This window comes from Macrobrachium rosenbergii, chromosome 21, assembly GCF_040412425.1.
Source record: "Macrobrachium rosenbergii isolate ZJJX-2024 chromosome 21, ASM4041242v1, whole genome shotgun sequence".
Lineage (NCBI taxonomy): Eukaryota > Metazoa > Arthropoda > Malacostraca > Decapoda > Palaemonidae > Macrobrachium > Macrobrachium rosenbergii.
The window spans coordinates 53,780,967-53,853,055 of NC_089761.1; the positions used below are offsets into that span (position 1 = coordinate 53,780,967).

General features: G+C 39.8%; 1 protein-coding gene across 2 annotated transcripts; it reads left to right on the top strand.

Annotated features, from left to right (window-relative positions):
* Positions 1 to 4,410: 4,410 nt before the first annotated feature.
* Positions 4,411 to 48,084, top strand: LOC136850192 (zinc finger protein-like 1). Of its 2 annotated transcripts, none has more exons than XM_067123832.1 (6): positions 4,411 to 4,780; positions 11,019 to 11,130; positions 22,274 to 22,467; positions 36,165 to 36,339; positions 38,677 to 38,977; positions 43,401 to 48,084. In XM_067123832.1, the coding sequence occupies exons 1-6, from the start codon at positions 4,676 to 4,678 to the stop codon at positions 43,591 to 43,593; spliced, it is 1,080 nt and encodes a 359-aa protein (XP_066979933.1). In that variant the 5' UTR covers positions 4,411 to 4,675; the 3' UTR covers positions 43,594 to 48,084. The 2 variants fall into 2 exon arrangements, 1 of the variants encoding a protein (XP_066979933.1); XR_010856578.1 differs by lacking the exon at positions 43,401 to 48,084 and adding an exon at positions 39,824 to 42,114 and having other exon boundaries at positions 4,581 to 4,780; positions 38,677 to 39,723.
* Positions 48,085 to 72,089: the final 24,005 nt, after the last annotated feature.

Here is a 72,089-nt window from a genome sequence, read left to right on the forward strand (position 1 = left end):
GTCCTGGTGGGCCAAGGCGGTTGCCTCGGCAAGGGCAGCCTTCATCAGGGAGAAGGCCTGTTGCTGGCTGGGTCCCCACACTAAGGATTTTGGTTGGCCTTTCAGGATCTCCGTCAGGGGGGCCATGGTGTGTGCGATCCCGGGGATGAACCTCCTGTAGTAATTTACCATCCCGAGGAACTCCTGGACGGCCTTGACGGAGGTGGGGACGGGGAACCTGGTGACGGCTGCGACCTTTGATGTGAGCGGGCGGATGCCATCCAGGGATATCTCGTGGCCCAGGAAGTCAGCTTTCTCGACGCCAAAGGTGCACTTGTCAAATCTGACGACGAGGCCGTTCTCCTGCAGGCGCTGCAGGACCGCCTGGATGTGCCTCTGGTGCTCTTTGTGGGACCTGGAAAATATAAAGATATCATCCACATCGCAGACGCAGGACTTCAGGTCCCCCAGGACGCTGTCCATCAGCCGCTGGAAGGTCACCCCTGCGTTCCTCTGGCCGAAAGTGGAGAAGGCGAAGACATAGGACCCGAAGGGTGTGATGATGGCAGTTTTCGGGACATCTTCTGGAGCAACGGGTACCTGAAAGTAAGATTTTAAAAGATCCAACATAGGAAATATTTTGGCCCTGTGGAAGGAGGCTGTGAGGTCCTGCATGTTCGGCAGGGGGTAATGGTCAGGTTCAGTTGCGAGGTTGAGCCGCCTGTAGTCGCCGCAGGGTCTCTAGAAGCCATCTGGTTTCTGCACCATGTGGAGGGGAGAGGCCCACGGGCTGGAGGCCTTCTTGCATATGCCCATGAGCTCCATCTCGGTGAAGGCGTCCTTGGCCTCCTGAAAGCGGAGTGGGGGAAGCCTCCAGAACTTTGCGTGTGCAGGGGGCCCTTCGTCTTTATGTGATGGTAGATGCCATGTTTTGCTGGGGCCCCGGGTACCTGACAGAGCTCGGGCTTGAATACGTCGGGGAATTCCTTCAGCAGCTGGGCGTACTGGTGGGGGGCGACGGAGCAGATGGTAGGCACGCCAGGTCCCATTGCCAATGCAGGAGGGACTGTCGAGGAGACGCTTGCAACCGACATCGACTGCCAGCCCAAAGTGGGCAAGGAAATCCACACTGCCAGCGGGTCCAAAGTGGGCAAGAAATACCTCCAGCCAAGGATGGAGATCGCAGGAGCCCGGTGCCGTAGGGAGAGGATGGGGACCGGCGAAGTTCCACGTATACCTCCAGCCAAGGATGGAGATCGACAGGAGCCCGGTGCCGTAGGAGAGGATGGGGGACCTGTTGGCAGCCGTCAGGAAGGCAGCCGGGACCGGTGGTCGCTTGCGGTCCTCCCTGGAAGGTGGAAATATTGATCTAGTGGCCCCGGTGTCGGCCAACATCATCCTGCCGGAGATGGTGTCACAGACGTAGAAGCCTACTGGTTTTGGGCTCCTGGGTTCCTCTGCCGCCATGGCGGCCTGTTCTGTTGGCCGCCGCTTCCCCCGTTTTTTGGATGGGCGAATGAGCACGGGGATTGGCAGTTCTGGGCGTCCTTGCTGTACCGCTGGTGGTAGTAGCAAGGGCCCGGTGGGTTCCTCTTGTGATGATATGGTGGCCACCTTCTGGTGACGGCGCTTATCTCCTCCTCTGCACCCTCCTCCTGCTGAATGGAACTGATGGGGTGTGCAGGCGCTGATGCCCGCTGCGCTGCCCTTGCGGAGTCAGTCAGCTGCTGCGCCGTTCTAATCAAGTCCTCGAGCGGCGTGGTGTAGGGCTCGAGGATCTGAGTCTGGACCTCTGGGAGGAGCTGGTGGAGGAGGATCTCCCTCGACAGGCTGATCTCGGACTGCCTGCCGTTCCTGTGGATGCTGGGTAGGGTGAGGAGGCCCTGGATCGTGCCCCACAACTCCATGACGCTCTGGTCCTGCTGCGGGTTGATGACGAGGTTGAGAGCGCAGGTGGCCCTCACGGCGACCGGCAGGGAGCAAGTCTCGATGAGGGATGTTTTCAGGTGGCGGTAGGTGAGGGGGTGTGTGGCAGACACCCACGGGACGAGTCTCCTGTAAACCTCCTCCGGCAGGGCGTTAATTACTGCGTCAGCTTGCAGTACCTCATCCGTGAGTTCCGCTAGCCTGAACTGACCCTCGACCCTGAACAGCCATGATGATGGGTTTCCCTGTGTGAAAGGCGGCAGCTTTATGGCGAGGGCAGTCCAGCTTTTGTTTGACCTGCCGGACAGGGTGCCGGGCAGGGCAGGGAAGCATGCGGGGCGCGGGCAGCGGTGTGGAGGAATGCAAGAGCCTCGGCACAGGGAGGGACGCGGGTGATATGGGCGGGAGGTATACATCTGAATCCGTGAGGTTTGCGGTTAGCTGAACGAGGGAGGGGATGTCCGCATCCATGCTCGCTCTTGCCCTCTTAATTGGAGTGGAATACTCGCGTCAATATGCACTTGGGAGCGCGCCGTGTGAGTCCGTTAATGACGCTGGTGATTTGCCGACGAGAGTCAGCACGCCCGAACGCTGGTTACAGTAAGTCGCCGTGTGAGTCCGCTAATGGCTCCGGGAACCACTCCAGGGTCACCACTTTATGAGGTGCAAAAGAAACGAGCAGGATATGAGTCAGTTTGAAGTTGAAAGTAACAGTTACTTTCAACTCCAAACTGGCTCATAGCAACATTTCTTTACATGCTATGAGTCAGTTTGGAGTTGAAAGTAACAGTTACTTTCAACTCCAAACTGGCTCATAGCATGTAAAGAAATGTTGCTGTCGGAGAGGTTGTTTGCAAGGCCACTGCGGTCATCAGAGGTGATGGCATTGATACTAGATGATTCTGATCTTTTAGGTCAATACTGATTTAATATTGTTCGCTTTTTAGATGTTAGTAGCCTCCCTTGATGATATTCATCTCTAGACATAGTTGCACTAAGTGGTGGTGTCCATCTCTTGTTTCAGTGGAAGTTGTTTACACATTGTTGATGACATCACCTTAGACCTTTTATTAATTAGCGCGTTTCAACAAAGACTTTCGCTATTATATACGTGTGAAACTAGCACAAATGGGCCGTGACTGAAGTGCAGATTGGCTGATGTTTGCAGACGATACATTACTAATAGGAGGGAGTGAAGAGAAACTTCAGAGGCTATTGAATGGGTTTGAAAGTGTTTGCAAGAGGAGAAAATTGAGAATAAATGTGATCGCACTTTGTGATGTGCATCATTGTTGACGCTGTTCGCATGCTCTGCATTAGGTGTAATGTTAATTTACTGTGCATTTTAGCCTTACTTTTTCCGACCTAATTTTCGTTCATATGTGCTGTTCTTGTGCGCAGTTCGTCCTTTGTAGGTTTTTTCACGAATAGATATTCTACTCTTGTTGACACTTGTTTTATAAGTTGATGGCACTTGATTTAGACTTAGTCTTTGCAAATCCTTGCATATTGTTAATAATAATGATTATTACAATTATAATCTTCCGTGTGAAGAAGATTTTTTAAAATTTTTATAAGTATCTTTTATTTCAGATCATAATCCATTGAGTGCTGGTTAACTTTATCACATGTCTTCAGTATGAACGTCATTCGCTTATTTTACAGGATCCCAGACAAGTTTTACATTAGAAGTTTTACATGAAGTAACTTGCTATATGACTCGTGTGCGAATATTTTAGCAATTGAAATTTAAACTACTGAGGCCCAAATACGAGCCGAGAATTTTGGCTTTTAGAACATGATAGAGAGTTTTCTGCGGTGCACAGTTAACAGTTATTATTATTATTATTATTATTATTATTATTATTATTATTATTATTATTATTATTATTATTATTATACAGACTTGGTCGTTGTCGGTTCTGGCCAGTCTCATATCAGTTGGATAGTAAATCAGTTTATTTGCTTGGTGTTAGGCACCATTCAGGAATTTTATATAGGATAAATACCTACATATTGCGTATGGGGAGCCCAGTGGTTTTAGGTAAAGGATGATTGCCTTTTACTTCATTATTCTTCCTCCAGTCTTGGTTATATTTACTTTTATTTACTCTGGAGGAAGGTACGAGTGCGGAATAGTGCTTATATATAATGTTTTATTCGATGTAATATTCATGTCACTCCTGCAAGCTTATTTGTTCGTAATTTATGTTGTTCCTCTATATAATTTTGGAGAGAGAGAGAGAGAGAGAGAGAGAGAGAGAGAGAGTATGCGGAAGTTTTAATTGAATTGCTGCAGAGATGTTATGTGCTCAACTTGATTGTACATCAATATAACACGATACACATTTAACAAGATAAATTGGTCTTTTATATGGCACCAAATGCAGTCTGTGTCTGCTGCACGATGTTTTTCTGCTGGCACTTCATATTTGTGTTCAGTAAAAGCGATAAAATGTCATAACTGTTCGGCTTTGGGGATTATCATTTATGCTCACTCGCCCCAGTGACAACTCAGCAATCGCAATCATAACAGACACGTGTGAATAATAATCGCTAAACTTGAATTTACTCCTGCGTGAGAGCACTAGATGATTAAAACAAATCTTTGTAAGTTTTATAAGGAAATAAAAGAGTGAAATGATGACGTGTAGCAGAGAGCATCTCCATTTGCGAACGCAACAAAAACAAACTCCGGTCGGTGGATGTACTTTGTAAGTTAAGCGACCCCCAGACGTGGCAGCAGTCATAACAAAGCTGTCACATCAATATGGGCCTGTGTAATAATTGCCCGAAGAAGAAACTCACTAACCAGTTTTGTTTCGAGCATCGCGTCAATGTCTGTGAACACTGCATGGTCAAAGACCATCCAGCAGTAAGTTTTTATAAGTAATTATTATGATTATATTCCCCTTCGCTCAGGCTCTTAGATTATGCTGGGTTAGCTTAGGCTATGTGACATTTTCACCACAGCCTGAGCCAATTTATAGTTGTCCGTAAGGTATTGTAAGCTAGTCGGCAACTTTAAGACTGAGGTTAGGATGAGATTTGCGCATTTTTGTAAAGTATGCAGAATCACACATAATCTAGCTAGCCTAAACATTTTTAGCCTGTGGCCATTGCTGCTAGGTAGGGGTAAGGACACACCTATTTTCATTGTCTAGGCAACTGCAGTAACGCTGTCGACTGCAGAAAACCTGCAGTCCACCACTAACTGCCTCAATTTGGACAAAAATTTTGGTAAACAATCTAGCCTATGACAGGCTAAAAAAATAAATTCATCAATCCAGTTTCCAAGATTGAGGTTTTCTATTTATGATCATTAAGCTTAAAGTTTACAGGAATTTTCATAGCCAGACTGTCTTAACCATCTTCTCATTTTTTATGCATTTCTGACCTTTATTGCAAATAACCCACTGATGTTACCCTTGCCCCTTGTATATGGGTGACCCCAGTGGTAAACTGAGGTCTTCTGGGGTAGCTAAAATTAGGTGAATTTTACTAATTTACACATGGCGGTAAATCTTTATCTTGGCTTGGGCCACGTCCCTCCCTCTTAACCAGACCTAGAGAGCTTTAAGTTACAGAGTAAAATACAAGAATGCATCCTAACCTTACATTCCCCAAACATTGCCTAATCTTAGGTGCTAGGCCCTTACCTGGCTGGGGTTTAATCACCCAGTCCTAACCTGACATAGAAGCCTTAAATCCTCAAAGTGAAATAAATGGTTCTTAACTTAACTGGCAAAGGACCTCTCCTTGTCTCCAATTTAGTCTTGCATGCAGTGTGTTTCTTAAAGTTTAGAGGACCCTGTTGCCTCAGTCCTGGTCATTCAATTCAGTAAGGAAAGTATTTATAAGTGGAAGTGTTTGCAGCACTTCATCATCATCTTTGAGATGAAGAATTGTTTTAATCCTGATTTTGCATATAATCTGATAAAGTAAATAATCTAACCTTCATCAGTTCTGACACACGTGGTAGCCATTGTTAAACTGAATATATTAGACAGTGAGAAGAAAATCGCGTAGAAAAATCGAAAATCGTCTAAAAAACATTACTTTTGTATTGAAAACTACTGCATCAAAAAGCTATACACAATAATTGCTGTTTTGTTTGAAAACCAGGTGGATGATTTTTTACAACAAAAAACAAATCGGTATATTAGACAGTGAGAATCGGGCAGAAGTAGAAAACATTAAGTGCCTGTTTTGTTTGAAAATATTTTTTTTATAACAAAAAACTGCATGCATGTGAATAACACTTCCTAATATGCAAGAACTTAGAACAGAACACCTTCAAACCAGTAACAGTGTCCTTAGAAAATTGTGGAACCCTCCATATTTTTGTTGGTAAGTACTCACCTTATCAGGCTATTCACTTTCCCCGTATTCTTGAAGGAATAAATGCCAATATAAATATTATTTGATCATTTCTGATTACTAAAATATCTTTCAAAATCATAGAAGTTCTCACAAGAAAAAACTTTGGAAAAAGCAAGTTGCTATTCTTATGCCAGCCATAACAATAAGCCTATGCTGTTTAGGCTAGGGTAGGTTAACTAGTAAATTGGTGTAGTTTTTGGCAGTATAGTATTGCCACAACTGATTAAAGTAGCTCAGTTTTTATGCTAGGACTACCATAAAAGTAACCAGCTCCCCAAAAAATAGCTCTGCAATTAACAAAGAGAACTTGGAAATCAAAGAACCCCTTCCCCCATTATTCCAAAATATAAACTCTCCTCTGAAGGAATGTCCATTTTTTAATTGGGTAAAAGAATGATGAAACCATGATGCAGCGCATTGCTGTGTACATTACATTATTATGCAAGAGACTCAATAGCCTTCAAGTTTTAGCCTATCTCTTCCTCCATTACTCAGAAGGCCTCCCTTCTTCCCTTAGTAGTAGGAGCAGGAAGACTCTACCGGACAAGTTTATCTTCCCCATCTCTCCTGAAATAAAAGTAGATCTTCAGTGGTGGCTCGAAGAAGGGAGATTCACTGTAGGAAAGTCACTACATCAGTTGAACCCGAACCTAACATTGTTCTCCGATGCATCAGATCTGGGTTGGGGAGCAATCTTAGGAGACTTGGAAGCTGCAGGGACATGGTCTCTAGAGGAGAGGAAACTCCATATACTGTAAATCTAAAGGAACTGAAGGCAATTCACCTGGCTCTTCAGCATTTTGCTTCAGTGACACACAACTCAGTGGTAGCAGTTCATTTGGACAACACGACCGCACTGGCGTACACACAGAATCAGGGAGGAACAAACTCTTTTTCTCTGTGTAAAGTAGCCAGAGATCTCCTTCTCTGGGCCCAAAGCAACAACACCCAGAGTCTCACCCGCTTTGTTGAGGGCAAGTTGAACATTTTAGTGGACTATCTGAGCTGTTGCAAACAGATTCTACCCAGGGAATGGTTGCTGAATCGACAGGTGTGCACCAACCTGTGGAAATGGTGGGGAAAGCTAATGGTAGACCTGTTTGCAACGTTGAGGAATCATCGCCTCCCACTGTATTGCTCTCCAGCCCCGAACCCTCAAGCATGGGCAACGAATGCGATGCTCCAGAGTTGGTTGGACCTGGAGGTTTATGCTTTTCCACCATTCAGTCTAGTGAGGGAAGTAATAAACAAATTCCAATCACACCACAACACGTCAGTGATCCTGATTGCTCCGTTTTGGCCAGAAAAGGAATGGTTTCTGGATCTCATAGAACTTCTGACAGACTTCCCAAGGCTCCTTCCACAGAAACAAAATCTGTTCATACAACCTCATTTCAACAGATTCCATCAAGGATTGTCCACTCGCTCTGACGGCCTTCAAACTGTCAGGAAGCTTGTCAGAGCAAAAGGTTTTTCAAGTGAGGTTGCAAACGCTATTGCTAAGTGTAGACGCGACTCTTCTACCAAACTCTTCCAGGCTGAGTGGGTGGTATTTTGCAGATGGTGCAAGAGACGTGGCATCACTTCTTCTGAAACATCTATAGCCCAATTAGCAGGATTTTTTCTTTATCTGAGGACTTCTCAAGGTTTAACAATGTCCACAATCAAAGGCTACAGATATAGGCTGAAAATGGTATTCAGACATAGAAGTTTAGATCTATCCTCCAATCAGGATAAATCCAATTTGAATAAGTCTTTCAGTACTTCAAAACAGAATATGCAAACCCCCGTTTCTTGGAACTCGGACGTCGTGTTACGTTAGCTTTCAGGTCCCCCTTTTGGGCCACTTCACACTTCATCATTCAGGGACTTATCTAGGAAGACTTTTTCTGGTCGCTTTGGCCACAGCGAAAAGGATCAGTGAGTTACAAGCTCTGGATAAGCAAGTTGGCTTCTCTCAGGAAGATGCAGTATGCACATTCATCCAAGGGTTCTTAGCAAAGAACAAAAGCCCTTCCAGCTCATGGCCTCGATCCTTCACTATCAAGAGCCTTACAGGGATATTTGAACCTTCGGACCAAGAGAGAGTGTTATGCCCAACGTGAGCATTAAAACACTGCCTTGAAAGAACCAAGAAAAAAAGAGGGGATTCTCATAAACTCTGGTGTTCAGTCAAAAACCCAACACATCATCTCTCCAAGAAGGCTCTCTCCTTCTTCCTGAGAGATGTAATTATTGAGTCTCGCTTGGGTATTCAGGAGATGCCTTACCCTTGTTTAAAGTAAAAGCCCATGACATTCAAGCTGTAGCCACATCTTTGGCTTTTAAGCGCAATCTTTCCATATCTGCAATCATACAATCGACTTATTGAAAGTGTCGATCAGTTTTCGCCAAACACTTCTTACACAATGTGGAAACAGTATTCGAAGACTACAGTACTTTAGGTCCTTTTTCCGTGGCTGCCAAGGCACTAGGAAATGAGGGGTAGAAGTACCACTTGTATTTCCTCTATCTCATCGCCTTGTTTAAGTCTGGGAAGTCTGGGGTTACTTGGTACCTGGAGTACCCACCAATTGTTTCTTTTAGTGGATGGGTATTGTTTTTAATTTGGTGTACAGGTAACAGTTGCAGAGCTCACACTAAAGTAGGGACAACTCCTGACATTGCTGGTCATGTCCCTGTGGGTTGAGATAAGCAATGACCAAGAGGCAGTATCTTCCTGCTCAAGCTCCCTCACCAGATAAGGTTACAACAAGAATTTTCACAATGCTAGCTTTTTATCTATTTCAAATGCATTTTCATTTATAAATGTTTTTTAAGTAGTACATGTCCATGATTCCCACCTCCTGTCAATGTGGGAATCAGCAATGTAATTACTTGGCAAGGTACTTATATAAAAATGACATTTTTATAATAAGATAAGGTTTCATGTATATTTACCAAGTAATTACATGATTGGAGCCCTCCCTCCTCCCTGCACATGGACATAGAATATAAACGAACTGAGCTCTTTAGCTATGTTGTACCTATACTTCCCCCGGAAGTGGGCGGGGCACTTACCTGCCCCAAAACAGTAGATCACTGGCGCAAATTTCAAATCTTGAGCTGCCGTTAAAGTAGAAACTAATAGCTATGTAATTACTTGGCAAGTTTATATAAAACCCTATTTTATTATAAAAATGTCATTTTTCTTTAGAAACCCCTCCTTCACAAACGGATAAATATGCCTAGCCCTTAAAGGATGCTCTGTTTCATTGGCAAACAAATGTATTGCTTCCTTCACAAGCTAATAACTGTTAATGCCTTTAGAATGTGCAGTTTCTGAGGCAGACAAATGTAATGTTTCCTGTAGAGCTTCTTGTTTCACAGGCTTACAAGCCTTGCTTCCTTTAGAACTCCCAGCCTCTCAGGCAGACAAATTTGTTTTATTAGAATCCCCATATTCACAAGCCAACAAATGTTGTATTTCCTTCAGCATCCCCTGCTTCAAAAGCTGACAGATTTGTCTCTTGAATTCCCAGTGTTTCCCTTGCAGACAAATGACTTGTTTCCTTTAAACCTTCTGCTTCACAGGCAAACAAAGATGCTGTTTCCTTGAGAAGTCACTGTTTCATAGTTAGACAAATTGTTGTTCCCTTTAGAACCTCCCTGCTTCATAGGATAATAGATTTGTTTTTCTGTTCTTTTAGAACTCCTTGCTCCATAGGCAGACAAATGTGTGGTTTCCTTTAGTACCACATGCTTCACAAGCAGACAAATTTATTGCTTCCTTCAGAACCCAGTGTTTTGCTGGCTGACAAATGTGTGGTTTCCTTACCTTCATACAGACAAATGTGTTGTCTACTTTAGGACCCCCACTACATGGCTAGAGAAATGAGTCGTTTTATTTAGAACCCCTTGCTTCATTTGCAGACAAATCTGTGACATCCTTTAGAGCCACCTGCTTCACAGGCATATAAATGTGTTGCTTCCTTAAGAATCCAATGCTTTACAGGTAGATGAATTTGTTGCTAACTTTAGTACCCTTTGTTTCACATACAGGCAAATGTGCTGTGTTTTTTTAGAACCTCCTACTTCATAGACAGACAAATGTAATGTTTCCTATAGAACCCCTTGCTACACAGAAAGGTGAACGTGTTCAGCCTTGGGTTTGGCCTAACTTAATTTAACCTTGAGAGTTAAGTAAAATGCCAAAGGGGGACACTGAATCCTAAAAGATATTATCATGAGATAAGTGTTTTCCTCGTTTAGGCTGCACCACTAGTCATACACAAGATGTAACTTGATTCATTGTTTATGTGATCTCCAATAGTAATTTATGTCATAGGACTAAATACAGTTTTTGATTTTCGTTCCATTGAATGTGAGGGTATAGCCTAAGGAATATACTGCACAGTATTGCAGCTTATATATCCCACAGCTCTATCAAGTTAAGAATTACCATATTAGCTCCTTCATTATGTATAATTAAGGAGCTAGTATGGCAATTTTATTTTCTTTATTATCCACACTAGATCATAGTGGTCATCATTAACATAAATTTTATATCTTGGACTTCAGTAAATTCCAGGTCATTTCTTCATTGGAAAGATCTTGTAGGACAGCTTATTGTGGTTCAGTGGCAACACTTAATTTCTCACTGATACTGCTTTGCAATAGCTGTGTAACTAGATACATATTACATATCATTACAGTACTTTGATATTCTATTTTTACTTTTTAACTTTCAGTGTGTTGTCCAATCATACCTCCAGTGGTTAAGTTCCAGTGACTACAATCCTGTGTGCCGAATATGTGACGACCACCTGGGCACTAAAGAATGCATTCGTCTTGTTTGTTATGGTAAGGCAAAGTGTTTGATGATAGAAATATTTCAGCAAGGTAAACAAGATCTGTTCATCTTTTTCTGCCAGTTATCAAGTTACAGTTACACAGTAAAGTTAATTGATTACGGTGGAAGTTTTAGTCATACATTGTATACTTACAATTACTGCCTATATTTTTACTATTTTAAATCCTACTTTTTTATTTTTAAGGCATACCATCAAGAATTTGTAGCTGTATAGCCCAAGTACAATTATGTCTATAACTATTCCTTGACTCGAGTTAGTTCATTGATTGTGATAATGCAGTCTGTGAAATTTATAGATAAAGCGGTAAAGTAAGTAAATTACAATACACCCCTTGAACACCTGAATTAGCCCAGGTCACTGACCAGCCCAAACTATATCCCCATAAAATTTACCCACAAAGTGGGTAATTAACTGTCAGTGTTACCAACGCTACAGGTAAAATCTTTTCAAATGAGTTACCTGAGGTACCGTTGACAACGCTGCTGCAAATACCAGCCAACATCCCCAATTGTTATTAGTACGCTGTGCTTTGTGGACGTGTCCCGCATCAGGCAAACTTTTGGTCATTTAGCCCGACCCCCATTTAAAGAATTTGGATATCAGATCACGACTTTGGACTGTTTTCAACTCCTTTTCTTCTGGCTTTACGCTTTTTGACTGGACTTGGAGCTTCTCTCCTGGTTTTGGCTTTGGATTGGTACTTTGGACTTGTTATGGATAAGTCAGACAGGAAGACGTTGCCGTCTGCTAGCGCTGCTGCTTCTACTTCGTCTACAGCTTCGATGACCAAGCCTTCTACTGCTGGAGATGCTGCCGCTCATCGGTCCTGCACGTCCTGCAAGCGTAGGATGATTACCCTCAAAAACAATCAACACTTTGTTTGTATTTTATGCAGGAAGGTTGAGAGTAGTATCAGTCAGAGATGTGACGAGTGTAGGTCTTGGTCAATAGATCAAATGGAGGATTATATGAAACACAGAAAATCCTTAGCCTCGAAGAGTAAGCGCAGGTCAGGACCAACTGTAGGGTTACAGTCAGTAGAGAAGGAAGCGTTAAATTCAGAGTTATTCAAGAAATTAGTGGACAGGTTATCATCCAGTATGTCTAGCCTCTTTTCTAGCCTGAGTAAGTAAGTTAACTGAGAATAGAGATGGTGGTAGTAGTAGCATAGTTGATTCTAATAATTCTTTTTCAGCCCTCCTGCCTGTTCCAGAACCAGCCCTAACGGGTGCCAGGGGTCATGGAAAACCGCAAGCCTCGAAGGTAGGCACGGAGCAGGCAGCGTTGGCGGCAGATTACCCCTTTCCCACTCAAGGTGTAAGTTCTGAGGTTGATGTAGAGTTAGGTAAGACACAGACGAGTAGGGATAATGGGTTAGGAAGTGTTCAAGAAGAGAAGTGGAAGGTGCAGGCTTTTTCGGGTTCGGGTTCATTTGGGGTTTCAAGTGTGATGGCTTCGTCTTTGGATCCATCTTTGGTTTTATTTCCTGCTTCAAGTTCTTTACAACAGAAGGTTTTTAAGTCCGTGGTTGATTGTTCAGATTTGGTCTGGGGTTTATCGGGTTCTGAAGTGTTGGATAGTGCTCCTTCGTCTTCAAAGGTTCCTTTTCCTTCGGTGGATAAGTTTGGTTCATCTTGTGGTAGTGGTAATTCTGGTGATCAGGTTGTCAATTTGGCTCAGTATAATGCAGATTTGTTTGGTTTGTCACAGGGTTATAGATTACTGGTTAGGCAATGTTTCAATTTTGAGTTTTCCAATATTCACGTTCATGTCTTGAAGAATTGTCCTGAGTTTGCTAATGATGTCTGCCAAGATTATCAAGGGGAACAGAGTTGGTGTATTTCTTTCTCTAAAAACTATGGCCTCTTTTGTTGCTTCTGAATTTTCCTTTTCCCCAATTTCTTTTAAGTCTTTTTCCAATGTCTTTACACACTCTTCTTTATCGGGTCACTCTTCGGTGGGCTCTTCGGAGTCTTCTCCCATTCATCCTGTTTCTTTGCCATTAACTCAGCAGAGCAAAGAATTTTTATTGGTTCAATCCTGTAACATTGGAGTTTCAGCGGCTCCCTCTCTCTCTTCAGGGGTTGAGAGAAGGTGTACCTTTGGCGGGGCTGTCTTTTTTAGCACCGTACACGGGTCCTGTAGTTTCTCAGGCTTCTGGTCTAGGTGCTTCACAGGCGGTTGCGGAGTCTTCCACAACTCCGTATATTCATCCTTTACTGGGTTTAAGAAGTAATGTGTCCACTGCGGTTCTTGCAGATGCTATGGCAGTTGACGTTTCGTCTGCGCCATTGTTGAGTGTATCAGTACCGATGGTGTTGTCAGCCTCTCCTTTCACTAGGGTAGCTGGTAATTTTCCTTCTTCGGTCCCCATAGGTTCCACAGCTCGTAGCTTGTCCTTAGAAACACCTTTGAGTACTGGACCAGTGGGTATGTTCTCCACCTGTCCAATGTTGGCAGTAGGTGCTCCGGTGGTTACTCCGAGTGTGGCTTCTTCCTTTTCCTCTCTCTCTTCTACTTTTTTCTCAACTTTTCCTGCGGCTTTTTCTGTTCCTCCTTCTAAGGTGTTCAAGGTGGGTTCGGCTTTGGTTCTGGGTCATCAGGGAGTTCTTCCTCCCTCTCCCTTAATCAGTGTGACTTCAGCTCCGGATACCCTTCATGGTGCGGTGTTGGTTCATCTGAGGTTGGGTGGATCGGGTGTTGTGACCTCTCCACTCTCAGGGGTGGGCGTTTGTCACCCAGGTGTGGTCAACCCAGGTGTTACGTCATCGTCACTGGGCAGTGTGGTGTTTGCGCCATCAATTGTGACTGGCTCAAGAGTTTTGTCATCGGCTTTAGTTGGTGCAGGGTTTGCGCAACAGGGTTCGGTTGGCTCAGGTATGATGGGGTCAGGTATGTCAGGTGTTGGTCTTGCCCATCCAGGTGTAGCTAGTTCCGGGTTATCGGGTGTAGCTCTTGCAGGTGGTCAGCCCGTCTTTTCCTGTTCCAGTTCAGTCGGACCAATCAGACAGAGAATGCTCTTTTGAAGAAGAGGAGCCGGTACCAGATATAAGTTTGTCTCCAGCGAATGAAAGCAAATATAAGCGGATGGTGGACTTTACCCATTCTCTCTATCCGCAGTCCAAGGCTCCTGAGGAACCTACACAACCAAATGAAGCAATTTTTGAATCGATGTATGCAACTAAACCAGTAGTCTCCCAAACATCCAGTAAACTGGTCTGGACGAGTCGAACAGGCTTTGAGGGAGGCGGACTCAAGGTAAGGTTAGCTTCTCTTATTGGGTTGGGTAGACAGGATTCAACCTTGCTTCCTAATCAGAAGGGGTTCTGTAGGGTAGTGGGTAACCCTGCTGCCGGTGTCAGAGTTCCACTCAACGAATTTGTTGAGGCCCTTCTCTCTCGGGTTCCTTAGTCGAATCGTTTGGTAGCGGTTACATCGCGTGAGGCTTGTATTTTGGAGGACACCTTTTGCAGCCAGTCTGAGGCCTTGTCCCACACTATGCGGATGTTGTCTGGGCTGATGGGTTTCTCAAACAAGATGGATATATTCCCTCCGATCGTGTACTGTTTGACAACCTCATCACTTCGATTTCGATGGGGTTGGCATACCAGGCTAACATTTCATCTGGCTGTAAAACGTTCTTTGGCAAGAAGAGGAGGGACTTTTTTTTAAATCATCTTCTGCCTCACTATCCGGACATAAACAAGAGGGTTCTGTTGAGGGTGCCTCTTGCACTCTGCAACAGTCTTTATAGAGAGGAGGATTTCTCTTCCTTGGTCAATTTCGTGTCGTCATCATCAGCACTAGAGTCACAACAGGCTGTGATTCGTGTGACAGCTCAGGGTTCAAGATCACCTAAAGGATCCAGGATGCCATCTCCAGCTAAGCGATCAGGTTCTAAGTCCCCTGTAAGATTGCCAAAGAAGGTCCATTTTGCTTCTGAGGGTTCGGCTTCTGCCTCAGTTTTGAAACATTCTTCTTTCAAGAGGGGTTTTCGGAAATACGAGATAGTCCCTTTGCCTGTACCTGTGGGAGGTTGACTTGCTCATTTTTGGAACATCTGGAAAGATTGGGGCGCAGAGAGTTGAGTAGTGGAGGTGTTAAGGGAGGGGTACAGAGTCCCTTTTCATTCTTGTCCTCCTCTGTCCAGCCCCCCAGTTTGCCTTCCCAGTTATTCCCCATCCTCTTTCAAAGGGATAGCTTTAGCGGCAGAGATCCAAACCCTTTTGGAGAAGTGGGCAATGGAACCTACTCCTCCTCTTCTGGGGTTTTTCAGCCGGATCTTCGTGGCTCCAAAAGCGGGAGGGTCTTGGAGACCCATTATAGATCTTTCGGGTCTCAACCGGCTGGTAGTTTGAACGAAGTTTCACATGGAAACTTCGCAGTTGGTGCTGCGGTCAGTTTGGAGAGATGATTGGATGGTTTCAGTGGACCTCAAAGATACGTATCTCCAGGTTCCGATTCATCAGGAATCTCGGAAGTTCCTTCATTTCTCGGGTCCAACTGGAACATTCCAGTTCAAGGTCCTCTGTTTGGTCTAACCACAGCACCTCGAGTTTTCACAAGGATAATGTTTCCTAGTTCGGATGTAATGCATCGTCGGGGTTTTCGAATGAGGAGATACCTCGACGATTGGTTGGTTCAGGCTTCATCTGTGGACGGGGTGTTGCAGGCAAGGGATTTCTTACTGAACCTATGCCAGACCTTAGGAATTCGGATCAGTTTGGACAAAAGCTCTCTAATTCCAGCTCAAGTAAAGATCTATTTGGGGATGGAGATTCAGACGCATCTTTTGAGGGCTTTCCTGACAGAGGAACGGATTCTTGCGGTTCTAGGTCAACTAGAGGTATTCTTGTCGGACAGGGCTCAACAAGTGAGCTTGTGGAAGAGCTAGTTGGGCCGAATGTCCTCCCTCTCACTACTATTTCCAGGGTCTCGTCTCTAGATGCGTTCTCTGCAGGTGTGTCTCAGGAATTGCTGGGACTTTTGGGAAGAGAGCACAGTTGTGGTCTGGGACGATTCTTGCCTGAAGGATCTTCAGTGGTGGTCAGAACATCATCATCTGACTGTCGGAGTAAGATTGGTCTTCCCTCTTCCACATGTTCATCTATACACAGATGCCTCAGATCGGGGTTGGGGTGCGACCCCAGAGGAATCTTAGGCCAGAGGCCTTTGGAGGGATCTGGGTCGAGAGGAGTCCATAAATTTCCAAGAGTTGAGAGCAGTAGAAGAGGCTCTAAGTTGCTTTTTTAAGCAACAAGGTAGTAGCTCTCTTTTGCGACAGTGTTACGCCTGTGACGTTTCTAAAGAAAGTGGGAGGAACAAGATCGCAAGTCTTTAACAATATAGCATAGAGAGTTCTTCATTGGTGCGAGGACCGCAGTGTTTCTCTTATCCCTCATTTTGTGTCGGGGAAGCTCAATGTTGTAGCAGACACTTTGAATGGTTCTCAGGAAGTTCTCGAGGGTGAATGGACTCTGGTTCGGAAAGAAGTACATCATCTGTTGAGGAGGTGGCTAGTGACAGTGGATCTCTTTGCCACAAGAATGAATTTCCATCTTCCGGTCTACTTCTCCCCAGTAGCAGACCCCATGTCGTGCGGGACAGATGCAATGCTGCACTCCTGGGACAACCTTCAAGTGTATGCATTCCCTTCTTTCAGGTTGATTCAACAGGTACTGATCAAACTCAGGAATAGTATCAACACTCAAATGACTTTGATAAGCCCCTTCTAGCCCCAAAGACCTTGGTTTCCAGACCTTCTGGACATGTTGATGGAAGTTCCAGTATTCCTTCCAGAGAGGAAAGATCTTCTCAGACAGCCTCATTTCCCTTACTTCCATCGGAACCTCCGCGTGCTGAAGCTAGCTGCCTGGAGACTGTCCAGCGAGCAGCCCGTCATTCAGGACTCTCTAAGTCAGTGGCTCGCCAACTGTCTTTCTGTCTGAGGAGATCATCTAGTAAACTATACTAGACTAGGTGGGCTATGTACCGTAGTTGGTGCGGGAAAGAGGGGCATAGCATTTCACGTCCATCAGTTGCAAAAGTAGCAGATTTCCTCTTGTTTTTAAGGAAGGAAAAGAACTTTTCATATTCTACGATTGCTGGATATAAGTTGATGCTCAGTAGTACATTCAGGTTTCACCTGCCTGAGCTTTCGACCAGTAGAATTTTGCACAATCTATTAAGATCTTTTAGAGTAGAACGTCCAGTTTTTCCGCTTCGGGCCCCCTCGTGGGATCTAGCGGCTGTTTTGAGACTGTTGAGCTCTTCATCTTTTGAACCCTTGGAGTCCTTATCCTTAAGAGAGTTAACCAAGAAGGTGTTATTTTTAGTTGCTCTGGCCACAGCAAGAAGAATTGGTGAGACTCAGGCAGTGGGTAGGACGGTATCCTTTTCGGGGCAGGATATCTTTCTTTCTTACTTGCCAGAATTTGTTGCGCAGTCTGAATCTGAAATGAATCCTCTTCCTAGATAGTTTAAAGTTTCATCATTGGATGATTTTGTAGGAGGTGACACATCCGAAATGCTGCTGTGTCTGGTTAGAGCTCTCTAAGTTTATTTGTCATGTACTGAGAAACTTTTGCCTTGTCCGAGAACCTTATTTGCTTTGCCTAGGTATCCATCTCGTCCCATTTCCAAAAATGCAGTTAGTTTCTTCTTGTGAGAGGTTATTAGTCAAGCGTCGGAGGGTTCTTCATCGCTTTTGGAGCCTTCGAGTTGTTCTTCACGTCCAAGGGCGCATAGTATCAGGGGAATGGCTACTTCTTCGGCTTTCTTGAGGAATTTTCCAGTGTCAGCAATTTTGGAGGCGGCTACTTGGAAGTCTGTGTCAGTTTTCACGACGTTCTACCTTAGGGATATTCAGTTTTCTTCAGAGAAGGGTTACTCGCTGGGTCCTTTTGTTGCAGCCAACTCAATTTTATAGTTAGATTGTATTGTTAGGGTGCTAGGAGTTTAGGTAGTCAGTGGTAGCCTAAATGAACTTAAGAGTCTCTGTTAGTCAGGGTTCATATTGAGTGTATTGTTTTGTTTTTAGGCCTTTGAGGTTAGGCAGATCCCGATGGTCATGTTAGAATATCTTCAACTTCTGCACAGTCATCTGCATCATTGAGCAGTGGAGAACTCAAAGGTCCTGCACACTCAACTTCTCCTCCAGACATGAGAGGCTGAGTAGCCACATGAGAGGTTTGACTTTTCCCCTCCACACATGAGAGGTATAGAATACCACTTGGGAGGCACTTCTGACTCAGACGGTACCTTAGACACGAGGCTGACATCGGGGTACTCTCTCTACAAGCATCCTCACCTACCAAGTTGGACAACTAGGTGAGGATACATACATTTACACATAGTAGGTTGATAATGAGTTACCTACTTATTCTCCATTGACAGGTCAGGCTGAATTAGATTGATCCCACCTCCATTAAAATTTTGTTAATCAGGCTAATTCAGGTGTTCAGGGAGTGTATTGCAATATGAAGTTTTCATAATAAAACTAATATTGTAATACCTACCTGAACACCTGAATGATTCCCACCCTCCTCCCCACTTCAATTTTTGATAGTGAGTAACTCAATTAGGCCTGTCGGCCTCTGTCGGCTGGTATTTGCAGCAGCGTTGTCAACGGTACCTCAGGCAACTCATTGGACAAGATTTTACCTGTAACATTGGTAACGCAGAGAGTTAACTCATTTGACAAGATTTTACTTGTAACGTTGGTAACACTGACAGTTAATTACTCACTTTGTGGGTAAATTTTCTGGGGATATAGTTCGGGCTGGTCAGTGACCAGGGCTCATTCAGGTGTTCAGGTAAGTACTACAATATTAGTTTTATTATGAAAACTTCATTTTGGCATGAATTTTCTAAAATACTTAACATACTCTTATAGATTAGTACAGTACCGTAATTATGTATCCTCATATGGTTAATACCTTTTGTATGTAATGTGTAAGTTGAATTATTTTGGATAAATCTTACTTACTGTTAAAGATAGCATATACAGTACCTCCATGCGAAAAGGCGAGTCGGCATTCGTGCAGAAGAGGAAAAAGATCACTTGGCTGACCCAGATGACTGTCTAGTTCACCTATTCTCCACCAGGTGTGTTAAAAATGCTTAAATTCTTCTGAGAATTCTCCTTGCTGCCGTTGTGTATTAGGTGCATGTGTCTTGGTTTTGGCTATTTTTAGCTTTCACAGTACTGTACATTCATTTTTCCTTGGATGGCTTCCAGTGGAAGCAAGGCTAAGAATGTCAGGTTCTGTAAGAATGATTACTGTGTTAGAAGGAGGTTGAATTTTTAGTTACAGGCGATCTCTGGTTTACGACGGGGGTTCCGTTCTTACGCGCGTCGTAAACTGAAAATCGTCGTAAGTTGGAAAATCGTCGAAAATCGTCAAAAATCATAAGAAAACCTTACTTTTAATGCTCTGGGTGCATTGAAAACGATGTAAACTGCATTATTATTGAGTTTTACATCAAAAAAACCTTCAAATTATGATTATTCTGCCATTTTGGGGCCATATTTCTTCTGTCGGATCGGCGTACGATGCGTTGTAACCCCAGAACATGCGTCGTAAGCCGGGAAATAATTTCTGATGAATATATTTGAAAAGCGTTGTAACCTCGGAACGTCGTAAGCCGGAACCGTCGTAAACTGGGGACTGACTGTATAGACACAACTGTTTGTGCTGGCTTTATGGTATAGTGTGTGATCATGAGAATAGATGTGAAGAATGTAGGGATTGGTGTAAGGACTTTATGCTGAAGTTCATTAGTGATAGGAAGAGTAGGGAAGCAGATAGATTGCAGAAGCAAATGATTAGGTCAGGTCAATTATCCCTACTCAGTCTATAGCTTTTCCCTCTGTTAATGCTTTAGTTAGCAGTGAGACTTCCTCTTTAGCTCCTCTTCCTGCTCCCCTCGTGGTTCAGGAAAAGTGTATTAAAAAGTTAGAACAGGATATAGGCCTTATTTCAGAATAGGTAAAAATTTCGACTGAATTCGTTAGGGAACTGTTCCAGGTCCCCCCATAGTGTGCGAATATTTTGGTGTTCCCCTGTAAAAGGTAAGGTGTCAGTGCCTTCGCCCTTGTGTAGCCCAAGCTCAGGACTGCCCTTTGACAGTTGGAAGAATCCACTGCCAGGGAACGGGGATGGTTCTTGTGGTGATGTGGTTCCATGCCCCCCAGTCACCTGCCTCTCAGTTTTCACACTCTGAGTCTTTTTTAATGCATTTGCTTAAAGATTATTTTGCTAAACATAAATCTTTGCACTGTATGTTGGCTTCATCATTGGCATCTAGTAATGAGGTTGTTAGCACCGACAGGACTAGTGATAAAGGTATAGTTGGTGTTATTAACCCTTTCTTAGCAGTATGCATTCTTTGATGCACAATAATGGTATAAGAGTACTATGGTAATCCTTATTTCACACCATGATATTTGAAAAAGTATTGCAGAAAAAACATTCAGGTCACTTGAATGGACCATATTTGATTTTATGGCAACTCTTATGGTAACACATGGAGAATAGTCTCCTATGAAATTTCATTGGGAAGGTACTAATCTCCCTGTCCCAGACATCTTGTATATATTTATCCATAAATATACTCGTGGATTGTTGCAGGTTTTAGTTCTTATCTCTCACAATAGTTTTTGAACTGTAATTGTGATTTTTCAAAATAAAGTACAAATAGAACATTAGAAAGAACATGGATAACTTGCTCAAATTAGCTAATTTTTACGAATGTCTGTAAAAAAGGCCCCCATCACAGGGTTGGAAATATTCACTTTCAAGTTCCTTTGGCAGGTACAGAAAATTTTTGAGAATTTTCTGTAAGCCCTGAGCATTTTCATATCTTCCTCTTTACATTGATGTCCTTTATTTTAAAATTGCCAGACCTTAAAGATTGCCCGATTCTGGGCTTTTGTTAATATATATATATAGGCCAACCTGAAAGGGTTAATGATAATGTGTCTGTAGCGAGTTATTCTAATTCTGATGTTATCTTTACTCAATCGATTGTTAAACCAATCTCTTCCACATCTTCTTGTTCTAAATCCTTGTGTGCTGTTCCTCTTTCTCCTTGAAATTCACCTGTTCATTCATTACATACTGTTTCTTCGACTATTGACTAGTCTGTTCCTTCTGCTTCTGTTAATGTTTCTCTTTCCAATCCTACTATGTTACAGAATCTTGGCTAGATGCTATTCTAGATGCTTTGCCTTCTGGGGATGTGTTGCTGGGAATGCTCTCGAGTCTGTTCCATCACTTTCATACAAGGTGGGGATGCCACTGTCTCCTCCCAACGTTTCCCATTTTCTGTGACAATTGGTGGAGCTTCATCTTCTCTTGCTCAGCTGACTTGTGTCAACTCAGGTGAGCCACTTCTGACTGTGTTTCCCTCAGTCTCCCCTTCATTTGATCCAGAGATTCATTGTGAGAGATTGGCTTCTGTTGCCCTGACTCCTCCTCAGACAGAAGAGTTTGAATCAAAGTCTCCTTCAGTATTTCAGTGTTTGCTGGAGCATTGCACTTCACCTTAATCTTATTTAGTGGCAGAAAGAGGTCCTGTACAGACTAGGTTTATATTATCAAGTATTTTAGCTCCTGTTAAGTCTTTGAAGTAACCCAAGAATACTCCTTCAATCAGAGAGCCTCCTTTTATGATACAGGCACTTTACTCGTGTAGTATTCTCTTGGGAACAAACAGGAAATTGAAGATATGTTTTTTTATATTCAAAGGTGAAATTTTTATTATAATCCTATCTTTAATGAACCCTTCATTTGTCCTTATAGCTGAAGGAAGAGGTTGTGGTGTTGGTCAAGTAAGTAGTGGGTGGTTCCCCTACCCATCATTCCTCTGCCACAGGTTAACTATTCTGTTACAAACTCCAACAAACAAACAATTAGTCACTGAAGTTAATCCATATAAAACACTAAAGGTTTGTATATCTATGAAAAATATAATTTGATTTGCATAAATAAGGTGAATACTTATAAATATTTTTTTTTGAGGTTTCTTTTCTCATGACATGAGAATTATATTTGTTAAATCTAGTGTTGGTACTGCACAATAGCTGTCAATTTTGTTATAATTACTATTGTTTTTTATATAACTTTCAGATGTGTTTCACATAGATTGCCTAAATGACTGGGCTACACGTCTACCTCCAAACACAGCACCAGCTGGCTACAGGTGTCCAGCTTGTTCTTCACCTGTGTTTCCTGCATCAAATTTAGTGTCTCCTGTTGCTGACCATTTAAGAGAAGTTCTTTCTGTCTTCCCATGGGCAAGGGCAGGCTTGTGGCTTCCACTGGTAACAATGCTGATTATTTCTTATGGAGATACACCATACAAAAAGTCTAAACTAAAAGATATCCAGATCAAGTAATTACACAAAATAGTAATCTTTTGGCCAGTTTGGGAATGTGTGAGAAGTTTAAAAAAGAATACATACAACCTAATAAGCAATTTGAAATAAAAACTAAAGTATAGAAGAAAAGTAGCAATTACAGTAATTTAGTCCAGTGCTCTCTTGTGATCTGGTAAACTGAACTATCTGTATTGCTTGTGTAGATACTACACAAATTGCAGTAACATAAGTGAGAACTATGTTTTAAGATATGCTCAAAAATGAATTCTCTTTTTTTTCATATAAGCAACTTACCAAGTAATTATAGAGCTATAGTTCTAACTTGCACATCAGCCTTTATTTAAAAAATCGCGGTAATGCTTCGATAGTTTAGTGAAAGTGACAAGCCCTGCCCTCCAACGGGAGTACTGGAAACGACTTAGCAGAAAACCTCGTTCTGTTCCTGCCGGCTCTGGAGTAACAATGGGGGTTTGCTGAAGCTTTTATTTACTGATTTTTGTTGTATACCTGGATTTGAGTGAAGTATTATCGCTTGTTTGAGTAGCCTTCAAGCATTAGTAGCTTTCAGGATAATTTTTTCTAGTTGTTTGGTTATTATTAGGTCTGATTCAAGTTCATCTTTTTTCGCTATTGTAGCGAAAGTTGCAAACCAGATTAGTCGATCTTCATATGATTCTCATACAATTTGCAGTAAATCTTGGGGTCAGAAATATAGTAGGGAGAAAACTTGTGCTAAATGTTATGGTTAGCAAAAGTAGAAGGTACTTGATCTCAACTAGACAAGTTAGAGAGGCATAAAAAGGAAAGCAGCCTCTAGAGCTGAGAAACGAGTTTCCCTTAGCCTAGAATTCTACCCTAACCTAGGTAGAAGACAGGTCTGCTATTCCTTCTTCACCCTTCCCGTCCTTTTTTCTCCTGCTTCTAGCCCTCCTATTTTTAATCCATCTACTGTACTCCTGCAGCTGGCTCCCTTGCTTCCGACCCTTGCCATTGCCAGTCTTGAGTGTAGGTTCAACAAGAAATTAATCTAGTAGTGATACATTGACGTAGAGGAGGTGGCTACCCGTCCCGCCAATTCTCCTAGACAAAGGTCCCTTCCATACTCCCCTAAACCTGGGCGGAGTCATACCAGAGGTCCAAGGGAGGTCGGTGGGGTTTGCCCACAGGTAGTTGCCCCCCACCTCAGTCGAACCAGTTGTGCGTTCCCAGGTATCAGCAGACAGCCACTGGAAAGGTGTCTTGACAGGAGAAAGTGTTGTGCAAGTGGAGGAGGTGGCTGCTCATCCCGCCAATTCTCCTAGATGAAGGTCCCTGTCATACTCCCCTAAACCTGGGAGGAGTCATACTGGAGGTCCAAGGGAGGTCGGTGTGGTTTGCCCGTGGCCCACGGGTAGCCTTTCAGTCGAGCCTGCTGATCTATCTCAGACTTCGACAGACAGCAGTTGGAAAGGCGTCTCTGTGGATGTGTGTCGGTTGTCGTCCGACTTGACTCCAGCCCAGACTTGAAACACCACAAGCACTTTCTAGATTCGTCTCGTCCATTGAAGAGGCAAGCAGGCAATGCTGGTTGCTCTTCATTGCTGCCCTGTTAGTAATTTAAGGAGCTGGGTGCAGTCCTCAACCCTCCTGCAGTGCATGGGACAGTCTAAATTATTTCTCTCCTGAGCGTACTTCTTTTGGGAGTCAGTATTTGGCTCCAAGCACCCAGCGATCCCTCGCAGACGCCCGCGGTCTCTGTTCAAGTGCCCATCTCTTTACTCGTGCCTGACACCAGCTCCTGAACGTCTGCCTCCAGTTTTCGGGTGCCTGGCGCCAGCTCCTGAGCGCTCAGCGCCAGTTGCCAAGTGCTTGGCGCCCGCTTCCAAGCGCCCAGCTCCAGCTCCCAAGCGCCCAACAATAGCTCCTGAGCACACTGCACCAAATCTTCAGTGTCAATATCCTGCTCGGAGCGCCAAGCACCTGTTTCTGACCGCTGGTCTCTTAGTCTATGTAGCTCTCCTTCAGTATTTGTGGGCAAGCTTTCTTACCCTTTTTTGACTCCTGCTAGCCCCAATCTCGCCTACCTCAACCTTCCTGATGAGGAGCCATACAGATGGCCATCCAGACCTAGGCTCCCCACATGGTGCTTTCCTTGTCTTCTAGGAAGGCACTCGAGGAGATTGAAATTTGGTTTACTGCTAAGAGGGAGTTAGGCAAGGTCTCCTCCCTCATGCTCACTTTCCTACGCCACCGGGGAAGCTCCTTCCCGATGCTTGGCGTTTTCGTCAACGAGAATTATGTTTTTTGTCGGCAGAACTTAACTTCCTTGTCAAGACCTCTTTGAGGAGTTTGAAGCTTGCAGATTCTTGGACTGGATGGTGAGAGCGCTAGCCAAGTAGATTAAAGATTGCAATAATTTGACGAGACTTCGTCTTGGACTGGGTATGAGTCCTTTCTCATGCAGACAAGCCAGGGATGGCTCTCTTGAACTTGTGGCTCTTTTCTCTTTGGGGGTTCTAAAGGAAAGAGATTTTTGTTGCTTCTGTTCCACTAAAGGAGTCACTCAGACGCAGAAGTCGGTCCTTCAGTAGAATTCAACTTAGGATTTTCTGGCACATTCTTCCAAATGCCCCGAGGATTTGCCCACATTTATTTCTAAGATGGCCCCTCCTCTCCAGCAACATCCCTGTCATGGGAGTAAGCCCACGTCCAGTCTACGACCCGCTCCAGTGTCCGCTTTTTAACCAGAAAGTTTCCGGGACGTGGTCTCTGGAAGAACACAACCTTCACATCAACGTCAGAGAGCTGAAAGCTATTCACTTAGGGCTTCAGTGCTTCTCGACCCTGGTTCACAACAAGACTGGCAGTCCATTCAGACATAAGACAACCATAATGTGCGTACAAAGTGAGGCGTCTCTCACTCTTTTTCTCTCTGCCAGACAGCAAGAGACCTTCTACTGTGGACAGATCAAATCGAGTGAGTCTAGTCACTCAATTTTTTCAGGGCAAACTAAATTAAAATGGACAAGCTGAGCTGTTGAGTAGTAGGTCCTTCCCACTGAGTGGACCTTGGATCCCCTGGTCTGCGGAATCTTTGATACTATGGGGGAGGCTGACATTGGACCTGTTTGCCACCTCAAGGAACCAGCACCTTCCTTTTTTTTGTTTTCAGGCCCCGGACCCACTAGCATGGACAACAGACTCCATGCAGGGAGATTGGTCCCACTTGGAACATGAACTATCAAGAGGAGCTCAAGTCCTTGTTCAAGAAATGAGGGAGAAGTCTTCCTTGCACAAGTGGGGGCCAGTCTTCTCGGGTTTTGGGAGAAGTGGAGTATCAGAGGACAGAACAGTGGATTGTCAAGGTTCCGAGGGAGGGCTTCTCCATTACATTCATGGAGAGCCCTCCTTTGATCCCTTCTCCCTTCGTTTTGATGGCCTACTCAAGGCACAGGAAAACATTCGGCCCTTTTGGAGGAGGTCTCCACTCTCCTTCGAAAGGGAGTCATAGAAGAAGTCAAGGACATCAACTCAGAGGTCTTCTACTACCGTCTGTTTCTGGTCCCCAGTCATCAGAGTTGGGAGACCAGTCCTGAACGTAAGTGCCCTCAATCTCTTTGTCCAGCATCAAGACATTTGTTAAGTTACAATGTTCAGATGGAGAGAAACCAGTCAGTCCTTTCATCCATTCACCAGGGCGATTGGATGGTAACCTTGGATATGCAGGACATGTGCTTTCACCTTCCATTCCATACGGACTCCAGGAAATATCTAAGGTTTGTCTTCAAGATGCTCTCTCAGGCGCCCCATGTCAGTGAGTAAACGCCTTTCTCTCGGAGTGCCCAAGCCCTCAGCGCCGTCCGAGCCCCCTTTGGCACCCAGCACCAGCTCCCAAGGGCCCGGCGCCAGCTAAATTTCCAGTTTCGGGTTCTGTGCTCCAGCCTCTCGACAGCACCTCAAGTTTTCACTCGAGTTCTTGCTCCTCTAGTAAGTGACTTCATTTAATAGGCAATAACGTCAGTCTATATCTGGACAACTTGCCTCTTTGATCCCCTTCGAAGGAAAAGTGCACGAAGGACTTGTACATCTCCTCTCTCTCAGGAATTCGGAATTGTCATCTACCTTCAGAAATCCCAACTGGCCCCATCGCAAGAGTTCCTCTATTTGGGAATGAGCCTTAACTCATGGACTTTTCGGGTTTTTCCGTTTGCCAAGAAAATCACCAGCTGCCTTCAGATGGTCCACAAGTTTTTAGCTCCTTCGTCTTGCTCGGCCCATCAGTGGATGAGCCTACTGGAGACACTGTCGTCCATCAAGATGTTCGTCAAGTTAGGCAACTTCCCATGAGAAGTTTTGCAATTCTTCCTCTAGGCCAACTGGGACAAGGAAACACAGCCAGACACCTACACATTTCCTACAAACCCAGTAATCAAGTCATACCAGCATGGTGGCAGTCCGAACGTAGACTTTCGGAAGGAAAGCCTTTCCTCCTCGGAGCCCAGACTTAGACTTCTGTTCAGACTCCTCGGTTCTAGGTTGGGAAGTCCTCTTGGGCTACCCTTTCCTCCCTTCAGCATGGTCAGGGAAGTGCTGAACAAGTCTTGGGCTCATTGCAATGTTACGATGATTCTCATAGCCCTGTTCTGGCCCATGAAAGAATGGTTCCAGAATCTGCTATAGTTGTGGGTGGACTTTCCGAGACTTCTTCCCCTTAAAATCGTGTCTACTCAGACAACCTCACATTTAGAGATACCAAAGGGTTGTCCATTCTTGCCCTGACAGGCTTCAGACTTTCCAGAAGCTTGTCAGAGCATAAGAGTTTTCAAGACATGCTGCAGAGGCTATTGCAAGATGCAGGCGTCGACTTACTAGTCACATCTTCCAGGCTAAATGGGAGATTTTCCGAAGTTGATGTCTCAGACTCAACAGCTCTTCTTCTGAGACATCTGTGACCCAATTGTGGATTTCCTTCTTTATCCGAGATCTAGGAATCTTGCGTCCTCCAACATTAAAGGGTGTCGAGTTGTGTTTAGCTCAGTGTTGAAACACAGGGGTCCTGAATCTTGCGTCAAGCCCGAGTCTAAGCAGGAAAGGAAGATCTGGTCTCCTGGAACCTGGACATAGTGTTGGAGTGGCTGACAGGTCCTGCTATTCAATCCGATTGCTCCTCTTCTCGGAGAAATCTTACTCAAAAGACCCTCTTCCTAGTGGCCGTAGCTACTGCTAACATGTCAGCGAGTTCCAAGACATCGATAAAGGTAAATTTTGTCACGAGACGCAGTTTGCTTTTTTACCCTTGGATTTTTAGCCAAGAACGAGGACCCTTCCAAGCCCTGGCTCCGTCCTTTCTCCATTAAGACCTTAACGGATACCTTGGCTCTGAGGAAGAAGAAAGAGTTCTTTGTACTGCTAGGGCTTTAAGGTATTACCTGAGCAGGACTGAGATCAGAGGACCATCCAGTAACCTCTGGTGCTCTGTCAAGAACCCATCTCGCCCTCTGACTAAGAATGCATTGTCCTTCTTCATCAGAGACTTGATTTCTAAGGCACAATCTCAGATTCAGGAGGGCATTTTGCCTACTTTTACAGTGAAAGCTCATGACGTCAGGATAGTCTCTACCTTATTAGCTTTCAGGCACATAATGCCACTCACTTCCATTCTGCAGTTGACCTAGTGGAAGTGTGAACCGATCTGTGCGTCTCACTATTTGAAAGAAGTTAAAATGCTGTTTGAAAATTGCAGTACCTTGGGGCCATTATCAGTGGCTGGCATGGTATTGGGTGAGGAAGCATAGGACTCTCTCTTTTCTCCTACTAACTCTTCGCCTTAAAGTAGGGTGTCGAATTTTCGGGAGCCAGGGGTTACAGTGTACCTAGAGTACCCACCAGTCTCAGTGGGTAGGTTATGGTGTTCTCAGTGTAAGTGAAAGCGTTGTCTGGTTGTTTTTATTGTGGTACTCTACCCAGGGCAAGGGCACTGATTGATGCTTTGTTAGTCATCGGACATATCCTTCACTGCATAGCTCCCACCTAAGTAGAGGCGCTCCACAGCTGTACCACCACGCCGATACAGGTTAAGATGAGCACCAACCAGAGGTATTAATTACCTGCAGTAGCTCTCTTACCAAATAAGGAAATGACAAGCATTGTCTTTGATACTAGCAACTTATCTATTTCAAAGTCATAATCATAACTTAATGTTTTGGAGTAGATTATGTCAATGCATCCTACCTTCCGTCAGTGTACGATTCAGCTGTGTGATTACTTGGTAAGTTACTTATATGAAAATTTTATTTTCATAAAATAAAGTTTCAAACAGTATATACTTACCTAGTAATTACAGATTGGAGCCCTCCCTCCTCCCCTCTCATGGACATAAGGGCGCAAACAGAATGAGGTTTTCTGCTAAGTTGTTTCCAGTACTCCCGTTGGTGGGCGGGGCTTGTCACCTACACTAAACTGTCAAAGCATTACCACGATTTTTTAAATAAAGGCTGCCGCTCGAGTTAGAACTATAGCTATGTAATTACTTGGTAAGTATATATGAAACTTAATTTTATCATGAAAGTAACATGTTTTAACTTTTATGATGTATTTTCATAAATATTACAAGTCAAGTGAATCTTCCTAAACCACATGTCCATACTGGATATAATACATTTTTGTTCCTACAAGAAAACAAACCATCATCTTTTCAGTAAAATTAATTCTGACACAGGCTGGAAATGGTCATTGGAGCCTAATAACAAGGTTGTTAATTGATTTATTTTTTCTTGCACTGCCATGCATTGGTTCAGAAAGTGTGTGTGTCACTTGTCTTTATATGCAGTACTATGTGATCATGCAGTCCATGATGGAAGAGCTTACCACATGCTTCCTTAGCCCCTTTCATCTCATCCTTTTTCTTCTGTGGTCTATGACTGACACTTACCATTAACTCTCCTCTTCCCTCCAGTCTCTGCATTGCCCAAGACTCTTTGGTTGTTGTCCTGTGGGTCTTGATTGTCAGAGCAGGGATTTGAATGATAGAGAGCCAAATGGGATTAGGAAACATGATTTCCACCTACGTACTCCCTTCTGTCTCTGAGTTCTTCCTCATGGGACCTTCTGTCATCATCTGTCCTGGCCAGTGGATTGATGTGTAAAGGGTTTGGTTGGAATCTGTTTGGGTGATCCTCCTGTATTTCTCACAGGCATTCCTTCATATTTTGGAGGAATACTGGTCTTGCTCCTATCAGGGACTGAGCTCTTGGAGAAGTGGTTGGTCTAAAATCATGATTCCTTGTGTATGTCCCTGTGTAAGACCTTTGGGAAGGCCATCCCAATGATAGATCCAGTCAATGAATTCCGGGTATGGTCCTGAGCTATTCACTGATTGGTTTCTGGCATACAGGCAGTCCCCAGTTATCGGTGGGGGTTCCTTTCCTGATGGTGTGACAATAACCGAAAATTGATGATAATAGCACTGAAATCCCCGCTTATTAGAGCCAATAACCGGGGACTGGCATCACTGTTAAGTGAGGATCAGTGCTGAAAATCCAGTTATCGTTGTTACTAGACAGGCGCCATAAAACCAGATCGGTGATAACCGAGGCCGCCAATCACTGGGGAATCTTCTTCAGGTTGGTTGCTGTTCTTAAAATAATTTCAGTTGGTTGCACATGTGTATGTGCTACTTTTGAACATAGTGTTCAGATGCTATGTACAGGTATATGATCATGGTTTGTGGTTCTGTGTACAGCATCATTAGATCCAAATGCTATGGACCATTATCCAGAGAGCAGTCCTGGGAGGCTGGTGTGTTGTCTTGCTCTCTTCTGATGGAGGATCCTTTCTAGTATGTAAGGGATTGGTTGGGATCTGAGGATTCTTTGACTTCATAACCCATGCTGGCAGAATTGGATTGCTGACCATTGGCTCTGATGACTTATAATTTTCAGGATGTTCCACCACAGAACCTATTTACATGCTCAATACCAATCATAGAGGGTCAGTGATATCTGGAGGTGGTGTTATCTCTATACTAGTACTACATAGTTTGGTGTTCTTGCACCAGGGCATTGCTGCAGAGCCTTGCAGCCATCTTGAAAAACCTGGGAGCCTCGCAAATTGAACAGGGGCTTAGTGCGATTACAATTTTTTTTTCCTTATCAAATTGCTAAAATTGGCACAGGAATTCTTCAAGAGAAATTGGAATACCACTTAACAGATAAAGCATAATAAAATTTATTTACGCATAATTTTGTTCTAGTCAGATATGCTTTGTTATCAATAGATACATATTCTGTGTTGACATGTCATTATTTTCAGCATATTATTGTGTCACATAAATGCATTGGCAATTTAAATTTTGATACCAGAACATTAATATTTTATATGCTACATAACAGAGTAAGGAAGATCTAGCTCATTATTAAAAATGCTTAGTTGTAATTAGGCCTATAGGTATCGCACTATACTCTTTTTCCATCTGTCCACCCGCCTGTGGTGCTCGCGCATGGTAACACTGCGTCCCGGGCTTTAAATAGTTACGCTATGTGTAAGTTTTAGGTAAATAAAAGGGTATCTGGGTGTACATTTGCAACTAAAAAGTGTTTTAATAACTTACTGTATGCGAATTACACCGTTAATATTCAAAAGTCTGAAAGGAGATGTGTTATCCTCGTTTTTTCCTTTGATTTTAGCCAAGAACAAGGATCCATCCAAGACCTGGATCCGTTCTTTCTCCTTCAGAGCTTAACGGACATCCTTGGCTTCCAGGAGCTCCACCCAGCTCCCAAATTCCTAACTCGCCTGGTGTCCAGCTCGCCTGACACCAGCTACAACCTGGCACCAGCGCATGCTCCAAGCACCCAGGAGCGCTCACCAACCCTGTGGGAAAATAGTGAACTTTCTGTCCAATTGAAGTTTTTAGGTATTTACCTGAACAGGACTTGATAATCTAGAGGGGTTTCTTGTCCTTTGATGTTTGGTCAAGAACTCCTCTCCCTTGGATTAAGTTCGCATTGTGCTTCATCCCTAAGAGAATTTCTGAAACACTCAGATTCAGAAGAACAACTTTGTCTTCTTTTAGTGAAAGCTAAGTTCATCTGAATAGCCTCTACTTCCATTTGGCATCAGCCTACTGGAAGTATGTCACCCTTTACGTCTCACAGGCACATAAGGCCATTACTTCCATTCTGCATCGACCTACTGGAAGTGTAATCGTCCTTCACATCTCATTATCTTAAGAAGTGAAACCTGAACTTCTAGCTCTTCGGGCACCAGCTACAGTCTGTCACCAGCTTTAAAGCTTCAAGAGCATTGAGCTGCTAGCTTGCTTGGCATCCAGCTCACCTGGCACAAGCTACAAGTCTGGCCCCAGCTATAGAACCCCCAGCGCCCAGAGCTTTGGTCTCCCCTGGTGCTCAGCTTGTCTGGTGCCGACTTTAGATGTTAAGGCTATCGTGATCTCCCAGCAGCTCGGCTGGCGCCCAGCTCGCTTTGTCCCAGCTACAGTCTGGCTCCAGCAATATTTATACCAATCTGCAAGCTTCCACAGCTTGCCTGGCACTAGCTAAGTAGTGTGTAAATTCTGCAGTACCACAGGATAGTGACTGGCATGGTATGGCAGGAGGAAGCATAAGATTTTCTCTTACTATCTCTTCACCTTTGGTGAGGTATAGAGTTTTTTAGGAGCCAGGAGGACAAAGTAGCTGGAGCACCCACCACTCTCAGTGGATGGGTTGTGTGGTGTTATTTCAATGTAGGTGACAGTGTATCTGTTTTTTTTTTTTTTTTTTACATTGGTACTGCACCCAGGGCAAGGGCACCTATTAAAGTTTTGCTAGCTATTGGATAACTCCTTAGCTGCATAACTTCCACTGATGCTTTGGTAGCCATCGGAATACTCCTTCGCTACAAAGCTCCCACTTAAGTAGAGGCAACCCTTGGCTCTACCGCCACACCACTACAGGTTAAGTTGAGCGTCAACCAGTTGCAGTTTTATACTGCAGGCTCTCTTAACTAATAAGGAACGATAAACTTCGTATTCAATGCTAGCAACTTTTCTATTTCAAATTCATTACATGACTTAATGTCAATGTGGGATTCAGCTATGTAATTACTTTGTAGGTTACTTATATAAAAATGACATGTTTATAATAAAATAAAGTTTACTACTGTATATACTTACCAGTTAAAAGCACCATTAAATGGGGATTTTGGCACTGATCCCCAGTCAACAGCGCTGTTAAGTGCGGATTTCGCTGCCAATCTCTGGTTAACAGCCCCGTTAAGTGGGGTTTTCGGTGCTGTTATCACCGATTTTTGGATAGTGGCGATTTTTGTTTAGCGGCGCTCGGCTGGTGACAGAACCCCCACCGTTAACCGGGGACTGCCTGTAGTGGGAAGGTGATGAAACAACTGGGATGGTGGTTCTCTTTTCTAAAATGTTAAAGTTGGGGTGAGTTTGTTTTACACTACTAAAAAATCGCAAAAAGCAAGTGTCACTTGATAGGTATTTTACCTTAACAAAAAGAAGTGATTTGGGTGAATCAAGTGTAAGTGAAAGCAAACAGGTGAAACATAAGGAAAGAGAAAAATCATCCGAGCCCGGTCCCATTGGTACAGCTGGGAAATCAGTGGGAAGCGGACCCTCGTCTCCCACCCAATAACCCACCACCATCCCTTCCCTCTTCTCTCTGTCTCACTCAGAGTAAGAGTCTCTTTTGATTTTTTATTGTCGCCGTATTGCATTTGATTCTTTTGATATTGTATCGTTAAATTTATTGTGAAATTCCCTTCTTTCATTTTTTTTTGTGAATTGTTACTGCTTTTATATACATACAGTACTGTATTGTTTTTACTGTCTCTTCTACTTCTCTCTTCAACAGTATAAACACTCCTTCCCTCTCAGGTCAGCTGTGCGTTACCGCAGTGACATGATTTTGTTCATTTTTTATGTTAAATTTTATTGTGAAATACTTTATTCTTTTATTTATTTTGTTGAATATGGTTATCATTAAAACATATATTATGCCTGCACTTAAAATAATCGTATTAAAATGGGTACAGAGGATGGATATGGGGGAAATTCTTGAGTGTGGGACGAATTAATTGAATTTCCATTACAGTCGACCCCTGGTATTCTTGGGGGTTGGGTACCACTACCCGCCGCAAATAGCCCAAATCCATGAATACTTTAAACCAAAACACTTATAACTCATATTTTGATAGTTTAAACACTGAAAAACCCTCTAAAAAAGGGATTTTGACAAAAGAAAAATCTATTTCTGGGGAGGGGCCCGTGTCACCCGGTGAAATAATCCATTCAGCACTTATTTCTAGGTAATTCCGTTGCTGTATACCAGAGAAAAGCTAAATGCAAAGCTGGGGTTACTACCCCCAGGGCGAGCTCCATGAAATGGAGTCGTGAATGGAAAAGGGTGAGAGTGTCACAATCACGGGACCCCGCTCCATAAACATTCCCAATGTCAAAAGTCCCGAAGATAGAGGTGCCGTTACAACCCCTGCACCACTCGCGGACTGCAGACAAGGCAATACTAATCGCATTCCATGTTAGCACCCACCCGACTAGAATGATGTTTACCCTGGGAGGGAATGAATGAAAATTAGGGGTGGGTCACCGGGTGACACGGGCCCCTCCCCAGAAATAGATTTTTCTTTTGTCAAAATCCCTTTTCTGGATCGGGGCCCGTGTCAGCCAGTGAAATAATAACAGAGAATTAAATATCATTCTTATGCTTTTAATGACAATGAACTGCTAGCGGAGAAGCAAAACTATAAACCCACCAAACAGATTCAGTCACTGTTACTTGGAAAACGTATGTAGTTTACGAAAGGAACTAGTGGGAAATATAAGATCTAACAGCTAATGTACTTGAAACATAGTTAAACATAACAATGATATAAAATAACATGGGCAGAAGGCAAGCTGTGAAGTATGCCTGACCCCGTTGACTGTAAGGGAATAACTGAGGTAGGGATGGGGAAAGTGACTAAGAACCAGAAGGGAATCAGAGGGAGGGACAACATTCCCTTCCGCCACTATAGAGAATTCAAGAGCTTCTAAAGATTTCAAATAGTGACATTTGAAAACTAGGGGAGAATTCCACCCTGAACATTTGGTAAGATCCTCGAAATTCATGTAATGAAAATAATTGATGGAAGTGGCCACTGCTCTAATATCATGAGCTTTGGAGTTGAATCTGAATAGGCTTGTTTAATAAAACACAAAACTTGCTGCCTAATAGCAGACACAGTGACAGTACAGTACTACCCCCCCCCCTTTTCTAATAAAGAGAGGGCCTGACAGAAATTTGAGAGGTCCTGTCAAAATAAGCCTCTAAAGGAATAAACTGGGCACAGAGACAGACCTTGTGAAAGGGGAGTACTTTCCAAGGTGACCACCCAATAGAGGATCTTCAACTTTAGCTAGAAAGTTAGGGTGAGGAATCCGCAACACCTCTCCTGATGTGGGGAAACCAATATGGTTGGTTCCTCTAGACAGGGCAGACAGTTCAGGAATACTAGCACTAGAAGCTAAGCTGATTAAAACTAGGGTCTTCCCCAACAAGGAAAGGTAAGAACAAGATTGATTGTTCTTTACCGAAGCTAACTCCGAGACATTACTCAAAGACCAGGAAACCGAACGTTGACGGAGTACTGGTCTCAGACGAGCACAGGCCTTAGGGTTGAAAGTTAAGGGCCTGTGAGGACGATTTCAAAAACCGTATAAAACACTTTCCTCGGGGCCGATGCAGCTGCAGCAAATTTACTGGGGTCGGACCTTTCCAAACAATGACCTAAAAGGGGATTACTAGACTTGTGGTCATTACTGTAGCTTCAGAAACTATATGAAGAGTGCTAGTTACTTAACTGCAGAACCATACTGCAGCCGAGTAGAATCCCTTGTCTGATTCTAGGAAGACAATAATAATAGGATCAATAACAGTGTCCTACCCTGAGTATTTTTATAGTTTTATCATAAAAAATGCATTTAGTCAAGAAAATAACAAAATACAGTAACCTGTGAATATTTCCCTATGAAAATGCTGTGAATAGGTGAATTTTCCACGAATAAGTGAAGCCACAATACGGGACCACGAATAGGCGATGTTCCACTGTATTCCTTATGGGAATATTCGGATCGATATATGAACATTTTGATATACAAATTGGAATTTGGAATTAATTAAATAAGTGTACCAAGGAACCAATGTACCTTTGTATGACAGCATGGAGGATCTGCGTCATCCTGAACCTCCTATCAGTAGAAGGGAGAATCACAGGAATTGCAAATCCATCAGAACCTGAATACAAGAGGAAAAGTCTGCGAATACAACTGTTAATTTTACAAAGAGTGACCTATTCTCAGCCCTTTCAGTTGGTTTTTTCCTTGCAGCTGTTTCAACATGCCAAGGAAGCTAATGACAAGTCATACCATGAATGAGAAAGTTCCCTTGGGTTAAATATATTCTGGGGTAAGACCTTTCGTTGATGACTCCATCCTTGGTTAACATTGTACCAGGCGAAGCATTGTACTGTAAATGAAATAAGAGGTTTGGATATAGGAAATATGATTTTTTTTTATGTATCATTTCCATCTTAAGTATATTTTAAAATGCTGATTAATGTAATTGTGATATAATTCCTTACAGATTGATGATACTAAGGACTCAACAGATGCCAAGGAATTGCCTGCTGTAAATGGCATTATCTCTCCTGAGGAAGTTGTTAAGCAAAATTCATCATCTTTGACAACAGCAGTTTTGCATAATGAAGTTCCTTCCCCCGTATCACATACTGAATCACATTCACGAATTCAGACACAAGGTAGCATGCTCTCTCTCTCTCTCTCTCTCTCTCTCTCTCTCTCTCTCTCTCTCTCTCTCTCTCTCTGATATTGTATGAGTTAGCAAGGTTGAAAGGGGCTTGGGAAGAACTGAATATTTGGCTTGAATGATACATTGGTGAAAAATGTAATGATCTTGAGGGTTACAGAAGTGAATTTCATGGTTATTGTAATAAAGTGAAATAATTTAGGAAAGTGAGGAAAATAAAACGGGTCCTTAATCCATTACTGCAAAGTGCTAAAAAGTGAAATTGTTTAAATGTACTACCAGCTAAGATAAATACAGCATGCATGTTGGAAATAGAAGAACATAAGAAATTTATGTGAAATATTACTGTAATGCTGATGTTCCTCAATGCAGATTGCACTTGTGGTAATTTTCCCTCTGAATTTAAATTACTGTATATTGTTTTGAGTCAGTACAGGTCAGATATTTAATTTTGTAGAAAGTATGTAATATCAGATGTACATGTAAAGATCACCAGCATAGGTCTTTCTTTTATATTATAATATATTCCCAATTTTTATGTGTACTGTAGTTCCATCCATTTTTAATGCTTCCATTGGACATGTTTAGTTATTAACTTTGTGATATTGTGTATCAGTGTTACATATTGCTATTGTTGCTGTTGCCACTGTTATTTCATTTCTAAATCTTAGTTGAATTAACCATTTCAAAAAACAGGTTTTGGCGTAGGAAAAACCTATTTTTGGTAGCTGCTGTAAGTCCTCAAAGGAGCTACACTCATGGTCCCCCCAGGGCTCCACAAGACAGACCAACCAGTTACAAAGAATTCTCTTATAGATGTTCTCAGCCTGAATAGTGCTTTGGCACATTTATAGAATATGAAGGGCTCTATCTTCTGTCCTACACCGACTGCCTCAGCTCTCTCTATGTCCCACTCGCAAAGTGACAAAAGCATACGTCGCCCATCTTACTTGCCAGGTCTGTGCAAGGTGAATGCTCACCCCAGTCCCATGCTTTTTTGTCAGGGGAAGTGGGTGGGTTTGAGGACTCGCAGCAGCTACCAAAAATAGGTTTTTTCCTATGTCAAAACCTCTTTATTGATAGTGTAGGTATTGCTTGTCCTAAAAAGAGCTTACTAAAGAAATTGAGAGGTGGCAAAATGGCTTAGCTCCTAATAAATCCCAACAACCCAAATCAATTTTTCGGTCTGAATTATAGTGCAAGGTTATTAACCATTTTCTGCATGCTGAATACCCGAAGGGTTTGGTAATAAAGAACAGGAAACAACTCATGAACCAATATATCTCCAAGTTTTTAAATTTTTTGGCAAAGCTCACCATTATGAAAAAATGTATTTCCTAGGGAAAAAACAAACTTCACAACAATTTTCCCAACACCTGTGACATCACTGTTGGCGGAGTAATACCCATTGGAAGTAGATCCGCATGAATGTGTTCCTTTTAACACTTGGAAAGAATCTCCAATATTAAGGATAACTGGGGAACTGTCATTGTCACAAGTGCCATTTAGTTTTATTATAAAAACTACAAAGGAAATATTGGCCTCTAGAAAACAACAAGGCTAGCAAGTCAAGCACGATTGGAAGCTATGATAACTAATGTGTTTCTTAAACAAGAAGTTAGGCTAACCTGATTTACCCTTCGATAACCTCAAATTATCTATCAGTGTTAAAAAGGTCATTGAATGATTAGTTTTAAAAACAAAATTGTCTAATATTATTGCCTTAATGCCAATTTTCACTTTGTCAGACAAGAAAAAACATCACGGCTGTTACAGTGTAGCCTAGCGATGTACTCCTAACTTCTTGCCTTGCAAGAGGCCTATTGGCTCCTAATTTAAACAAATATAAGCCTACCCATTAAAATTTTAAGGAACTAAAACTTTTAACTGGGTCTTAAAACTAAGTACTTAGTTTGATTGGTGTACAGGTAATAATGCTCGAAAAATGCACAAACACGATTTCCAGAGGGCAACCTGGGGATAAGTGAACTCTTGGACAGACCAGGGTGTAATGAGGATGGTGGTTGACATACGACGTTGTCACACCTGTGAGAGTGGGATGTAGATAGAGCCATGGCAGTCGTTGTAGGACAGTAGATAGAGCCCTTTACATTTTATTGCTATGCCAACAAGCACTATTCTGGCTGAGACCAACTATAAGAGAATTTGTAATTGATTCGTTTGTCTTATGGTGCCCTGGGGTACCATGAGAGTGTAACTCCTTTGAGGATAAGCAGCGGCTTCTCTATAAAAAATTAAATATTAGTAAATTGCATTCCTATCATGTGACTTACTTGTGCATAACCTTTAATTCCTCTTATATTTTCAGGTGCAAGTAGCACATCTAATAGTAGCAGTACTGGAACTGTGAGTAGTAGTGGTGTTCGCATAACGGCTGCTGAAGATCCTCCTCTCACTACATCACAATATAGGGGTGATGTTCATCATCCGTCAGGAAGCAGTGTTACCAGAAAATCATCATCATCTGACACACGACTCCTCCTTGGCAATGATATTGAGGCAGATGCTGAGGACAAATATAAAAGAAGACCACCCATTGAGGGGAAAGATCCTGATGAAGATAAATATAAAAGAAGATCAGCCATTGAATGGTTCTCCAGGTGGTGGAGGTAAGCAGTGAGTGTTTCTTACGTATTAAGGCTATGGATGGAGTTGGAATTTAGGTCAGTGACATATAAGATGCAGTTAGTCCACAAACTGTGGGTTAGGTTGTGTGAGACTGCAATGATTGATATATTTCTTCATTTGAATGATAATGTCGCATGTCTTCTATATCCCTCCTCGTACATCTGTGATGATAAGTTGAATGCTTAATGTTAAATGTCTGTGATACTTGGAAACCATGAGTCAAGTAAACATTGGAATCTATATAGTGAGGTAAAATCCCATGAAGAACATTAGGGATCAGATGAAAGGCTAAGCAGAATGCTTGTAGAAAGTTGGGTTACAATGGAACTAATTTTTTGCCAACACTAAAATCAAAACAAAGGCAAATCCTTCAGGCCAGCTCTGTAAGAGCTAGGTAAATTTGTTCAGTGTTCTGATTAAACTACTGTACTTAACAGTAATTATTTGGGATGAACCTTACTTGTAATTAAAGATAGATATATCTGTGTGCCAGTAGGCGAGTCGGCATTAAAAACAAGTAAAAAATGTGCCAAAGTTTCAGCAGTGCAGTCGAGTTTCTGTACAGCCGCTACAGTGTATAATCAAGGACACCAAAAATAGATCAATCTTTCGGTGGTCTCTGTATAATGCTTTATGAGCAGTGGCCCATGAAACTTTAAGCATGGCCCAGTGGTGGCCTATCCTGTATCGTTGCCAGAAGCACGATTATGGCTAACTTTAACCTTAAGTAAAATAAAAACTACTGAGGCTAGAAGGCTGCAATTTGGTATGTTTGATGATTGGAGGGTGGATGAGCAATGCACAATTTTGCAGCCCTCTAGCCTCAGTAGTTTTTAAGATCTGAGGGTGGACAGAAAAATGCAGACAAAAAAGTGTGAACAGAATAAAGTGCAGATGGACAGACAAAGCTGGCACAATAGTTTTCTTTTACAGAAAACTAAGAAGAAGCTTAACTGACCTGTTTCCTGTTTTTATGTTTATGATAATGTAGGGTTGCCATATGTCCGGATTTTCCCGTATTTGTCTTGCATTTAGGTGTCAAAATCCTCGTCTGGTGGGAATTTTAAAATTTCTGCAAATGTCTGGAATTTCAGCTTTTATACAAAAAAAATATAATTAAATAAAATAAAAACAAGAAGAAGACGACGACAACAACAACAATCTGTCAGGCGTTACCAACTAGGCTGCAAGTATTTTCACTAATGAGAAGTCAGTGGATAAAAGAGAGGAATAAGTTGAATGTTGCTACAATGAAGGGTCTCTTGACATTACAAAACAACTTCCATGAGACATCATGCAGTGACTTCAACAACTACATAAGATCCGATAAAGTTCTCCTGAAAAGTATCAGATCTAAAAAATATGGATGGACACACACCACACAACATGCAGCCACAGACATAATGAGCAAAGAAGACTGTAACTAGATTAAGATTAAATAGAAATTCAAGATAATCAGCCTTATGTTAAGGTAAGTTTTTTTTTATTATTTTACCATACACACATGTGTGCCCATCAGTGATAGATCATACAAACTACATTTTTTTTTAACTAGGGAAGAGGGGACCATTCAAGAGGGAAGCGTCCTGTATTTTGACTGTTCAGATACGGCAGCCCTATGATAATCAGTATTATATTGAAAGATATGTACAGTATTGTACTGTAACTTGTAACTGGGGTTGGTGTGCTTGCTACAGCTTGTTTTGTTCATGTTTTTACATGTATGTTTTTCCACATTTTATTAAAGGATATGTAAACTACTGTACTGTAACTTGTAATGAAATACTTCTAGCACAAAGTTAAAAAAGAAGAGAGAGAGAGAGAGAACAACACCTGTCATCATTGAGAAAATCCATGTGTACTAAAGATGTAAACACAGGCTGTTTTACACAAACAGCTTCCTTGGTAGGGCAAAGTGAGTTAAGGGGACTTAGATTTTTTTATGAATATTTTTGAAGTTTAAAAAAATGGTTAAATGGTCGTGCAAGACATGAGCAACACCTTCTATCACGTGACCAAAGCATTTTTTCGAAATATTAAAATTGATGGGGTTTTGGACGTGAGGTAGGGCTGACGTTTGGCTCCTAATGACTATTGTCATTTTTTTCCTTTATTCGCCTAATTTATTCATTATTTTGATTTTTATAACTTATCTGTCTGGCAGTGTCTGGCAACAACAATGGCTTGTTGGTGGTAGGAGACAGGGTTGCCACCATACATTGAAAGCGGGTGGTGGAACACTTTTACTCAGCAATTTTTTTTGTCTTTTTTCCAGTAACTCTAAATACAATCACTTTCACCTTCAAAAATTCACAGATTGAAATGAATAAAGGATGTATATGATGACAAGTTTTATATCAAATCTCGGTTAGATAAAATAGTGTTATTAGGTGCAAGGTAGGAAATTGCAGGGGTAAAGTTCAGGTCGAATTCTCTGCCAATAGATGGGATACTGATATTTTAATGAAGTGCCAATCGTGTAGGTTTACAGTTAGTCCCAGCAAAGCGAATTAGCAATGGGAAATCTCAGCACCATCAATTGAGTGAGATAAATATTGAGGAAATTGAACACAACTTTGGCTATGAGAAATTCAACTTGCTAACACATCTGTTTGGCACAAGTGAAAGTATAGAAGAAGTTCTTCATTCGAGAGACAAAAGGCTTGAAAATCAAACTCCAAAGACCAAAAAGACCAAACTGAAAAAAACGACTGAAAATGAGTCAAGAATATCAGCCCGGTAGCTACTAAACTTCTAGTTTCTTAGTTTCAAACAAGGCAACAATGAGTCAGGTGGTACTTGCTGAATAACACCCCTTTATAGAGGGAAGGGGGTGACCTGGAGCCAGAAATCAACCAAAATAATGCTCTAATCAGTTTTTTCCATGAGTACAAAAAAACCACTTGTTGATACGGTCGTTTTTAAGTTTTCACTTTTTGCACTTCAAACGCAAACTACATTTTTATTTTTAGGCCAACTTTAAAGTTAAATATACCATTGGAAAGAGGAAAGAAAGATGAATATTTGTTTGGGGTTAATTTTTTCTTAGGTTGATGAGGAATGATAATCAAATTATACAAATTTTGGGGAAAAATCCCCGCCCCCATCCAAAAAAAAAGGAAAAGGAAAAGTAGAAAAACTCTTCCCATTATTTTTTTCATACTGTGATATACTTTCTGTGTATGAAGCCGCATTGCAATAGCTCTAAAAATGAAGGAGGTGAATCATTTTTAATTTTTATTTATTTTTTATTTTTTTAATAAAATCCAAAATAATCATCCGATCACTCTCAAATTTTTCCTGGAACATCATTTATGTATAACATAAAAATTCCATAAAAATCGGAGCATTATTTCAATGTTGTAAACAAATGAAATGTACTCTTGTATCATTTGATCTCTCATATCATGCACTCCTTAAAATTTTGTCCTCTAATATAATTTCAGTGTATACATATCTCGTGTATCATGTGAGCTTCATTTTTGATTGCCCAGATAACATTAGGCTAACCTCTTTTCCTTGGTAATCCCATCTTCTTGTTAATTAAAGGAAAGTAAAACATGAAAATAGTCTTTTCTTACTGAATTTCATTTTCATAACCATATCTGGTAATTAACAACCACTTACCAAGAACTGACATAAACAGCATTGAGTATGATGTAAACAAATGAATTGGGAAACAGCTGTTTTGTGATTTTGAGGGATTTTACTTAACATAAAGTATGTTAGTTTACCCTTGTATACCGGTTTTACGTTTATGCACAAAAGTAAAATTAATCATTCCAGTAATACATTGATATCTTTTAGCAACTAAAAAATTATTGTCCTAATTTTTCATTTTTTTCAGTGTATTTATAGGGGAAAAAAGGTAGATATGTAATTGCCTTTTGCATAAAGTTTTCAGTTTAAGGTGTGATGGTTGTTGTTTATAATCATATTGAGGTATGTGGGATTAACAAGGATTAACAAGGTTAGGCGAAGAAGGTTAGGCAGTTGCCCTTGAACACTGCTAGATCTTTTTACTTACCCTCATCTGGATTTTGCCATTATCCAACAGGCCTTTGGCTCTGCAATGTATTTATCCAGATAATTGAAGGAATTCTCTCTCTCTCTCTCTCTCTCTCTCTCTCTCTCTCTCTCTCTCTCTCTCTCTCTCTCTCTCTCTCTCTCTCTCTCTCTGAGATTATACCTGTAAGCTTTTCTTCTTCAGATTGGTCCATCGTTTATCTTTTACAACACGGGTATATTGATTGTCTACCTGTAAAAAAAATGGAATTGAAAGTTTGAAAGAATGATTGCTGTTTCAGAGGATAATTAAAGCATGACCATGTCAAAGTTTAATTTACTTCATACATCTGTTATCATCTTAACATCTTTCTTTTCATAGCTTCCATGTTTTTTCAGAACCATGAGCCGACCATCATCTCGCCATCATCAGAGTCTGATTGGTGGAAGTCGACGTATGATCATTCTCCTGGTTCTTCTAGGCATTGTAACAATAATAGTCGTGCTGTCCTATTTTGCAAGAGGAGCATCAGATGATGACCCTTTATTAGATCCATTTAACAATCCTAATATTAGAGTAGAAGACAAATAGTTATTTAAAACTTATTTTGTATATTCAAAGCAATATGTGTTAAATCTTAGGAGACTGGCTCAAGTGTCTTACAATTTTCATCATACAGTTTTCAAAGGTATGTTCCCTTTGTGTGTCTGTGAGCCTGTTCTACGACTACATTTTCCAGTTGTAAATATAAACCATCTGTATAAAGGTGATTAAATGCAAAGAGTAAAGAACAAGTAGAATGAGTTAACCTTTTCTTACGTCATTTTGTAGGGAGATGAGGAAATATTGGAGGTTCTCTGTGGCTGATTGATATGTTGGCTTTTTCAAGTGTTGAATAGTTTTTCCTATGACTTCTTCATAGCTGTGTGAAAAATATTTGTTGCTTAGTTTACAGTATAAGTTATTATTCATTAGCACAGTACTATATATAGCATGATTCATCATATTGTGATTATTTTTTTTAGCTAGATAGATTATAGCTGTAGAGTATTATATGGAATGATTTTGAAAGAAAGTTATACAGTTGTGCTGCACTGTACTAAATGGGACTTGGTAAGGCTAGTCATTTGGATGAGGATTAAGCAATCTAAGAAATATTTTGAGAAAGTTTCTATATATGATGCAGATGCTTTGGTATTGCTTTTTCTCTGAAACTGTTCAGTTGTTGATTTAGCAAGATTTTGGGAAGGAGAGTAGGTGTGGATGGCAATAGTAGAGATATTTATCTGATGTAAGGTTTTGCACCTAATAGGCAAACAGTTGGGGGGGATGTGATAAATCCTTTGGAAAAGAGAATTATGCATAAAATATAAAGAGCAAAATGTTTAATTAAGGTCGGAGGGAAATGTATTACTGACAAAAAATGTGACTGTGATCTAAAATAGTTTTATCACATAAATTGAATATTTAAAGAATGGTACTTATAAATCAAAATATTTTTGAAAAATTGAAATATAAGCAAAACCGAAAATTATTTGAAATATGAGATGTCATTTTAAACTCAGAGTGAAACTGAGATTTATTTGGATAACATGAATTACGATTAAGTCTGTTTAAATAGACAGTTATTATAGCAAAAAGGCTGAAAAGGTGCTTCATCATAAATTTCAAACCACTACAGTATACACATAGTTTATAGGCTAGAAATGAGGCCTCAGGAAATTATTGTTCAGAAATTTGAAGACACCATGAATCTGTCTTAACATTTCCAAAGCAGTAACATCCTTTTTTGTCGATGAATACAGTGGTGCCTCGTTATAGAATTAATATCATATTCTGAATTTTTTTTTCTTTTGAATAGGATTCCTGTTACACTAAGGAAGACCCCTTTATGCAAGTTTTGTTTAAATTTTGTTAAATGGGTTATTTTAGTATAATAAATAGTGGATGATTCTCATTACCTGTATTGCTATAATTAGCATATTCCACAAGTAGTCTTCCATTGATGGTAGAGATGAGTTGAATGGCATAACATTGCTGAAGGTTAGTTGTTTTTTATGGGAAATTGAAATTATGAAATAAATTATTTTATCGCTTTGGAAGTTACCTTGGTAATAATTTTACTGGTTTTCCAGTTGACTTTTTATGATGGAATTTGACCATCTTATTAAAATACCTCTGGAATTTTTCTCCCTTTATTGAAATAGTAATTACAACATGTGTTTGATGGAAGTCACAGTGTTTCCACAAACCCTATTTATAATTGCAACTCCATTTTGGTTGTAGAATTTGAGGATACAGTTTCCTCTTAGAGCTACCCTAGTTATTTACTAGTGCAAATCTCTTATTTATGTTTTAATATATATTCAGGTTAACCTAAGGAATATTTTAAACTGGCAGTTTTGTGGTCAAGTACAATTTATTATATGTTACAATTCAATGTTTCCCAACAGCCTACCTTTCATTTCATTAGTTCAAAGGTTAGAGTTTTGTAAATACAGAAACGGCCATAAGACTCTCTCTCTCTCTCTCTCTCTCTCTCTCTCTCTCTCTCTCTCTCTCTCTCTCTCTCTCTCTCTCTCTCTCTAAAACCTTTTAAAGCGAATGTGAAATGCCATTAAGTACCCTTTACTATTAGTTTATCTAAATATCTAGAGGTTGTAAAGAAGTACTGATTCACAGAAGACTAATCTAGGTTTTGCCAAAATTTAAAAACATTATTGTTGAAATTATTATTTTAAACCTTAGCATTTAGTAAATTAATTATTTCACCATGTTTTATAAAATTTACTTTTACACCCTTTTCTCTGAAAAAAAAATTTTCAGTTTAGTAGTATAAATACTGCATTTACGTAACATGCAGTGAGCCACTGGTAAAGAGAAAACTTCTCATAATTATAATCTGAAACTAAGCTATATCCTAATCAAATAATGAAAGTAAGTAAAATTTGTTTTAAATTAATTTTTGTGGTTTACGATATTCAGATTGGCTATTTAGACGGAACTTTGTGTTGTCTCCTAAATTATCAAGTATTTTCTCATAAGTTTGTTTTAATTAATGGTTTTAGTATTCTAAATGCAACACAGATATTACCATTATAATGAATTTAGTAAAGTACATATCATACTATTGATTTGTGTCAATGGAAGTTAGAAGTGTTTAGGCAAGAAGGCTAATGTTTTGTTAGAGCAAACTCGAGGCAAGATGAGAGTAACTCAACTTAGTAGGTAACTGAATCCTCTTTTATTTTCAAGGCAGTTATTGAGCTACAGACTGTCTTTAATGTGGTACCAGGAGTAAAAGCTGCAGTGGGAACTTACATAGGGTGTACAGCTTTCGTTTTTACTACGTAACTGAAACATAATGTGCTCATCTCGTTTGGTATTGTTTAGGGACAAGGCCCCACAGGAAGAACTAAAACCAATGAAATATATTTTAAGCCATGTAATTCATCCTCAATATTAAGAGCTTCTTCACTGCTATTGACTGTTTACTATGGTTTCTTTTCTATTTTATAAGAAGTCTGAGCTTGAAATCATGAAAATTAGTGATTCAAGAATCTGTAATGCTTTTATGAGGTTAAGCAAGTGATGGAGAAAATTTTTTAATTTGTTCTTGAAACAACATTGTGGCATTAATTAAAAAATCAAATTAGTCATAGTTTGTAATATGATAAAGAATTGACAGAGAACCCATGGGTCATGTGATAAATTTTCTTTCAAGCAATGTTCTGAAGACATTATTCTGTGCAATATTAGCTCATTATCTCTTAAGGACACCAAGTTAAGTGATGTCTTGAAATTTGTCAGGTATGACCGCGAAAACTTGAGAATTTAGCAATAAGATTAGGATTCTGTTGATTCTTGTGTGAACACATTCAGATACATCTTATGATATTTCTTCTGGGAAGAATAAATCTTCACAATTGGAGAGCACTTGACTCTGTTCCTGAATCTCTTGCAGAGTAGCTCCTACGTAACAACCTTTTGCATCTAAAACAAAGGAATAAAAAAATGTTGAGTGAATGATATTCAAAAAACCACTGTGCAGTGGACCTTAACAAAAAGCTTTACCATGACACAGAATTTATGTATTTAGGAATTTAGAGAATCCCATGAGTTCATATGAGGGATTTGTTATATAGGCTGCTCATACATAATCTTAAACAATTTGTTTACATGTGTTTAGCCTTACATACTGTGTAATCCACATTCATATGGTTGTCTTTTTTTATAAAATTTCATAACATTAAAGTGGGCTGCCCTCAGTTTTGGAAAAGGATATAGGCAACACAATGAGTATTTAACCAGTTTATCAGTGATTTCATTTAAATCCCATATCAAGTTTAGAATAGAGATTTTTGGTTCTATAAGATTAGATAGGGTTTTGAAACTGATTTTCAGTTGGGGCAAATGCTATAGGACTAAGTATGCTACGTTCATATTCCTCTCAGAACTTGAATACATACTAGTTGCCAATGCCATAGGGAATTGGTGCATTGCTTTTTTATCTTTTCATTAGATTACTTCAAATCCAGTGATAGTTCTATTTTTATGCACTTTGTATATATTCACATAGTGAGATTTATAACTTTTTCAAATTGTAAGTACTGTAGCATATTGAAAAGATGGCATGGGATTACTAGAGCTCTATGTGAAATACATTTTGTAAATATTGGTATAGACATGTTTAACTAACAAATTTCTATATAATGTAGGTTTATGCTTTATAATCTTTTTGAATTTTGTGAACACAAAGCATATTTATTTTTTGGTTATTTACACGGATAACAAATCGTTGTTTTCTTTTGTGTGTTTTAAGGTATCCCCCAGTTTTATCAGTAACTGTGAATTACATTCCATATTTTAGCTTCAAGTAAAATATGTGCATTACTTAAACTGCTCAATTCATGCACATCTTTGTGGTTGTTGGTGCACTATTTCACTTGAAAAGAGCTCTGTCTAAAGTCTGATTTTTATCATTTTTCAGCAATGTTTTGCTTTTTATGAAGAATTTGGTAAACAGCATGTTAGAATGAGTGATCACAGTATTAGTAAATATATTGTCTGGACAGCTATAAACTTTTTCCTTGAACCTTAGTGCTAACATTGAGTAGATATGTCAATGTTTTCATCGTTGTTTTTGTGTTTGGACTTCCTTAAATTTATTTTGCTAAGGAAGATGAGGCATTTTATGTTCATCTGTCTGTGCCATGAGATGAATGGTTCCTTTTCAAAGTTGTTTCAAGAGGGAGCAAAATTTATTGTTGCCATTTTCTCTACGGTATGTTTTTGTAACATACTGTAGCAAGATTGACTGTTCATGTATGACACTGTAGAACAACTTTTTATTCCCCCTAAATTTCTTGTTCACTTTCTCCCCACTATTTTTATTACTTGCTTCCTTTTTCTCTCTCTCACTGTCTTCTTGCCTACCCTATCCATTGTCACATGCCTGAACATGATCCTTCCTTCCTTCATGCGATTGAACTTCAAATAATTACTTTTTATTCCTTCATGTTACCTTTATTCTTCATCATCCCCTTTCCCATACTTCTAGCACCTTGTCATTAGCTTTTGGGATTCTGAGAGCAACTATAGTACTAAGAACCGACTCCTCTTACAACCTAGTAGTTGAACTAAACTAAATTAGCTAGGCTCTCTTACCTCATACCAGCTAATTTCTTTGTCCCTTACCGTAGGTAAGCTTTGAAGACATTGGCTCAGCTTTGAATACATTTCTAGTCATTCTTAGACTATGAAGGAGGATGACATTGAACAGCATGTATCCTCACCTGTAGAATTCAAGCAGACTTGGCCAGCCAAGGTGAGTATCTGCTGTGAAGCTCTGTGCATAATGAATTGATGACCTCGATTAGAGGTACACTAAGTATATATAAGTAGAAGCTCAGGGGCATAGCATACAAGAAGGGTATTCTGTAGGTATGGGAAAGTACCTAGATTAATAATAAAAGAATTTGCCTAATGATTTTTGTAACAGACTCACAAACATTGATGACCTCTGCTTGGAAATAAGATCCCCCCCCAAAAAAAAAACTTATTAACAAACTCGTAAAATGCAGTAAATCTACAAGTTTATAAAACAAAGTTCAGATGACCCAACCTTGTTTCAGTTTGATCTCTATTTTAGCAATGAAATTTGGCCAAGGTTCCTGATATTAGGGACCAAAATATTTCAACATGATTTGAAATTTATTTGTTTATAAGATACAAGAGATATTATACAAACATAAAAGAAAAATGTTTGTATGAAATGTCATATAAAAATCAGAGTGAAAATTATCTGATAGATATAAAACTGGCCACATCAATCATAAATAACCAGATACCATGATTATTTAATAGTGTGCAGGGTGTGGTAGTATTACCTCTCAGTGACGATAATAGAAGAGACATGACTCACTTCAGCCATGGTATGACAATAAAGATTATTAATTATTTAACACTCCCAGTAAGGAGAATAAGGAAGTTAAAAGTCTCCCTCTGAAAATCGTGATTTTAGGTCCAGACAAGAGAGTCAAGACCGAATATTCCAATAGTGTAAAAACTGCAGCAGAAAATGCAATAGTGAACCATGAAGTGTACTCTGTAGATGCCAAAATGTTTCAAATATGGTCAAAAATAAAATAGAGTAAAAATGTGAATATGTGAATAAAAAAATTAAATAAAAGATCAGGACCAGAGCAAATAAGGTGGTGATAAATTATTATTAGTGCAGAAGTTAAGAAAGAATAATAAGAAAGGCAGGGAACATAAAAATAGTCACGTAGAAAATGGGATTCCTTAAAATAAGAAACCTAAAATATTGATGATTGAAGTTGAAGTGGCTACATTGGTAACACAGAGGGAGAGCTGTCGCTCCCTACATCAGCGCACACTGCTGATATGTCAGCTTAAAAAAATCACCAACTGAGAAGGATATATACATATAGGGCTTAACTGATAATTAACACCACTATAAAGACAAAGCCTGAAATTACTGATAATGACACTGTGAAACTTGTCTGTAACATACTTTTTATTGCAATCTCTTGTAATCTGGGAGCATTTCGAAAGACTGCCTACTAAGTACAGCCTGACATTTTGTGGAACTTAAAGAAAAAACAGACAAGGAATTTCATAAAATAATGAGCAAATCGTAGGCCAGATACCCAAAACAAAATGGCCAAAGAACAACAAAAATACAACTCATAGGATGAACAAAACCAGCATAAATCATAAAACATCTAACTAATGTGATACATTCAACAAATATTGTACCGAGACTAGATCTCCAAGATGCATCTTAACTTTAAGGAACATGAGCTCACTGGGTTACTATTACTTGTCAGTAACCCAACGCTGAATATCAGATTTCAGCATTTAAAATATACTTGGGAGATAATAAATACATTCTCTAATATTTTACAGTCAGCCAGTTTGATTTTATAACATGATTTTTTAAATTTTTTTATTTATTTATTTATTACTATTTTTTTTTTTTTTTTTTTGCAATACTAGACACCTTCCAAACCTCTGAAGTTGATAGGGAGATTTTAATGTCCAGTGGCCAATTTAGGACTATGGTTGGCACTCAGAAAAAATGCCAGGCTCCTTATTGAGCCAATTATGTGGCTGGGTTGTGCTTTCTAAATAACTGGGAAATACTTTCGTATTTCACTACAACCAATGAAACTGCATCAACTGTTGGTCTTACTATGTCATAATCTTTTATTATAGACAGGTTTGGTTGAAGTGCAAGTGGTGATGTTTATAGCAGTGACCACTTCCCAGTAATTATATCCTCCCGATAAAACAGCCCAACTAAAATTACTCAGCTCTATGATACTGATAAAGCTGTTTGGGATAAATATAACTTCCATACAAGAAATGTTACCCCATTTGAATTGCAAAGAAACCAAGACATGATTTTCTAACCAGTTTTATTAACAAAGCAGTATAGACGATTCAAGCTCAGGCTCTTCTCCATGCAAAAGCAAACATAAGGTGGCGAGATGGTCAGAAACTATATGTATTAAAGAATGCAAAACACAATAAGCAGAAGACTTGATAAACTTAAAAGTAAAATTACTTATCTTGAAAATATACTGTATAACCCTAAACGTACAGTAATAACATTTGAAATACGTTCACTTTAACCTGTATATAATAGATTATATGCAAAATTTTAATAAGAAATCGAAAGAAAGGATTATTTCTCGGCAACATTAAGCATCAAACAACAATAAATACTCAAAATCGGAAAATATGTTATATAGAACAGCTGATGCACTCTATTCAGTCTTGCAGACATGCTCTACGAACTCACGATACCAAAGAAATCTCAAATATTTTATGCAAGCAGAAATTCAAGATGAGATAAACATTTCAAAAGGATAACGAAACAACAGGGCCTACTCCTTTGAATTTTGAAACTAATGGAGATTTAATCTTTTATGAAAAAAATTATATCGAAAGAATTACGACTTTTGGTAGTTTGTTCCTGTTGGAGGTAATATGATATTTGAACTGAAGAAACAAGTACCTCACTAGCAAAGTCATATTATAATCATTTAAGGACACGAAAACTCTACAAAATCAAGGCGAAAAGCCTTAGTGATTCTCTTTGGTAGGCCGGGAAAATACCCAAGTATTTCTGAAATTTCAGACACGTATCGCCCACTAGTTCTTAGCACAGAATATTAGAAAAAATGCTTACTTTGTACTCGCATAAATATCATATATCTGTTACACAATTTAGATCCCAACACAGTAGATTCACGTTGGACCCACACTTACTGAAAGAGAAATCAAACCAAAGCAAATCGCAATAGGAAATTTCTTTGATGTACAGAAAGCATGTGACTTTGCTTAGAGATGCCACACCGAAAAAAAAAAAAGAAACTTAATAAGACAGTGATTTTCTAGGTTATTTGCCAAGATGAATAAAGAACTTATGCTATTAAATATTCCAAGGACTGTACGGGCAATACCTACTCAAACACTCAATAACTAGAAAATAGGGTCCCTCAAGAAAGCATACGCACTGGAAGGCTATTTACTTAGCAACGTATAATATCACCAAAGAATTACCAATTGGTTTTGAAAATTATATGAATTTAGATGGTTTTACAAAGTATGTAGAGTGTGCTGTCGTCATACCTTCGTCATAATCAAAGAATGCTGTACCTTGCCATTTCTGAAATAAACAAATGGGCTTCTTCAGTGAGCTTCCAATTCTCCATTGAAAAAAGTAACGCCTTTATGTTTCATAATTGTTAAATGATGGGTTAATAAACATGTTGGAGTTGAATTTTAGAGGCACTCAACCCAATTCATAATGAAGGACATAGAAACTGTTCTTTGGCTTTGAAATCTCTAAACACCACCAGGCCTTAAATCGTTACCTTGTAACGATCCTAAGTGCAAAAAGAAATCAAGTGATTCTCTTATCATAAGACTATTTGATCAGGGAGACATTTCTATAAATGATCATTCTCCGCCTTTCCCAATTACAGCTAACAGGCGCATTGCATCAAATATATTTCCCCACTGCAGGAACTAACCCCTTCCCATCACGCCCGTCCGATCATGAAGAAAGAGAAAAGTATTCACACATTCATGATACTTATCCAAAAATTATGCCTATACTCTTGAACATCATAAACAATGGATACGGGAACATATGGGCTGTAAATGTGCTTCAATATGCAATTTATACTGGTGATTCCAAATCTTCACCAGATGTAGGATTTGCTGCCCCATCACCTAATAAATCAAATAAGTTCTCTTAATAAGGCTGCCGGTTTCACAGAACTGTGTGCAATAAAGTCACCACATAAGACAATTAGAAGTATGTCATCATAAAAATCTGCAGTGACCATAGAAATTCCATAGAAGCCATTCAACGCCCTTGTCCTAAAAATTTATTGGTCAACAAATATTGTTTTCATTACACAAAATTTATGAGGTATGTGTAATTGCTGAAATATATTGGATCCCTTCCCATGTAGGCATAGAGATAAATTAAGAGGCCGATGAAGCATTCAAAGCTGAATCTACTAAACCACTTCCAAAAGTTACTAGGTTACAGCTTTAAAACTCATCATCCATACTGAATGGGAAATTCTATGGATTAATGAACCTGATAACAATAGATGAAAACAGATCAAACCCACTTTTGTTATTTAACATTATTCAAAACAAAAATGAACGAAGCGTTGAAGTTACTGTATCCCATCTTCAAACTGGGATGACCCATGAATACTTAATGAGTAATCCACACGACCCAATCCCTGCATGAACAGAATGTAGGTTAGCTTTAGCAATTTTAAACACATTTTAAACAAATATATAAACTTGGCCAATAGCGAATGCCAAGCTTTGGGAACAAATCAAGTGAGGAAATTTTATCAGAATCTTCGTTGGTTTTGACTTATCAAATTAACAACTTTTTAAAAACTGCAGATTATTAGCGAAGATTTAAATGTTATCATTAAAGACAAACCCTTCAAGTCCGCCTTTTTTGAAAGTCAGATGCTTTGGCACAGTAATGTGGTTGAACTACCTAATAATAATGATAATAAATGTTTCATCATCTCACCCTGTACTGTTTTTATTCGCTCCTCTTAACTTCATACAACTGCGAACACTTCCTGCTGTCCTTATAACCCTAGCATGGATCTTTACATGCTACTCATCTACTCCTTCCACCTTTGTGTATTCAACCGTAGCTCACACTTCATCAGTTTTCTCCTAATGTGATCTTTTACTTTCTTCTTATCCAAATCATATTTCTTAATTACATTTTCAGCCACATTCTCATCTCTTTTTCTCCAGCTTATATCTATTATAACTTTTTCTTCAGCAAACACAGTTATCAGAAATATTTTCAGCCACTCATCTTCTCGCCATTTCATTCGTCAGCTTGCTCTTCCATCTACTGTGTGTTAACACATAATCTGACAAATTCTTTATTCACCATTTTTATCATCCAAATATACTTAGAGATATTGTTCTCAGGAAAATATACAGTACATGTCCATCCCTCAAGCCTTTTCTAAATATATTTCCACAAGACTCCATTTTCATCTCCCCCAGGCATTCCATACCTGCCAACGCTGGTTCTTTTTCTCTGTCTCTTACCTTTGCATTCAAATATGGCACAATCACCTTTTCATGTTTTCCAGATTCAGACTCTCCTAAAAAGATTGTCTCTTACATTTTTTTTCCATTCCTGGACATTGTACACACTATTACAATTTTTTGTCACAGTTGTAGCCATATAATCCCAGAAGTAACACATTTGTATTCTTTCATCCATACCCAGAGTCTTCTTGGCATTACAAGTGCTACCTTTACCTCAGCTGTAACTGGACACACTGATCCTTGATATTACTGCTAAGCTCTCCTTCACATTATCCAGGAACCAGAACTGGTCCTCTAAGAAGACAAGGTTTCATGGGTAGTCATTGGCAGCAGGGTTCAGATGTCCCCTCCTGCTTCCCATCCCCAACCCATCACTTTGGAAGATCTATTTCTTTCAAGACTTCTTTTGTGTATTTATTTATTTCATCTTTCAGGATTGTTCGTCCCTGATCTAACCCACCTGCTCATATGAGTAAGGCACATTTCAAGTAACCTTCATGTGACTAGTTGCCTTCTTTAGGTATGAGGATTTAATTTTTTCCTGTGAAGGATTGGGGTTTCTTACCTGATCCCTCATTCATCATTCCAAGTCACAGCCCAGACATGATGGAAAAGGGTAGGATTGCTCTGGGTATGAAGTATGAGAGATTCTTCAATGAATGCTCCTTCTGCCAGGCTCCATTTTCATCATCAAGGTTTCTGCTCTTCCTCTGAAGGACAAGCCTCAGCCTGCAAAATTTCTTGCCGTCTTTTCCCAGCATCAATCTACACTTGATCCGCTACATGTCAAAATGACTTGGCGTCTGTATGTGTCTGTGAGGCAAGCAACCTCCTCGACTCTAGAACTCCAGTCATTGGATCCAGCCCCTGCTCTCACGTTATCTGTTTGATACTCAGTAAGTGGGAGTAGAGATGCAGTTCCACGAACAACTGTTTCATCTGTTTGACTAGTACTCTCAGCACTTGCACATTAGCCCCCCCACTTCCCCAATACCCAGTCTTCTCTAGGAAGAGGAAATATCATCTTTCTCTTTACTTATAGCAGACTGACTAGTAGCAGTCTAAGCAACACTGCATGGCCAAGACTCTCTTAAACAAGTCTATCATTCCCATCGAGCTTTCATTTAGAGGAACTGATACCGGTATATGCATTTCCTCCCCAGCAGTCTGGTTAATATTCTTCTGGACACACTCAAAAAGAATGGGAGATACTTTGCTTTAGTATTTATTGAATCCCGTATGAGATCTCCCTTAACAGCACCCACACTGCTACCTGCTCGATAGCAGTTCAGCAAAGTGCCGGGTATCTTCAGTTCTACTCTGTTCTTCTAGTAGAGAAATTGGTGTCAGAATAACTGGAATACTTTCTTCCTTTCTCCCTAGTGCTGCCATCAGATCACAGTGCTTACCACTCTCTCAAGAGCACTGGTTGACTAGCTGGGGAGCTTGGCACCTCCCACTCTTACCCTGCATCCCTGAGCAAACCTTCAGATTACTTGAGTGAAGGAAGAGCCTGGTTTATTGCTCATGTTTAATTCACAGAACTCAGAGTTGCAGTATTTATTTAGGTTTAACTCCGTTCAGGTTTGAGGAAAGATCCATTCCTACTGGCTTCCTTCCTTATTTTCTGCAAAGAGGACGCCTATAGACCCCTGGTTCTTGCCCTTTGGGCCTGTAGTAGTGCTTAACTGTTGTAGCTTTCCCAGCTCCAGCAGGATAAGCGTGCATCCTGCCTAAAGTTCATGTTTGGGCGTAGATTGAAGGAGTGACATATGGGATGCCAGGTGTCTTCCCACCTTTCGTTTCATCTGAACCACATAACACTTAATTTGTTCTTGTTGGTTGGGGGAGATACAGGCAGGCTGCACTATATGATAACTCAGGTCAGATGATGTGGACTCCCCTTCCTTCCTTTGACATCCTGGGATGTTAAAGAGATGCCTTGCCTGTAAACCTGGATTTATCGTAAAAGAATGATAAATCCAGGTTTATAGGTATAGCATCTCCTTAACATCTCAAGATGTTAAAGAGAGGAAGGGAAGTTAAAGAGAGGACAGGTTTCCCATAAGTTTTCCAGGAGGGTGGTTTGAGCTAGTGAACCACATTCTGGCACAGGACTTTATCAGATTCTCCCATTGGAGGCCACTGGGGTCGGACTTCCTCTGCCAAACATACTTGACTGGCAAGCAAGCATTTTCAGGTGATGACAGACCTTTCCTTCAATCTCTCACCTTTGCCTCAGACTGTTTAGGACGTGGCATAGGTTTTAGAATATGATCCTTCCAGAACAATGTTTCTTGAAACAAAACGTTCTATGTAAGGAATAAGTCTCCAAATAAAAGACGAATATATGTGTTCTTGTAGAAACACAAGGCAAATCAAAGATAATTTACATTTTCATAGATATACAAAGCTGAAGTCTTTTATCATAATGATAATCATAATCCTGCTTTTAACCATCCTCGTTTTTGCTCCTCAAGCTGAAGAATAATGTGACTGGGTTATCAACAAGTGAGTAGGTGGTACCCCACCACTGGCCTGCCTGCCACCTTTAGAAGCTTTATTGGCTGTACCAGCTATCATTCTAAAGAGCACATCATTAAATGTTGTCATTTTGAATAACTACTATTTTCTACTACTTTTGGTACAATATTCACCTGCTTGTTGTGGAACATTTTTCAACCACTTGAGTGTGTGTTGCTCACTTAAGAAAAAGGTAACAGAAATGGTGATTAAATTTGTTTACAGCAATGTTGATAATCTTTAGCATCATTAAAATGCTCCCTGCTTAGTCATCTTCCATAAGCTTCATTTCAGATGAAATTCCATCATTTGCCTGGTCCCTTCAATCTTTGCACTACACACCGTTAGCAGTCATATCCTGCCTTGGTAACCTAATGGTCTTGAACGTTGACTGGAAGTTGTTAGAGGGTACTGTCAGGTGTTCGAGTCACTTAGGTACCATTCCATTTATCACTTATAATTCCTTTCGGTAATATTCTGAAGAAGTACCGTGAATTGATATTAATACATTTGTAGATTAATGTTTTTATATAAAATGTACGGTGATGTGATAAAGATTCATATATATATATATATATATATATATATATATATATATATATATATATATATATATATATATATATATATATATATATATATATATATATATATGTGTGTGTGTGTGTGTGTGTGTGTGTGTGTGTGTGTATAATATAAAAATGTGTGTGAATTGAATTTGTTGCAAAGTATGCACCATTTATCTAATTTACTTTCTAGTAATTCGTGCTACTGAACGTTGCGAATCAGTTTGAATGACCTGATACTGTACAAGTTTACTCAAGCTTCATATTTCACATAGCGCAAAGCTATCAGGATGGTTTTTTTTTTATATCAGTGTTTTACTAATATTCATAATTTTAACACATGTGCATTTCGATATATTAACCTTACTCTGATTATGGTTTCACAAGTCTCCTAAATATACATAACAAACAAAGCTATTAAAAGTCGACGGATTTTGATTAACCGAGGCTTGTCCAACGTTGCATATCATGTCTCCTGTTCAGGAAGGGATTTGTTTGCGTGCCCTCTCTAAAAGGGTCTCTGTTGTCGTATGTTTTGATGTGGTCAACATCGAAGGGGACGCAAGTTCACCGACCCGAACGCGAAAGTATTTATGATTCTTTCCTTTAGCAAGCTTTAGCAAGCTTAGGCAAAGAGAAAAGTCATGAATTGCGAAAGTTCATTCAAATACTGTGGTGGTGAGTCGAGCGTTTTTTTGCATAAGCAATGAAGTACGTCTGATGATGTGACTGAGGTTCTAGTAGCATGGGGATTTCATCCCTAATTCAGCAGTTACAGGATGACCGTTCCAGTGACTTGTTTGTCTTCATCTGAGTTCACCACTTAGTACGGGAAACTACTATAATATATATATATATATATATATATATATATATATATATATATATATATATATATATATATATATATATATATATAACTTTATCACTTACACAATTGTTCTGTGCATTAATACAATTACTAACAGGACCTCATTGAAACTGGATGAAGGAAGGTAGTTAGAGGACAAAGAAGCCAGCACACGGAAAGGGCCTTAATCCACTCCCCCACACACATATAAATACAGCTGGACTATGTGTCCGGTCATTTCACGGATACTTGACAGTCATTACTGTTAGTCCTAGAAAGCTTGTAATTTTTCTTGAATAAATATCTCCGCTAGATACCATCCAGTTTTAATGAGGTCCTGTTAGTATGTATATATATATATATATATATATATATATATATATATATATATATATATATATATATATGTGTGTGTGTGTGTGTGTGTGTGTGTGTGTGTGTATATATATATATATATATATATATATATATATATATATATATATATATATATATAGATAGATAGATAGATATAAGAATATCTTTGGTTTGTTGGGATCACCTTCCCAGCTTTTAATATTTTAATTTTTGTGGGATTTTTATTGATTGAATTTTTTTTTTTTTTTTTTTGGTTAGAGGCATTAACTTGAGGGTTTTTACTCCACGCCTGTGGTTGTTGCCTTCCCACTTTTTTTTTAGGTTTTTAGGGTGGGGCGTTAACTTGCGGGTTTTTACTCCACGCCAGAGTTGCCTCCTACCCACTTTTTTATATTTTATATTTTACGGCTTATAATTTTTTTCCCCTTTTTGGGGATTTTTTATATTTTATTTCTGGCAAGTTTTGATTATATATTTGTTTTTATTTTTAATTTGTGATTTTTTATATTTTCGGGGAATTCTTTAATTTTTTTTCTGGAGATTTTTTATTTATTTTTATTTTTGTGGGATTTTTTTTTTATGGGGGTGGTCCGTAGGCATAACTTTTTTTACGCCACACCAGTTGTTTCCATTCCCCTAGCTTTATTTTCTGGAGGCTTGCCTTTTAAGTTATTTTCCTGGGGGGATCGCCTCCCCACTTTGGTTTGTGGGGGATCGCCTACCCAGCTTATTTTTTTGTGGGGGATCGCATCCCCAGCTTTTTTTCTGGGGGGTCGCTTGCCCACTTTGGTTTTTGTGGGATTGCTCCCCAGCTTTATTTGTGGGGAATGGCCTCCCCAGTTTTTTTCCCTGGGGATCGCCTCCCCACCTTTTTTCTCCTGGGCGATCGCCTCCCCACCTTGTTTTTCCTGAGGGATCTCCTCCCCTTTTTTGGTTTGTGGGGGATGGCCTCCCCAGTTTTTTTCCCCTGGGGATTGCCTCCCCACCTTTTTTTTCCTTGGGGACCACCTCCCCACCTTATTTTTCCTGGGGGATCTCCTCCCCTTTTTGGTTTGTGGGGGATGGCCTGTACAGTTTTTTTTGGGCGGGGGCATCAACTTGCGGATTTTTTACTCCACGCCAGAGTTGCCGCCTTCCCACTTTTTTTTTTTCGGGGCCGCGGGGCATTAACTTATGGGTTTTTACTCCACGCTACAGGTCGCACCCCCTTCCATCGTTTTTTTTAAAGATTTCTTGGTTGAAGGCATTAACTTTTGAGTCTTTACTCCAAACCAGAGGTTGCTGTCTCCCCAGTTTAAAAAAAAAATTTTTTTTGGTGGGGGGCATTAGCTTGCCGGTTTTTACTCCACACCAGTGGTTGTCGCCTCACTCTTTTTGATTTTTTTTTTTCGGGTGGGGCATTAACTTGGCAGGTTTTTACTCTACACCGGAGGCTTCTGCCTTCCCACTTTTTTTTTTTTTTTTTTAGGTGGGGGCATTAGCTTGTGGTTTTTTTACTCTACGCCAGAGGTTGCCGCCTTCCTTTTTTTTTTGGGGGGTGGGGTGGGGAGCAACTTTTGGGCATGAGCATGCATGGTTTTACTTTTATTATCCCTGGGGTTGAGTGCGTCACCTGTAATCATCCAGCGAGCTACTTTTGGCGCATGTGCCACAGGTTGACCATCCTTGTTCTAGACCGTGTGTTTGGGAAACTGCATCGCCGCCAATCTCATGTTGTTATTTCAGTGTGGGGGTGTTTTGTATTATGCCCACCTGATAAGTCTTATCCTCTCTTGCCGGGTTTCAATATTGATACTGCTGAACTGTTCCGTCCCTTGTGTTTCCTGGCCTTCCGCCCAGAAGGGGTTGATCTCCTTGCCTTGAGGGTACTCCCGAACAGACTTTCCTTTCGGTTATTTGTACACACCGTTTATTTAGTTATTTTCTATTAAAAAGCTATTGAAAAAATCATATTTTATTGTAATTTTCTCTTGAATTTCTTCTACAGTGAAATTCCTCTCTTTGACTTTTTATTCATAACATGTGCATTCTAGTCTGTAGAATCTTATGTGCTAAATGCACCTTATTTTTTGGTTATTCCACACGAATTATCAGCAGTCTCTGTAAAAAACGCAATGTGTATCGATTCATTATTTCTGTGTGTAACCGTGATATTGTACGGATAATAAACTCGCCGTTTAGTCCTGCAATCTTCCAGCCCGACCTAGCCTCTTTGTCGTCACTGGCCCCTATATCAGTAAGCAGAATCAGCGTCCCTTGGTCCGAGCTCTACGACGGTACGTAAGTCCCTATGTTTCCATTACATAAAAAACCACCAGAAATAATAATAGAGAAGATGAGGCATGAAAATAAATGTCATGAGATTATTCATTGTTGCTGGCTTTGCTCTGGAATCGTTTGTTCATAAAGAACTGTTTAATGATTTTGAACCTGATTATGTATGGCGTGGTAGTAAGCGAGTTCTTTTTGAAGAAACAAAAACGTTGAAAATTTCAGCTTCGAGTTGTTTTGTTTAAAATTGAGGGTGATCAAAGCGGTGTTGTTCTGCATTGATCAGAGATTTGTAAATTTAATATTAAAAAAGAAAGATGATGGAGGGAGACTAGAAGTTGTAGGACGGAGAAATTGTGCAATGGAGAGACAACGTTACAGATGAAGCTACAGGAGGAATACAGAGGCAAGAGCGCGTAAATAAAGAAAGAGAATTAAAGTAACTGGGATTGGCAAAACAATTCATTTTAAAAGGAATAACTGAGTGATGAATAAAGGGTGAAGAGACCAAAAAGTAGAGAAGTAACTAAATTACAGCTGAATCCAGCGAAGTGTTGCATAAGGAACAGGGAAGAGAAGGTCATAGAATAGGAGAGAAAAAGAGGCAGTGTCAGAAATGTTCCTGAGGGCAGTGCTGATGATGACTGACGGGTTCTTGGGTTGCTGATGGGAGTAAGAAAAACATTCTGGAGGCTGTTAGGAAAAGATTTCGACTGGACTTGTTGAAAACGCCAGTTAAAATTTGTGTGTAAATGCAAATTCATTCAGTAATTTCAAAGGCTCGTTATAATATTTTATGATAAAAGATTAATTTACTTTTTGAGAACTTAATCTGTAAGGAAAAATTTACATTGTTATAATGAAATATGTGGGATATTAGTGGTACTAATGCCGTTACGTGAAGTTTACATGCAAAGCGCACTTGTGGCTTCAAGAAAAGGAAAATCGATTTCAGATTAACTTATGCTACTAACTAGGGTAAAAGGCAGGACTCGCGACTAGTTAACACGTAAATGCATATGTATTCACTATAATTGTTATTTATTTCATATCAGTGATAAATTCGAGAGAGATTGGGAAGGGGGATGGTTAAAAAATAGTCGTCAAAAAAAAGACGGTGTTAATTGCAGTTTGATATGTCATTCATTTATCGGTCATTTACTCTTGAAAATCCCAAGTTAAACGTTGAGAATAAACACCTCAGTCACTCTGCTCCTAAGAAACAAACAAACAGAGAAGCCGAACGTAAACAGGTCTTCAGCAAACTCCGTAAATTTCCATCACGGAGCAAGTATTATATAACTCTCTCTCTCTCTCTCTCTCTCTCTCTCTCTCTCTCTCTCTCTCTCTCTCTCTCTCTCTCCTTCCTTTGTCATGTGGGCCTCGGAACTTTGTATGGGACGCTGACACGAACAAACGAACAAACGAGACGCACATGGAGTGCAACGTGACTTGTTTCTTCCCAAACCCTGGATTATTGGGAGCGACCGGCGTCTGCAATAGGCAAGTGGTCATTCAACCTTCAGGAAGTACGGCCGAGTGAATAACAAAGTCAGGATGCTGTTATTATTGTTTCATTATTATAGTTATTAATGCGGAACCATTTTAGTATAAGACAGAAGGCCATTAACTTATTGAAAACCATATCACAGATAATATATAATAAAAATACGAAAAATGAGTGACAAACAAAAAATAGGCCTACTTCAAGATGCGATGAATTTGACAAATATTTCAGATTTATGGAGAATGTGTCAACCAAATCCCTCAGTTGTTCGTGGAGGATAGTATGTCATAATAAGCTCTCCTCAACACGCACGCCTTGCAGCTGCCCTTGACCATCCTGGGATGGGCCAAAAAAAAAAAGTACTTATGTAATACACTATGCCATATTATCTTTAGCAGTCGATACAAAAATATTCTTCTTTTCACGTTATCTTTACACGTCTAAAGCAGTCTAGCTTCTGTCACCCTAAGATAGCTTTACTCGTATTTAGCAGCGCACGGTTTTCTTAGGAATATCCAGAATTATCAAAATTTTTCTCTATCTCGGTCTGTCTCACTGTATTTTATCTTGTCGATCCCATCAACCTTTACAAAAAAAAAAGTAAGGAACAGGAGGTGGTCGCTGATTATCTAACTCGTTTAAAACTACACATTTTTTTTCTATCGTTGATTATTTTATTTACGTATGCTAATTTCGATGCAGTAGTTAAACATTTCTCCCTCCTATTTTGACCGTTTCATACTAGGAAAAAGGAAATATCTGGGTTTATTTATATACCAACGTTAAAAAAAAAACTACAAAACAGTCTTTCACTCCAGTACATTCTCGTGAACCTTTTTTCTTATTTGATAGCATCGGATAGAGCTTATTGTACATGAATAATGGCATTTAATGTCAGGCCGGCCGTTTTCATTTCTGCGTCAGTTTCACCTTTCTTCTTCCATTTTGTGACTTTAGTTTCGTGGTGCTCTCTCTCTCTCTCTCTCTCTCTCTCTCTCTCTCTCTCTCTCTCTCTCTCTCTCTCTCTGATTTTGGATACTTGGCATGTGTGAAGCTTACTGTGCCGAAAGGAGGTTGTTAACACGAGACTCAAGATTTCATCACTAATACGTCTATATAAATGTTCATACATGCACGTTCCGGTATTAATATCATCTTGCACTGAAAGAAGGAAGTCTTTACTCCAGAGAATTGTTTGACATATATATATATATATATATATATATATATATATATATATATATATATATATATATATATATATATATATATATATATATATATATATATATACAGTGCAGATACATACACAAGAAGAAGAATAGTAGAATGGATTCATCATCAAACAAATTCTGTGGAGTAAAGACTATTCCCATTTTTTCCGTTCGACACAGCAAGCTTCACTCATGCCAGGTATCCAAAATCAGAGAGAGAGAGAGAGAGAGCACCACGAAACTAAAATCACAAAATGGAAGAAAAAAGGTGAAACTGAAGCGGAAATGTAAACGGCCGGCCTGACATTAAATGCGATTATTCATGTTAAATAAGTCCTGTCCGATACTATTAAATAAGAAAAAGAGATTCGCGAGAATGTACTGGAGTGAGAGATTGTTTTGTAGTGTTTTTTTTTTCAGACGTTGGCATATAAATAAACCCAGAGATATTCTTTTTCCTAGTATGCAACGATCAAAATCAGGAGAAATGTTTAACTACTGCATCGAAATTAGCATAAGTAAACAAAATAATCAACGACAGAGACAGAGTGTAGTTTTAAACGAGTTAGGTAATCAGCGACCACCTCCTGTTCCTTACTTTTTGTATATGTATATGTATATATATATATATATATATATATATATATATATATATATATATATATATATATATATATATATATATATATATATATATACATATATGTATATATATATATATATTTTTTTCCCCAGAGTGTATTATATTTCAAGTTTTCAGCAAGTCTTTTGGATGTTTCAGCATCCAAGGAATGATAAGGGTGATGTCAGAAACTTGGCTTAAATCATCCAGGGTTGAACACAGTAAAAAAGTAAGTAAAAATGCGCCGAAGTTTCTTCGGCGCAATCGAGTTTCCTGTACAGCGTATAATGCTGTATGAGCCGCTGCCCATGAAACATTCAGCCACGGCCCGGTGGTGGCCTGTCCAATAGCGTTGCCAGACGCACGATCATGGCTACTTTAACCTTAAATAAAATAAAATCTACTGAGGCTAGAGGGCAGCAATTTGATATGTTTGATGATTGGAGGGTGGATGATCAACGTACCAATTTGCAGCCCTCTAGCCACAGTATTTTTTAAGATCTGAGGGCGGACAGAAAAAGTGCGGACTGACTGACAAAGCCATCTCAATAGTTTTCTTTGACAGAAAGCTAAAAAGTACCTGTCACTTTAACCATGAACAGCCCCTCCTTTCATCCAGTGGAAGTGTAAGACACCAACAAGTTGTGCTATCTAAACACACTTCTTTTGAGTATGAATTAAGCTTGTCGTTAATGTTGCCTCTTATTCAAGAGTCAGTTCATTCAGTTACAGTGATCAAACATGCCATGGATATTGCAAGAGCAACTACACAGTTTCTTAATCCTGGACAAACCCCAGTTCTAGCAGCTGATCAGCCTCTATTTGCAGTTCCAAGTCAGTCGAATAAGAATGACCTTTGGAGTATGGTGAGTATCAAGTTTGGAGGGCTGCATTTAGGAATGGCAGCATTCAAAAATCTTGGTGGTCTCTTGAAAGACAATGGTTGGACTGGTGCTCCTGCATAAGCAGATATAGCTGCTCCTGGAATAGCAGATTCATTTCTCTCTGATTCACATGTGTAGCCCATCAGGTGACAACCTGCAGTTTATATCAGCTGCGCAAAACACCGTATATGGGATATATCCAGAAAGCAGAAGAAAATATGAGCTAAGGTTTGAAAGCTGGATCAGAAAACAAGAATCAGTCCCCACAGTTCTACTTTTGGAATCTTTTGTTTCAGCTAGAACTTTTAGTTTTCATTTTCACCAGGTCATACCGGGAGAACAAATTTCAACTTGTACAAAGATGTGCTGCCCTTGAACATGTATATTTTGCCAGGTGGCTTTCAGTTCATTTGAGAGACATGGAAACTCTCCAAAAAACACATTTTTTGAGTTTACAAATGGAAATTTCATTCTTCATAAAACCACTCAGCATTTTCCCTTAATGGTTATAGACCAAGCACATGAGCAGAATAATGTTCATGTGAAAGGAGTGGTTGAGCCATTGGCCTATTTGATGATACAAATGCTCTCAGAAGGTTGACAATGGCCAGTCCTTAAGTAAGCTGCCTGAGTAAAAAGTTTGAGACTAGATGTGATGCTGATAAAAAATCTGAGGGAAAGCATAATGATGAAACTGAAAGTGTGTGTGGAGAAGGTATCTTGAAATGGTTGAGAATCTAAAAATAAAGTAATCAAAGAAATGGGGCAACCCTTTTGAGGAAGATTCATTGGATCTGATTGTGCTAGACAGTCATGAAATTATGGACAGCAAAGTTAGTGAATCCTTGAGAATTATAAAAAGCCTTGGAAAGGTATAATTCATAGACTATATTGAGAGATTCAAGACACCAAGCAGATTCTGTGAGCCAGTACACAAGAACAAAATTTAACTCTTCAGTCACAAGATGCATACTACAGAGTCCAAGTGCAAAGAGTCATGGCAAACCATAAATGCTCCGAGACCAACCAAAGGGCCTACATTTGAGTCTTATGCAGAAGATGAATTCCTGCCCAAGGTACAGAAGCACGTACAGAAATACAAACAAGCAAACATTGCATTTGATGTATATGGCACAGTTTGCTGCAGTGATCAGCATTGCATGAACTCCTGGCTATTGGGCCAGCCTCCTCAGGAATGACCAGAACAGAACATGCATTATTGTCACCAAAGGGATTGCTGCACTTTGTTGCTGACATACATGGCTGTGGTTCTTCACTGGATGGGTCGATATCGTACTCGCCTAGCACTCCTATTTTTGCGTTCGATTCTCCGACCGGCCAGTGAAGGATTAGAGGAATTTATTTCTAGTGATAGAAATTCATTTCTCGGTATAATGTGGTTCGGATTCCACAATAAGCTGTAGGTCCCGTTGCTAGGTAACCAGTTGGTTCTTAGCCACGTAAAATAAGTCTAATCCTTCGGGCCAGCCCTAGGAGAGTTGTTAATCAGCTCAGTGGGCTGGTTAAACTAAGGTATACTTAACATACATGGCTGCACTCACAAAGAAGCAGATGTTAGAGCCCTTTTGCATGCTACATATGCTGCAGGGCATGAAGACTTCTCAAGTGCGGTTAAATGCAGTTCAAACACTTGTGTTGTCATCATAGCAGTATCTAGCATGGAAAAAATTGGTTTGGACAAACTTTGGATTAAATCTCGAAGAGGAAACGACGTGAGGTGGATAACTATACATGAAATTGCAGCACTCATGGAACCAAAAGTCTCAGCTCTTCCTTTTTTTCAAGCCTTTATTGGGTGTGACACAGTCTCTGCCCTTCATGGTAAGGGGATGAAGTCTGCATGGAAAACATGGACTGTTTTCAGCATGTCACACCCACCTTCACCAAACTAAGAAGATGAGGGCTTGCAAACCATTGTGGTGCTAATATATGACAGAGGCAGTTTATATATAGATGTAATTGAAGCTAGGCTTAATCACTTTTCAAGGAAGCAAAGAGCATTGATTATACTCCCCCTGGAAGGGCTGCTCTTAGAGAGCATTGCAAGGGATGCCTTTCAAGCAGGGACATTTAGAGCCAGTCTTTTGTATGCCGTCCAGCAATGCCCAGTCCAAGACACTGGGGGATGGCAACATATTGATGATGCCAGGCTTCCATATTGGACAGATTTGCCAGCAGTAGCAGAATCTTGCCAAGGGCTGAATAAGTGTGGATGTAAGAAGGCATGCCGTGGCAGGTGCAAGTGCTGCATCTCTGAACTGAGCTGCACAGCTCTTTGCTTCTGCACTTGCTATAATTGGTGGCCACATTTTAAAGGTGGATTCAGTTGATCTCTTAAGAACAGTAAGAATACTAAAATATAAATTCACAATCATTTTGTGGACATTATGCACATTTTGCAGGCTTATGGAATGGAAATATGTAATATGTAGAGCAAATTTGCCACCATTTTGGAAAAGTGTCAGCCATCTTGGAAACAGCCATATATTGAGGTCGCCGGAGGCTGTTTTGATTTATGGGGACAATAAGAGTGCTCATGCCAAATCTATAGATTGTATCATCATTTGCACTTTATTTCCAACACTTGCTCTACTGTTATCTTTCCTCTTGAAAATTCAGAATTATATACAATTTTCACTAGCCGTTTGTTCTTCATTCTCTCCACGTGAACAAACCAAATCAGAACAGTGTGAACTATCTTTTCTCCTGTGCTAGCCTTTTTAACCCATCTTTTTTCATATTACATTTCTCAACTTTTCAAGCTTTCTGTCTCAATATGTGATGAATGAATAATTCATTTCAAAGCCGCCCTCCTTTTTTTTATTTATATGCAACATCTTCACTTCTCGTCCATTTAGAAGAGCACACTATTGCTTCCATAAGCGCCGTTATTCTTATACAAAACTTTCAGAGATCCTGCATCATGCTTGGCTTTATGTATTTGTGTGTGTATACTTATGCATACACCGACACACGCACACATCACAAAAATACACACGCGCGCGCACACACACACACACACATATATGTGTGTGTGTTTGTGTGATCATAAACATGTTATACTGTATGTTTATGCTTAAACAAGTCAGTAACCGAAGTATTTTCATTATCCTCAGTTGTTATGTTTATAATATTTCTCATAGAGCCAAATAATAGGAAAAGAGAGAGAGAGTAAGCTTAAGAGCCTTCTGTTGCTACTGGGCCAATGTAGCTGTTGGTTCTAAGAAATATTTCTTCTTTTATTGACGTCAATAATAAGATATTTTAGGAATACTTAGAAACACAGCGTATTAAAGCTCCGTTGTGAGGTAATAGGAGAAGGGTGATGTTTATATAACAAGGTCAACCAATACCAGATACTGCTTAACAGTGATGTGGGTCTCATAGAGAGTGTGTTGTGCAGTTTGATATTATTGTAATTTGTGTATGATGGTGTCTCAGTTCTGAGAAAAATGTTTTCCGGGAAAAGCTTCTTATTAGTAATCAGCAAATACCGTATATTTGCCATTTAATATTCATGACTTACTTGGAAGGCTTCTTGCACTGTGGAAATACCGCGTTGTGATTGTTTTCTAAGAAAAGTCGTAATTAGTTTTGTATCACGTTGCGTATAGCTTGGCAGAAAGAATGTGGAGTGTATCCGCAAACTCATTCCAACTGCGTTTTATCAATGTATGGTAAAGCACGTTCACGCTGTTGTTTGCTAATTTCTTAATGTGTCTCCTTTTTGCAATGAAAGTGTTTTAATTTCATTCACAAAACAATGACCGTTTGAACTTTTCAAAATGGAATTCGATTATCGCCTTTCCTTCCTTCTTGAGGACAGTAGAAAAATATCTAAATTAAATAATGAGTTTGTTAATTGAATAACTCACGTTTTCATTTATTTTTTTAAAGGGTTAAGGTTTTTTAAGATAAGCTTGTGCATTTCAGTGAATTAACTTCATTAGGTCTCCCGTTTGAAGAAACTGTAGGAGTGAGCCCCCACGTTCCTGCTCTCCCTCTTTTTTTTTCTTTTTCTATTTTTCTTTTCTCCTTCAAGTGTTGGCTGAACAAGGGCATTTTTTATAGTTGTCATCGCGCTTATCTTTGCATTAGGAGCTATAACCAACCAAGATGTGAGAAGTTATGCAAGAAACTAGATATAGTTTCTATCAGAATATGAATATTTTCTTATTATTAGAATAATTTTACACCAACAAAATTTATTGTATTTAACATACGTATCACAGTGAATTCTGGAGAGTAACAATTTATTTTTTAGTTTTTTTTCACCCACTTGTTTTATTTTCATTAAAGAAATGCATCAAGAATTTGTTAAAAAATCAGTTTTCTTGGTTGATATCTCTTGTTGGCGGCATAAACATTCATCTTGTCTTAGGATCAGCATTAAGATAGTTTCCAGGTTTAAGGTTATCAAAAAAGAAGAAATATTTATCGGATGCATAACTGACGTGCATAAATTTTTAATGAGGATATGTATGTATGTACAAGATTTTAAGTTTTTTTTTTTTTTTTTTTTTTTTGTCTTACAGCTGGCGCGCGCAGGCATGTGCGTGTTTATATGCGTGCGTTTGGAGTGTGTGTGTATGTGTGTAAGAACTTTTGCATAATCCTACTTCTTATTTTCCAGTAATTTTTTATACTTTACTCGGACGATGGCGTTGTATGTTATTCAAAACTTTTAAAAAACTTTTGCTTTGTTCTTGTCTTCATAAAACTGTTCTCCAAATTTCTTAAGGAATGGTGCTGTTTGGTTATTTGTATCTCTAGTGCATTGTCCAGTTATGAGCAGCATGGTTACATTTTTCTGACATGGGAAGACAACACAATCGAAACATAACTCCCTCTCGCGGCCACTCGAGTTATGGAAGTTTTTAGTAATCACAGGTTGTCGAGTACACGCCTTCTTCCTTACAGTTTTATTCTTCCATTCTTGCAGCCACACGTGCCGGTCTCCCAGACTACTGACAGATAAGGCCTTGCCTGGGAGCTACGCAAAGAATAGATGATCAGGAACAGGCGCCCTGGTAAAATTATGTTAACGAAAGGCTGAGATGACCCGGAAGTAGGAACTATCTCTGTGGACTGTTGTTCAGGAGAAACAGTTACCTTGAAGACCTTGTCTTTGTTTCTTGAAGGCTGCCTTTTTCCCCCCCCATTTGTCTTTGTGTTTTTTCTCACTTCTAACGGTGAATGCAACGCATTTTGTGGTCTCTTTGTTTCAACCAGTCAGTTAGGGTTAAAGACCTTAAATTGTAGCAATATCATTGTATGACAAGGTGCTATTTTGCACACTTTTTAGTCCTCTTGAGTAAGAGCAATTAAAAAGGTATTTGAAAGCCTCTCATCTCTCTTCCTGATTTTTTTGTTTTTGAACGTACTTTTGTTTATCGAAGATACCTTTGTTGGTGCATTTCATTCGATTCTCTGATAATTTATTAGTTCGATTTATATATTTTTTTGTATTTCACATGCAGAACTCTCTCTCTCTCTCTCTCTCTCTCTCTCTCTCTCTCTCTCTCTCTCTCTCTCTCTCTCTCTCTCTCTCTCTCTCATCTTTGATGTACGTAAATTTCAAGAGAGGGAGAGTTCTTCATGACACGAAAAAATATAAAAACAAAACTTTCAGAAAGCAGATGAATAATACTTTCTGTAGTTTGTAAAAAATTAAAGAACTGTTGAACACTAAAAATAACTTAGTTTATTAGTGACAAGGGCTATCTCTACAAATAATACAATGTCAGTCAAAGGAGTTATCTTGTAGTAAATATGACTACGGAGATATACATCATATTAAAAAGTCGACACGACTATCTCTCTTATCACTTACATTAATCATAAGTATCAACATCATTACATTCTGCAGTAGAAGTGTGATCATATTCGATATAGAAGTTCTTATCAACTTTGTTATCATTAATGATATTATTTGTTTATAAATCTTTCACTGATCTGAGACTCAGGTCCTGGAAAAAAAATAGTAACAGCTACAAAAAAAAAGAAAAAAAATCATTGTTGTAACACAATATAGTTGCAAGATACCTTCCTAAATGAAATACTAAACTATAGTCCTTGTAAACAGAGAGATGGAGGCGAATAATCACCGAGGCTGGTAAACAGAATGAGCTGTCCTTCAAGGCGTTACGCTGAGGTAGACTTTTAGTCTAAGCTAGTGGCCTTTTCATTTGCATCTTCTCAGTTGCAAAAGATATCTTCAGCATTCCTGATTGTTTTTAATAACGGAATGATAATAACATAGTACTTGATGACTGGGAAAGGCAGAGCAGTGAATTTTTTTATATTAATAATTAATCAGACCTCAGATGCATATTTCGACAGACATGACTAAAATAAGGAGAGGTTTTCGTGTATTTAAGAAATAATCCAACTCGATGTCCTATAATAAAAGGGCTCCATATCCTACTGTTTGCTGTTCCCAATATCTAAAGTTTTGAGATAAGTGTGAAAATAAGGTCAATGTAAAACGTGACAGTTAAGAGTAAAAATTGTTAAAATCATATTATGATGAATCAGGGGAGTAAATATGAGCAAGTTTGCATGCATATTCTTTCTGTGTATCAACGATAGTCAACGTTTAATAAACTTCACATTTAGCCTTGCCATAGTCCGTCCCCGTACCAGCCTCTTTCAAAATTGGCCCCAGTCTAAGTTTACAGAATGACAGTAGCTAGATCCGAGTTTTGGGACGGTTACTCTACCGTCTCAACCCTCTCGTAAACTACTGCTGTTTTGTACGGTTTGGGTACACATACACACACATGTATATATATATATATATATATATATATATATATATATATATATATATTTTTTTTTTTTTTTTTTTTTTTTTTCTTCTTCTTCTTTCTTTCTTTTTCTTTGAGGGAGGTGGTCTCCAGGAGGTGTCAACCTTCCGGTTCTCGGCAAGTCATTTAGAGTGAGATTTGTAGCCCCCATGTCCTTCTCTGTCGTGACTAACTAGACCCACACAGTCCACTAGCTACTAGGTATAAAATTCACTGCTTAGTGCGACAGAGGCACAACAGTTTTTGTTTTTGCAGTCAACGGGCCTGAGATTTTTTCCTGCACTCTTGCTGCTATAGTGAGGCTGGTAAAATATA

Coding starts and splice junctions, on each gene's coding strand:
- LOC136850192 (XM_067123832.1), top strand. CDS start 4,676: ATGGGCCTGTGTAATAATTGCCCGAAGAAGAAACTCACTAACCAGTTT. Junction 11,131..22,273: donor CATTCGTCTTGTTTGTTATG/GTAAGGCAAAGT, acceptor TATAACTTTCAG/ATGTGTTTCACATAGATTGC. Junction 36,340..38,676: donor TTCACGAATTCAGACACAAG/GTAGCATGCTCT, acceptor TTATATTTTCAG/GTGCAAGTAGCACATCTAAT.